Consider the following 58,850-nt stretch of genomic DNA (forward strand, 5'->3'; position numbering starts at 1 on the left):
GAACAAAGATGACTTTAAGTCGGGTTGAAAGAGGAAGGTTAGGGGCATGTAGGGCACTAGAAGGAAAGATAGAAGATAAAGACTGGGATTGTATAACTTAGTGAAACCTAGAGTGGTCAATGAGTGTGATTATATGTACAAATATGTTTTTACATGAGGGAGAACAAATGAATGTCAACTTTGTAAAGTGTTAAAAATGGGGTGATATTGGGGAAAACATACAATCAATGCAAATTAGAGTCTATAGTTAGCAGTAACATTGTAACATGCTTCATTAATTGTAACAAAGACAATATACCAAAGCTAAATGTCTATAAGAGGGGCATTTAAGGGAGATGTATGAGATTCTTGGTGTCGGTGTTGTTGTATGACTTTTTTACTGTATTTTAATTTTATTTTTTCTTTTGTTGCTCTTTAGTTGTAATTTTTTCCTTTTTCTTTTCTCTTTATACTTTTTTGCCTCTTCCTCTTTCTCTGTGGAAGAAATGGAAATGTCCTCATACCATAGTGTTGGTGAATGCATAACTATGTGATTACACAGGGAACCACTGATTGTTTACTTAGGATGGAATGTATGGTGTATGAATAATACCATCTAGAAAATAAACAGAGGGATGCAAGTGCCGGAAAAAATGTAGAGAAAGCAATGTACTTAATCACCATTGGTGGGGAAGTAGAATGGTACAGCCTACCTGTAGGGCAGTGTGGTGGTTCCACAGGAAGCTAAGCATGGGGTTGCCATATGGTCCTGCAACTTACTTATTGGGTATATACTTGGAAGAACTGAAAAGAGGGACATAAATGGACATTTGCACAGTGGGGTTTATGGTGTAAGTATTCATGTTTTGCAGTGGATGGAGGTGGCCTAAGGGTACATCGACTGATGAATGGAATGGCGAACTGTGGCATATACATACAATGGAATATTCAGTTGCTACAAGAAGGAGTGAAGTTGTGAGGTGAATGGAATTGAGGACAGTATGTTGAGTAAAATCAACCAGAAATGAAAAAAAGAAACATTATAATGCCTCACTAATATGGACTAACTATAATGTGATAGTTATAATGAGAGCATTGGTTATCAGGGGAAAGCTTATTGTAAAGTTCCTAGATTGTAAGCTCTTACAGCAGTTACATTTATTCCTGAGTTGTAATAGCTATTTCTAAATTCTGAGATGCTGAGCCCTTGTGTATAACCTGATTGGTCCCTGGAACTTTGGATATCTGGGCAACACCTGACACTCAGAGCCAGCATCCGGTGCCTGTGAATGTCAGCATTACCCCACACAGCAAATGTTAAAGAGTCTGAAAAAAGAGATCAGACTTTAATTAGAGATATGAATGAAATGGACTTGGTTAGGACTAAGGTAAATCAGACTAAAGGGTAAAGGACAATAGTGATGGTGTTTTTAAAACTTCAACTTCGGTGTAAGACCAAAGGAAGAGATGGTTATTAGGTGCAAAATCTATATATTTTTTTGTAACACACTATATAATTTAACTTGTATGGTCAATTTATTCAAACAACATAATTACATGGAACATTGACTTAGGGAGTGAAATCTGGTTGGTTTGTACAGCTTAGTGTGAAGCCCCAATACATCCCAGAATAATTTGGGCAAAGAATAAAGATGTATTTGCAAAGCCCCCTTTAGGGACTCGGGAAAATGTGGAAATATTAAACTTCCCCACCTGAGGAATTAATGATATTTACACAAGCATTGGGGACTACCAATTTAGAAGACCAAGACCTCAATCTTGGGGCTTGCTTTTATGAAATTTGTTACTGCAAAGGAGAGACTAAACCTACTTAAAATTATGCCTAAGAGTCATCCCCAGATAACCCTTTCATTTCTCAGATGTGGCCTCTCTGTCTAAGCCAACTCTGCAGGTAAACTCACTGCCCTCTTCCCTATGTGGGACATGACTCCCAGGGCTGTAAATCTGCCTGGCAATGTGGGACATGATTTGAGGGGATGAGCTTGGCCCTGGCATTGTGGGATTGAGAAAGCCTTCTTGGACCAAAAGCAGGAAGATAAAGGAAACAAAATAAAGTTTCATGGCTGAGAGATCTCAAATATAGTTGAGAGGACATTCTGAAGGTTATTCTTATGCATTATATAAATACCCCTTTTTAGTTTTTAGTGTATTGGAATAGCTAGAAGAAAATACCTGAAACTGTTGAACAGCAACCTGGCAACCTTTATTATGACTGTGTGATTGTGAAAACTTTGTGGCTTCCACTCCCTTTATACAGTGTATGGACAGATGAATAGAAAAATGAGAACAAAAATAAATGAATAACAGAGAGAGCAGGGGGGTATGGGATGTTTTGAGTGTTCTTGTTTACTTTAACTTTTATTCTCATTCTTTTGTTTGTGTGGTAATGAAAATGTTCAAAAAATTGATTGTGGTGATGAATGCACAACTATATAATGGTACTGTGAACAATTGTACACTGTGGATGATTGTATTGTATGTGAATATATCTCAATAAAATTAAGTTTTAAAAAAATAACACATCTTAAATGATCAGTGAGTCTAAGAAGAAATTGCATCAGAATTCAATAAATATCTTGAGATGAATGAAAGCAAAACCACAGCATATCAAAACTTATAGGTTGAAGCCTTTGTTTCCCAGACAGGGAAATTTATAAACCTAAATGCCTACCTTAAAAAAGGAATAGGGGGTTGCTCTAACATGGTGGCATAGAGAGGAGTGCAAGCTAGTTAGTCCCCTGGAACAACTAATAAACAAACAGGGACAACTAGTAAATAATCTGGAATAACTGGGTGGGTGGGGGGGACAAATGTGAACATCCACTCATCATACACCAACCTGAATTGGGAGGAATGCCTGAGATCACAGCATAAAATCTGTAAGTAAAATCTGTGGATCCAAGCCAGGAGTTCCCTCCCCCATGGCCCAAGCTGCAATGCCTCATGGTGCTAGAGAGCTGCTCTCTCCTAGCAAGTGAATACAGCCCAGCTGAGCTCCCACTGGGGTTTTAATTAACAAATCTGGGCTGCTCGATATAAGCTATGAATCCCCAACAAGCAGAAAGACTGACCTTGGAGAGCCTGAGGGTGGCTATGGACTGGCCCTGAAAAGGGTTGTCTCTCCCTGTTTCAGCTCTGTGGAGAAAGCCTCAGCCATTTTCAGTTCCTAGCATTCTGACCCAGACAAGCACGGAGATAGCACAGGCGGAGAGACCATGCAAATGTAAATGACTTCTCCCTAGAAGGTGTAGCTTCCCTAAGAGCAAGAAGGTGCTGCCAAGCTCTACTACCCACCTTCCATTCAGAACCAGACCCCAGAGCCTGGGGGGAAACAGCCATGGGCCACAACTCTTTACAACAGTCTGGAGTTACAGGCTGACAGGTGACACCTGATGAGCAGAAAAGTACAGTGACTTGAGGCCTCACAGGGTGAACCAATTTTCTAAGACACACCCTCAGGGAAACTGGACACTGAATATTTCTTCCTTCTGGGACTTAAGCCCATTTTGGTCTGGGAAAACCTGAATGGGGTAACCAAGGAAACCATGCCTAGACAACAGAAAACTACAACCTACACTAAGAAAAATGAAGTAATGGCCAAGTCAAAGGAACAAACTTACACTTCAACTGAGATACAGGAATTTAAACAACTAATACTAAATCAATTAAAAAGTTTAGGAAAGATATGGAAAGAAATGAACTGTATAATGAAAACACTGGGTGTGCTTAAGGTAGAAATTGAAAGTTCAAAAAACCAACTGGCAGAATCTATGGAAATGAAAAGCACAATATGAAATGAAATACACAATGGAAACATGCAACAGCAGATCTCAAGAGGCAGAAGAAAACACTCAGGAAATGTAGAGCAATGCACGTGAAAGCCTACACATAAAAGAACAGATAGGAAAAGAATGTGAAAATATGAGCAACATCTCTGGGAACTTAAGAACAAAATGAAAAGCAGGAATATGCATGTCATTGGTGTCCCAGAAGGAGAAGAGAAGGGAAAAGGGGCAGAAACAATAATAGAGTAAATAATCAATGAAAATTTCCCATGTCTTTGAAAGACATAAAATTATGGATCCAAGAAGTGCAGCTGTGCCAGTTTGAATGTACTATGTCCCCCAAAACACCATTATCTTTGATGTAATCTTGTGTGGGCAGACGTATGAGTGTTGATTAGATTGTAATTCTTTGAGTGTTTCCGCGGAGATGTGCCCCACCCAACTGTGGGTGATGACTCTGATTGGATAATTTCCATGGAGATGTGGCCCCGCCCATTCAGGGTGGGTCTAAATTAAATCACTGGAGCTATATAAATGAGCTGACTAACAGAAGGAACTCAGTGCAGCTGTGAGTGACATTTTGAAGAGCAACTAAGAGTGACATTTTTCAGGAACTGCAGCCTAGGAGGAATGTCCTGAGAGAAAGCCATTTTGGAACCAGAACTTTGGAGCAGATGCCAGCCATGTGCCTTCCCAGCTAACAGAGGTTTTCTGGACACAATTGGCCATCCTCCAGTGAAGGTACCAGATTTTTGATGACTCACCTTGGACACCTTATGGCCTTAAGACTGTAACTTTGTAACCAAATAAACCCCTTTTATAAAAGCCGATCCATCTTTGATGTTTTGCATTCTGGCAGCATTAGCAAACTAGAATAGCAGCCTACCCCAAACAGAATAGATCTGAATAGGTCCATGCCAAGACACTTAATAATCAGATTATCAAACTTCAAAGATAAAGAGAGAATCCTGAAAGCTGCAAGAGAAAAGCGATCCATGATGTACAAAGGAAACTTGATAAGACTTTGTGTGGAATTATCAATAGAAAACATGGAGGCAAGATGGAAGTGGGGTGATATATTTAAGATACTGAAAGAGAAAACCACCAACCAAGAATCCTGTATCTGGTAAAACTGTCCTTCAAATATGAGGGAGAGCTTAAAATATTCTCTGACAAACAGACAATGACAGAGTTTGTGAACAAGATACCTGCTCTACAGGAAACACTAAAGAAAGCACTGCAGACAGAAAGGAAGAGACAGGAGTGAAAGGTTTGGAAAACAATTTTGGGAGATAGTAGCACAGCAATGTAAGTACACTGAATGAAGATGACTGTGAGCATGGTTGAAAGAGGAAGGTTAGGGCAATGTGTGACACCAGAACAAAAGACAAAAGATAAAGACTGGGAATGTATAACTCAGGGAAACCTAGGGTGCTCAATGATTGCAATAAAAGGTACAATTATGTTTTTACCTGAGGTAGAACAAATGAATGTCAACACTGCAAGGTGTTAAAAACAGGGTATGATTGGGGGAAAATATAATCAATGCAAACTAGAGACTATAATTAACAGAAACATAGTATTATGCTTCCTTTAATATAACAAAGGCAATAGACCAAAGCTAAATACATATGGGGGTGGGAGGGGGAATAGGCGAAGGGTATGGGACTCCTGGCATTGGTGATTGTCCTAGTTTGCTAATGCTGGAGAATGCAAAACACCAGAGATGGATAGGCTTTTATAAAACAGGGGTTTATTTCACTACACAGTTACAGTCTTAAGGCCACAAAGCGTACAAGGTTAACACCTCAGCAATCGGGTACCTTCACCGAGGATGGCCAATGGCGTCTGGAAAACCTCTGCTAGCTAGGAAGGCAGCTGGCGTCTGCTCCAAAGCTCCGGCCTCAAAATGGCTTTCTCCCAGGACGTTCCTCTCCAGCAAGCTTGCTCCTCTTCAAAACATCACTCACAGCTGCATTCCGTTCCCTCTCTTTGAGTCAGCTCATTTATATAGCTCCACCGATCAAGGCCCACCCCAAATGGGTGGGGCCACGCCTCCATGGGAACATCTCATCAAAATTATCTCCCACAGCTGGGTGGGGCACACTCCAAGCAAATCCAACCAGCACCAAAACTTCTGCCCCACACAAGACCACAAAGATAATGGCATTTGGGGGACACAATACACTCAAACTGACACAGTGATGTTGTCTGACTTTTTATTCTACTTTAGGTTAATACTGTCTTTCCTTTTGTTGTTTTTAGCTGTCATGTTTTCTTATTCTTTTTCTTTTTCTTTTTCTTCTTCTTTTGTCTCTACCTTTTTTGACTCTTCCTCCTTCTTTGTGGAAGAAATGGAGATGTCCTTATATAAACAGTTGTGATGGTAGTGAATACATAAATATGTGACTATACAGGGAACCATTGATTGTTTACTTAAGATGGAAAGTATGGTGTGTGAACAAAACCATCTTAAAAAAAGGGTTGATGAAGAAAGCTTAAGGACACTATATTGAGGGAAATAAGATGGACACAAAGACAAATATTGCAGGGTCTCACTGATATGAACTAATTATAATATGTAAACTCATAAACATGAAATATAAGTTACCAGGATATAGAACAAGGCTAAAGAATGGGGAGTGGTTGCTTATTATGAGCACTAGGGTGAACTTAAATGTTTGGAAATGGATAGGGGTGATGGTAGCATGCTGCGAGAATAACTAACAGTGCTGAAAGGTGTGGGAAGGTGGTGGAAAGGGTAAGCTCAGAGTCACATATGTCACCAGAGGAAAGTTGGAGGTTAAAAGATGGGAATGTATAAAACAGTGAATCTTGTGGTGGACAATGTCCATGATTAACTGTCCAAATATTGGAAATCTCTCTCACAAACTAGAACAAATGTATGACACTGGAACTAGAAGTTAATAATAGATAGGCATATAGGAAAAAATATATATACCTATTGCCAACTATATACTACACATCCAAACAGTGAGCCTTGAGTTGGAGAACAATGTTTACCATTAGGGTGGCTGGTTTTGTGAGTGAAGCTATGGCTACAGATTCCCCTAGAAGACCCAGTCATTGTACTGGGGGAGTGGTGGTTCATCCTCAGGCTGTTACAGAGCAGTCCTACATGGAAAGTGTTGTGACTTTTCTGCAAGATGTTGTGCCCCAGGCTTACAGTGGAACACCTCTCACAGAAGAAAAGGAGAAAATAGCTGGGGTCAGATTTGAAAATGCTGATTTAAATGATACATCAAGAAATCTGGAATTTCATGAAGCACATAAGATCTCATGACATACTGGGAATGAGCCACTTTTGCTGGTTATGATTAGCTACAGTGATGGAATGCAGATTTGGAGCATCCCTGTTCATCCATTTTGTTGCTTGCTTCAGGTCTTCATTCCTTCTTACTGATAAATAGTGTTCCATTGTGTGTACATACCACATTTTGTTTGTCCATTCCTCTGTTGATGGAGATTTGGGTTGTGTGTCAGTTTGTATATTTATGTCTCTCAGAAAAAGCCATATTCTTTAATACATTCTTGTGGGGGTAGACATATTAGTGTGGACTGGTTTGGAACCTATTGGTTCAGTGTTCATGGGGATGTGACCCAACCAGCTGTAGGTGATAACTCTGATTGGATAATTTCCATGGAGGCATGGCCCTGCACATTCAGTGTGGGCCTTGTTTAGTTTACTGGAGCACTGTATAAGCTCAGGCAGAGGGAGCTCACAGCTAGCTGGAGCTGAGACAGACATTTTGAAGATGGCTGTTGGAAGCTGATGCAGACATTTTGGAGAATGCCATTTTGAAACACAACCTGGGAGCAAGCAGACACCAGCCACATCCCTTCCCAGCTAACAGAGGTTTTCCGGATGCCAATGGCCTTTCTCCAGTGAAGGTATCCTTTGTTGATGGACATTTATGGCCTTAAGACTGTAACTGTGTAACCAAATAAACCCCCTTTATAAAAGCAAAAAAAAAACAAGAAACAAACAAACAAACAAAAATATATATATATACTACACTTAGTAGTATTCTGACATTCTTTCATCAACAGTAACAAATGTACTAAACCAAAACTAGGAATCAATAATGGAGGGGGGTGGTTAGGGGTATGGGATGGTTTGAGTTTCCTTTTTTGGTCTTTATTTCTTTTCTGGGGTAATGAAAATGTTCTAAAAATTGAAAAAAAATTAATTGTGGTGATGGATACCCAGCTGTATGATGGTACCATGGGCAATTGATTGTACACTTTGGATCTTTGAATAGTTGTACAAGTATGTGAAAAATCTCAATGAAAAAATAAAAAAATTAAAAAAAGGAATAAAGAGCTAGAATTAAAGACCTAACTATACACATGTAGGTTGTTCTAGTTTGCTAATGGTGCAGAATGCAAAACACCAGAGATGGATAGGCTTTTATAAAATGGGGGTTTATTTCGCTACACAGTTACAGTCTTAAGGCCACAAAGCATCCAAAGTAACACACCAGCAATCGGGTACCTTCACCAGAGGATGGCCAATGGCGTCCGGAAAACCTCTGCTAGCTAGGAAGGCACGTGGCTGGCATCTGCTCCAAAGTTCAGGTTTCAAAATGGCTTTCTCCCAGGACGTTTCTCTCTAGCAAGCTTGCTCCTCTCCAAAACATCACTCAGTGCAGCTAAATCTGTTCTAGTTTGCTAATGCTGCGGAATGCAAAACACCAGAGATGGATTGGCTTTTATAAAAAGGGGGTTTATTTGGCTATACAGTTACAGTCTTAAGGCCATAAAGTGTCCAAGGTAACACATCAATAATCGGGTACCTTCACTGGAGGATGGCAAATAGCATCCGGAAAACCTCTGTTAGCTGGGAAGGCACATGGCTGGCGTCTGCTCCAAAGTTCTGGTTTCAAAATGGCTTCTCCCAGGACGTTCCTCTCTAGCAAGCTTGCTCCTCTTCAAATAACATCACTCACAGCTGCACTCCGTTCAGTCTCTTTGAGTCAGCATGTTTTATATGGCTCCACTGATCAAGGCCCACCCTGAATGGGTGGGGTCACACCTCCATGGGAGTATCCCACCAAAGTCACCACCCACAGCTGGGTGGGGCACATTCCAAGCAAATCTAACCAGCACCAAAACGTCTGTCCCACAAGACCACAAAGATAATGGCATTTGGGGTACACAATACATTCAAACCGGCACATTGGTAATAGAGAAAGAATAGCAAACTAGTTCCAAAGTAAGGAGAAAGAAAGAAACAACCAAGAATTAGAGTAGAAATAAATGAAATTGAGAACAAAAAAACAATAGAGAGAATCAACAAAACTAAGAGTTGGTTCTTTGAGAGGCTCAACAAATTTGACAAGCCCTTAGCTAGATTGACAGAAAAAGAGAAAAGCAAATAATTAAAATCAGAAATGAGAGAGGGGGCATTACTACTGGCCCCACAGATACAAAGAAGTTCATAGGAGGATACTGTGAATAACTGTATGCCAGCAAACTAGATGACATAGATGGAATGGACAATTTTCTAGAAACACACAAACAACCTAGACTGACTCTAGAACAAATAGAAAATTCAACAAATCCATCACAAGTGAAGTGATTGAAACAGTAATCAAAAATCTTCCAACAAAGAAAAGCTCAGGAGCAGATAGCTTCACAGGTGAATTCTACCAATCTTTCCAAAAAGAATTGACACCAAACCTTATCGAACTTTTCCAAAAAATTGAAGAGATGGAATGCTACCTAATTCATCCTATGAAGCCATAAAGATACTACAAGAAAAAAAAATTACAGACCAATCTCTCTGATGAATATAGATGCAAAAATCCTCAACAAAATACTTGCAAATCAAATCCAACTGCACGTTAAATGTATTATACACCAAGATTATGTGGGTTTCATTCCAGGTATGCAAGAGTGGTTCAATATGAGAAAATCAATTAATTGAAAACACTACACTAACATACTGGAGGAAAACAAACACATGATCATCTCTATTGATGCAGAAAAGGTATTTGACATCATTTCTTGATAAAAATATTTAGGAAGTTGGGAATTGAAGGAAACGTCAACATGATAAAGGCTATATATGAAAAACCCACAGCTAACATTGCACTCAGTGGTGAGAGATTGAAAGCTTTCCCTCTAAGATTGGGAACAAGATGAAGATGCCCACTATCATCACAGTAGTTTGACATTGTGCTAGAATTTCTAGCTAGTGCAATTAGGAAGAAAAAGAAATAAAAGGCATCCAAATCAGAAAGGATGAAATAAAACTTTCACTTATTTGCAGATGATATGATGCTATACCTAGAATCTCCTGAAAAATCCACAACACTGCTATCAGAGCTAATAAACATGTTTAACAAAGTGGTAGGATACAAGATCACCATGCAAAGATCAATAATGTTTCAATACACTAGGAATGAGCAGTCTAAGGAGAAAATCATGAAAAAACAATTTCCTTTAGTATAGCAACTAAAAGAATCAAATATCTAGGAATAAATTTGACAAAGGATGTAAAGGACCTGTATTCAGAGAGCTATAAGGCATTGCTAAAAGAAATCAAAGGAGACCTAAATAAATGGAAAGACATTCCATGTTCATGCGTTAGGAGACTAAATACTGTTACGATGTCAATTCTGTCCAAACTGATTTACATATTCAATATAATCCCAATTAAACTTCCAACAGCCTAATGTGCAGAAATGGAAAAGCCAATTATCAAATTTATTTGGGAGAGTAAAGGGCCCCAGATAGCCAAAAACAACTTGAAAAAGAAAAATGAAGTTGGAGGACTCTCACTTCCTGACTTTAAAGCATATTACAAAGCTACAGTGGTAAAAACAGCATGGCACTGGCATAAAGATTGACATATTGATCAATGGAACTGAATTGAGAGTTCAGAAATAGACTCTTACATATATGGTTAATTAACTTTTGACAAGGCAGCCATGTCCACACAACTGGGACAAAGCAGTCTCTTCAACAAATGTTGCTGAAATAACTGGAATCCATATGCAAAAGAATGAAAGAGGACCCCATCACACACCTTATACAAAAATTAATGCAAAAGGGATCAAAGAACTGAATATAAAAGCCAGAACCATAGAACTCCTAGAAGAAAATATAAGGAAGCATCTTCAAGATCTTGTTTTAGAAGATGGTTTCTTAGACATTACACCCAATGGAGGAACAATGGCAGAAAAATGGGAACTCTTCAAAATTGAATACTTTTGTGCTTCAGAGGACTTTGTCAAGAGGGTGGAAAAGCACTCAATGAAAGAAAATATTTGGAAACCACATACTTCATAAGGGTTTGTTAACCAGAATACATAAATTCTACAACTCAATAATAAGAAGACAACCCAATTTGAAAGTGGGCAAAAGACTTGAATAGGCATTTTTCCAAAGAGGATATACAGATGACTAAAAAGCACATGAAAAGATGTTCAACATAACTAGCTATCGGAGAAAAGCTAATCAAAACTATAGTGAGATGTCTTCTCACACCTAGTACAATGTCTGGTATTTAAAAAACAGAAAACTACAAGCACTAGCGAGGATGTAGAGAAATAGGAAAACATTCACTGTTGGTAGGAATGTAAAATGGTACAGCCACTGTGGAATACTGTTTGATGGTTCCTTAGGATTCTAAATATACAACTGTTAAATATAGAATGTCAAATGATCCAGAAATTCTGCTACTAGGTATATACTCAGAAGAACTGAAAGCAGGGATGAGAACAGATATTTGCAAGCCACTATTCATTGTGGCATTATTCACAGTTGCCAAAAGATGGAAACAACCCAGGTGTCCATCAACTGATGAGTGGATAAAAAAAATGTATATACACACAACGGAATACTATAGAGCTGTAAGAAAGAATGAAATCCTGATGCATGTGACAACATGGATGAACCTTGGGAACATTATGTTGAGTGAAATAAGTCACACACAAATGGACAAATACTGTATAACTTCACTATATGAACTAAATATAACTAGCAAACTCAAGAAGTTAATATCTACAACATAGGTCAACAGAAGATAGAATGAGCATAAAGAGTGGGGAGCTGATGCTTAATTTGTGCAGAATTTCTAATAAGGTTGATTATAAATGTTTGAGCATGGACATAAGTGATGGTAGCACATTACAGTGAGTGTAATTAACAGCAATAATATGTGGTTGCGATTGTGGGTAAAAGGGAACATTTAGGGTTGTTTACATCACTAGGAGGAAAGCGAGAGATTGAAACATGGGACTGTATAACATAGTGAACCCTCTCGTGGATGATAGTGTTCTAGAATTGACTGTGGTGATGAAAGTACAATGCTCTAATGTACTAGATGACACTGATTGTACACTTTAGATGGATTGTATGGTATGTGAGTTTATCTAATATAACTGCTTTAAAAATATAACAAAAGAAGCTACCATGAGGCTCAGATGGTGTTTACAGATTAAAAAAAATCCTTCATGATGAAGAAAGTTCTTAGGCAACATGATGGATTCAGAAGCCCATGAAAAGAGGCCTCTGATCATAATATCCTCAAAACAAGATATATATAGACCTACCTCATATTACAAATGTTTGTGAAATGAAGCATTACTTTTGTGATTGCTGTGCAACTCTCAACTATTTAACAATCACTTTTCCTATTCAGAAGATCCTCTTTTGGCAACGGCTAGGCGGAATCAAACCCTGGGATGCCATACTTCCGTTGAGGATGGATGGATTCTGAAACTTGTGTCAAGGAATCCTCCCCCCATTAATGCAGAAGACAGCTACACTGGTACTTAACGTTTGGTCTGTATGAGGATTTTACTTGCCAGCTCCTTAAACACATCAGCACCCCAGAGTTTGTACCTCATAGAGTGGTGACAGTACTTGCAGGGACAACAGAAGCAATTTTCACTCTGTTTGGAAGAGTTCAAACATCGCTTCAAGACCACAAGCTTCATGACAAATTTACAAGTACTTATCAGACTTTCAGGACACTGAAATCCCATGGAATTGGAGAGTATTTTTGAGGCTACATGCCCATTCTTTTCTGTAATATATTCAGCAATGTCCTTTCTTTTTTGGCCTTTGTGTTCCCATTAAGGAATATTTGCTTTTGGCAATGACTCACAGTGCTCATTCGGTGTATGATTTTTATCTGTGGCGTGCTATTGGGTGGTATGCTGGGATTCTTGTTTTTTTCAACTTAATGTAAAAATGCACATACAGTCTCAGATTTGTGGGAAGTTCCAATCTTTCCCCAAGTTTTTCCAAAATATTGGGCTACAACAGGACAGGAAACTAATAAATATTTTCAGATGTGCCCATGTGAATTACCATTAGTCCATCATATAACTTGGGGCATAATGAATATGACTTATGAGTTCATGTTTAAGATTATATGTAAGAAATCATTAGTTAAGTGCTATTTATTAACCAAAGAGACCTAAGAAGAATGAGGTTTGGCCTGGTTCCTGATTGGCCACACAGAAATTAGTATCCAGATACAGTGAACTATTGGCAAAGCTGTTTTCTTTAAGTACCATCAACAACAGAATAAAAGGTTTCATTTGGAAAATTAAAGTTTTTTTTTTCTTTTTCTTTTTTTAAAATCATTATGCAAGAGCTTTAGGCTAATGGTCTAATCAATAGCTGTCTATCTGATGGCCTTTGAGAAAAAACATAATAGTCAAGATGATGCTTTTTCTCAAAACACCATGACTTTTGGTATTGAAAGCCAGGGAAGTCTTTAAGAGCCCCATGCCTTGTTAGGCTTACTTTTGTTACTCCATTTCTTGCTTCTTTGCTTGTCAGGGGAGTTACAAAGCATAGACTTCACTAAACTTGAGCATATACATGTTAAAACATAGCAAAATAGAGAAGAAAGATGGCTTATTAGGTTTAGGCTTTTCATGATAAATAGCTTATCTCAGTTTTGAAAATAAGCATCCATTATCCAGAATGTTTCTATTTAGACATGATAGAATCAAGCAGCTAATGAAATATCCCATTTTGTTTTCTAAGTTTCGAAGTGTTTCATTCATTCTGAATGTGACCTTAACCCTCTCCAAAATATTAAAAAACAAAGCAAAACAAAAAACCCACAAAAACTAATGATTAGTTTAAAACATATGATAAGTCAAGATTAAGGTTTGTCCAATGTCAATTGGAATGTGTTACTGAAAAATAATCACTCTCAAACATTTGTTAGGTGCTGTAGTCAAATTTTCCTTTAATCTTTTGCACAATGCATCTGCATTAGTCTACTAGGGCAGAAGTGAAATATGAGGTAGACTCCATAGAATTTTGCTAGGAAGGGAAAGAAACGGATAGGCATGAGGTATCCTAATTTTAAGTCCTTAAGGAGACTTTCCATTCTTACCAACAGAGTGTACATTTAATCCATCAAATCATGAACAAGTAAACAAGTCACTATTAATAAATTGGAAATGGGTGGTTAGGAATGTATGTTCTAAAAAACATATTTTGAAGTTGGTAAAATTACCTTTGAGGGAGAAAATAATGAATACAAATGTGATAAAATCTTTCTTCTAGAGCATCAGGGTGAATATGGATGGACCATGAACTGAACTCTTCTGTTCAGAGGACCTGATTGCTTTCATTCTTAATTCCAGAAAAGGAACACAACAACTAAAAAGGTCTTATTAAGAATGAAATAATTGAAAATTGGCAACAAAATTATTTTTCTCAGATTCAAGATACATCCCCATTTTCCAAGCTTCTACATTTATAATCTTATTACTAAAGGAGGGTTGCTGTTCAGAGGATAAATCACGATGGTTAATGAATTATTCTATCGAATCTTTTCTACTGTATCTAAGGTTAGACAAGCATCCTGATAATCTTATGTGTTTTAAGGGTTTTCAACACTAGGAATTGGCTCATCCAATAGTAATTTCTTATGATGCATTCCTTGACCCAAGCAAGTTGAGTTGACTGGTCCTCCTTTTACAAGCCTGCTGCATCTTTCTCTCTGGTCTGTAACATCTCTCTTCCTGAGTGGCATGTGTTCATCTACTGACTCTATTATTCTTACTGCTAGTGTCTGAGTCGTTTAAAAAAGGGACCATGTCTTCTTCTTTTCTCTACCTTCACTGACTTGCATATCTGTGTGTGTGTGTGTGTGTGTGCGCGCTATCAATAGGTTGTTCCTTTTTATAATCAAGTAGTATTCCATGGCATGGATGTACCACAATTTGTATAACCATGTGCCTGTTAAAGGAAATATGTGTTGTGACAGTTTGGGGCTACTACCAATAAAGCATTCATGTACAGTTTTCTTGAGTGAATAAAAGTTTCATTTCTCTGCCATACATGTCCAGGAACGCAATTTCTGGGTTGAGTGTCTTGCAAGTACAGTTTTTTTAAAAGCTGCCAGAGTGACTGTATAGCATAGTATCTGCACCTGCCATAAAAATTATGTGGGTTTTTTTCCCGTCAGTGTTTTCTGATGTAAAAATATTTATAGAAACTGTTAGAAATATTTCTACTTAAATTTTTCTATTTTAGATCTATATCACACTGGCATTGCATTAAAACATTTGTGGTCATAATCAGAAGTGTCATTTGCTTCTCCCATGACCCCTGAGAACTGTTGTGGATGTCATTCCGCAGACAAACAGGAGTTTCTGGAACTATACCTGAGGGAGAATTTTCAACAACAAAGCTCAACAGACCATAAAATGAAAAAAAAAAAAAAAACCACGAAAATTTTAAGGATGATATTATCAAATAATAGCTCGTGCATAATGCTTTATTGTTGGGGTTGAAGACAAAGCCTGAGAAATGGGACCAAACCTTGTAATTCTATCAAGAGAATTGTAAGTTATAAAGAAATACACTTAATGGAAGACAGAGGATGGTAGTTCATATGTCCAAAAAATTTCCTATGTATTCCTAGCTTGGGTGAGATCAATCCAAACCCAGCAACAGGGCAATCCAGCTAGTATTTTTGCTCATAAACAGGGAACACCGACTTCAGGATGGTTGACGTTTTCACATGGTTTGTTTCCACACCTCTTGCATGTCCCTGCCTGAGATCAAAACAGAATTTTTTGGTCACTGCTGTCCACTGGGGTCCCCAACTTGATGAGCCCTGTCAACTGCATCCAGATCACTGGGCACACATCTGGTCTAAAGCTGAGGTTTGCTGTGGTTTTGAAAAGATCCATTGGAATCCAGACATGGAAAGTGTGTGAATTTATGACAAAACACATCATGTTGTCCACCCCACACTCTTGTGTTTTCATTCAGTGCCCTTGGGAACCACAGCATCTGCACTCAGGGTTGCCTGGGACCCGCCTAGAGCCTGGTTGAGATGCTCACATCCTTGTTCCTCTGGGTGTGGCTCCACTGGATTCTGACTCAGAGCAGAGCTCCTTAGACACTTGGCTGAGGAGATGATGCTTATGCTTCGCATCAGGAAAATTCCAGCAATGACTGCAAAATAGCTCCCGTAAATTAAAAACTGGAGAGAAACAAACCAGATTAATTAGCCACATACAAAAACTGATCAGGTACATCACTGATCACACACAATGCTCTTGGTTTCCTTGGATTTTAGGGAAATTGAGACCCAGGATCCAAAGATGGGCCATTTGAATTTACACAAAATATTCTTTTCCCAACTTAGAAAAAATAGGTGTAAAACTTGTATCAGTGCAGTAATTAAGAGTGTGCACTTTGGAGGCAGAGTGCTTGGACTCAAATCCTAGCTATTTTCATCAACAATGAAAAACATAAATCCCACCGATCTATGTCTCCATATTTGAAGAAAAGTGCAAAGCTACATACCACAGTTCCAAGAATGAATTTCATACACTGATATTACTTCTTAGCTGCCTCACCCCCTTTTTTCAATCCACAAAAGGTGAAATTGGGCTAATTTTAGTCACTTGGTGAAGCAGGGAAGAGGGTACTGGGTTCTGAGGCAGACACCCTTTCCTAGTGGAAATCTCAGTAAACCTCAGAACTGGGATGGTGAGAGGACAGAAACATAGGCAGGTACAATCATGAAAATGTGACCTCATGAGGCTTTAGGGAGCAAAGATAAATCTTGGCCTGGCTGTGATTACTGCCTGAGGCCTACCTGGTGAGTTAACATGCTAAGTAAGGAATTGCTGACTCTCAAATTTGCCTAGCCAAGAAACTCTTCAAGAAATGTAAATGCTGGCAGTTGTGAAGTTAAAAAATCTTGGAGAAGTTACCCAATATTCTAGACTCCCACCCACTCCATCAGTAGGAAGAGAGAACTAGGGGAACTCACCTGAATGCTGATTGGCAGGTTGAGCCCTCTCTGGTCCACCACAATCACAGTTAGGATGGTCTGGATCACCAGGGCCAAGAAGGTGTTGATTCCAAACACCAGGGCGTAGCGTTCCACACTCAGGTTAACTGCGATCTGAAACCTACCATTAAGCATCCCGTCAGTAATTTAACAAGAAGGTATATGGGTTTTGTTTTTCTTAAAGACAGAAATTGAAAACAGTGTTCTTTCCAGAACACTTCTCATCTAAATCTCCTCCAGTATATAGGGAAAGAGAAAAGGAATTTGAAAGTACAGTTAAGGATTGAATCTTTAAATGTATTGCATGGAAAAATCTTTGAACTAACCTATAATGCTTCCAGAAATTAAACCTAGATGTTTAAATCCTTATAACTTGAGACTGTTGGATGCTATCTGCTTTATATACTGCTTGGCAGTGAGTTTTTATGAAAATGCAAACATTACCCAATCCCAAAGGAAGTTTTGAAGTTATTAATTTTCCTGTAAGTTGCCTGAATTATACTTTGGAAGATGCAGACCATTTGTTGTATGATTGAGTGAATTTGTAATTAATTTAGAGTTCTTTCTTGGAATGCAGGTAAAGGGTTTGGGATCTGAATATATTTAAAATGATGCAAGAATAAAAAAAATGTAATCCCACTTAACAAAATCCTCATATAAGAAAAATTCAGGACACATTAGTTTGATTCATCAGACAGACATTTCAGTGCAAAAATAAACTTACAAAAGAACATCCTCAAGTTTCATTTCCTTTCTTTGTCTCATGATCTCTTCCCTGAGATCTTAAATTTCTACTTATATATCAATTACTTATAAAGATCTAACATTTTCCACAAATTAAAAACAAAAAGTTGATAAAATTTTTGTGTCTTCTTCTTTCCTGTGACTTGAAATTCAAATGTCTCTTATTTCTTTGGTTAGTACTAAAGCTCATTTCCTGTAGTTAGCTTTGCCTGCACTTATATGGAGCCAAGTGTTTTCATCATCATTAAAAAAAAAAAAATCTCTGAATCTTAGGGTTTTTATAATCTTTGCAGTTACTTTTTTTTCAGTATCCAACTTTTTATGACTTTTCAGGCAATATTTTGTTTCACATAAAAGTATGTGCCCAGGCTTACTCAACCACCAAATGAAATTAGGGATGAAATCTAAACCTAATCATTCAAAACTGGATTGTGGCACATCATGTAATGGAAAATCGCTTAAAATAACCAAAACCTAACAATGTATCACTTCTTTCAGTTTATTAACCTACAGGTTTTTTTTTTTCCTCAATAACCAATCTTAGCAATATTCAGAGCAAATTAGCTAAAAAAAAGAGAGACTAAGTTGTACCTAATTTAATATGAAGTGGTCAGCATTTAAAATTGCAAGTGACTAAACTAAAATCCTTCTCAGAGGAACCACAGCAGAGGAACGCTGGGCTGGTTTTGGAGGTGGAAGGAGTGGATGGGGACACTCACACTGCGATGGTGATGAGGAGCATGTAGCCTGACTTGAAGACCAAGTAGCCGGCATAGCAGGCCCAGATGCTGTCCGTGTAATGCATGAGCAGTAAGGCTCCCGCATTGACCACAGAGAAGATGGCCAGAACCAACTCTCCCAGGAGATCCCAGTTGACTTTCACATAACCCACTGCAAAGGCTGCCACGGCCCCTGGAAAAAACATCAATGAAGATCCAACATATTGACTAAGCACACGGGAAATATCAACGTACTTTCTTCAAAACCCAGTGGTCTCAGTTAATTCTAAAAGATAAATATTACTTTCACAGAAAGCTTCTTCTACGTAAATGTGGATTTATCCTTTTCTCTACCCTGTTTTCTTTTGTCTTCTATCTTTACCTTCTATTCTTTCGGTCATTTGTTTCATTGTGACACTACGGGCCAGACACTGCAGAGGGGACCAAAAGGCTCCCAACCACTACTGGGATAGACAAGGACAAAATCATTGCTGGGAGAATACACCTGGCCCCTCTCTACTTGCTTCTTCATCAGGAAAAGTTCTCAATGATGGACATCAGATGCATGCACTGGATCATTACTTTTATTAATCATAATCTTATTTCTAGTCTCCATCTTAATGTTGTAAGGCCTGCTCTAACTTACTGGAAGGTTTGTGTGAGAAACAACATATACTAATTTTAAGAGGTTGTGTAATTGACAGTGACTAGGGTTGGTAATTATGTTTCAAATTTTTGACACTGATTAATTACCTTTTAAAAATATGACCTAGGAAAGAACATATTTAACCTTTTAAATTTTCCTACCATAAATTGGAATGTAGGAAGAATATCTCTGTGAAACAATTCCAGCCACTCTTGGTTTTCAGGAGTTAAAGTGAGGGTTCCCAGAAAGGAGACAATCGGAAAGCAGATGCCACAACGGGCTTTCAGGAAGTTTTTGTAAATAAATCTGTGGAAAACTAGAATTTAATCATTTGGTGCTTAATCCTGAATTCTTTTGAGTTGCACATTGTAACTACATATAAAACATTAAATAGAAGTCCCCTCTATTCCCAAGAAACAATTAAAATGGCATCTGAACAGAACAAATAGATCACCCTGGAGAGGTTTAGCACTTGAAGAAATTAACTTAATGGGCATAGCCTACAATCTACACACTGATAAAGGGAAGATAAATCAACAGTTATTTACCTCCAAATGTTGCAATGGCTTCCACTGCTCCATTGTAGACAGAAGAATTCTGGGATGGTGCCTTGTATTCCCACAGGACTTGAACATAGTTCAAAACCTGGTTAAAACCGGCTGTGGAAAAAGCCCACCACAGGGACCAGTAAAAAAGGCGCTTTGAGGAGTAGCACTCCCTCAGGTCTTGGAACCACTGCACAAACACTCTCACAATCACATTGCTTGGATGAGGGCTGCTCAACTGTCCAGCATCCAGACTCCCTGAAACGGTGAGTATTTCCGACGTGGGTTTCTTCTCTGTGCAGCCTGGTGCACCAGCCTCCTGAGATCCACCGACCACTGCCTCTGTGCTTGGGGAGGTCTGCGCTTCTTTGCTGGGTTTTGCATGAAAGAACATGCTTTTTTTAGGCATGGGTATAAAAAGTGAGCAAAGGAAGGCCACGGTGACAGAGGCCAAGGATATGATGTTGAGGTTAAAGTACGACATGTCGGCCAGGGATACCAGGAGCTGAGCCAGCACGGAGGCAGCCGTGAAGGCCACCAGTGTCACACTCCGACAGTAGCTGCTCACTCTCTGGTAGTGTTCCGGGCTGACCACGCTGTATATGTAGGCATAGTAGGCCACCTCGGTGGCAGTGACCAGCCCATAGAAGAACTCGACAGCCTGCATGGCCTTCACGCCTTGGCCAAACAAGAGCAGCAGCCAGGTCACGATGTAACTGATGCCCTGTAAGATGATAACTGGCTTGTAGCGGATGTAGTCAGTGAGGATAAAAACAGGGAAGAGCAGCACCAGGTAAGAGTACGTCCAAACAGGGAAGATCTCGTTTGTGATCTGCAATGGCAAAGCACGAGTCATGGGACCACAAAGTACCCGAAGTGAGAAGGGTTTCCTGTCTCAGAATGGGCTATGACTAGAAAACACATGGCTTACCCAATATCAAATTCTGTGTCCATTTGATGGAAAAACGCAATAGAAAAACCTGAGATTCAAAGAAACCAGTAAGAAAAGAAGATCTCTCCTCATTCCCCAAGAAAGCATATAGTTTACATATATAGGTGTATCCCCAGTAGAATAGTATATTGTGTAAATACGCAATCCAAGCTTGTAAGGTTAAATAGTATTTATATTTGATCATATTAGTAAAAAATTGTTGAACAGGCAGTTTGAGCCCTTACATAGTCAGTCTGGATGAATATGCCTGTGAAGGTAAGAGTAAACGACCATGCAGGTTTGGGGAGTGGGAATAAAAGTTAGTGATGCATTACATCTCTTTCCTGGCCAACTTTGCTGGGCTCCCAACTCCTTTTCCCCCAGTTGTACTGACTGACTCTGCCTACTCAATTCTGGTCACAATTTAATATAGGGGTCATCTCATGGATTACTCAGAAATGTAGGGGACCTCAATTTTCTTAGATGGAAAGGACTAAAGAAGTTGCTGATCTTTGGGCTATGATGGCTGAGAGCAGCGACTGTTCAAATCATGGAACCTTCTTGCATCGTTGGCATCTGGACCGAAGAGTTTGATGTAGAAAGCATGAGGGCACAGAACAAAGGCTTGCGGTACTGAGCTGCACCTTTGAGGATGGGGGCATTAGCAAGTCCTCAGCAAGAGCAGGACACAGTTCAGGCCCCACTGAGGTCAATGTGTTCATCCTGTTTCAAGTTGAATGAAGCTGTGTCTATCTTCATCTCAGGCCACATGAGAGCAAGTATGTATATTAACTTACCTCTGCACTCGTCAGGTTTTTATCTGGTCCAGATAAATATGGGATTAGGAATGGTTCTGAGGGTCTCATCAGGGAGAAAAATCCATATAGACAGAGGATCACAGTGGGATAAATCCAGGAATGGCTCTGTAAATTCCGGATGCAATCCATGGCTGCTTGAATAGAAACAATACAAACATTAAGTGATATTTATTCTTTTGGCATCTTGGATGTAATGAAAAATGGATTATTTCTGAATATTTTATGCAAAGACAGAGTTTGGTCCCTTTGTAGCTGGAATGAAAAGGTTAGTGATGAACAAATGTTCCCCAAGATGTCTGAGGTGAGCCAGCCAACTCCTTCGTGGTCAATGAACTTTTTATGCGTGATTGTGGGGTTAGAGACACACTTCAGTATTCTCCATCACAGCATATAATGAGTAGCTAGTAATAAGCAGTAAACCATGGGTCAAAGAAAAATGTTCCCATTAATGCATTTCAAAATAAAACAGTTACTAGTGAATTACTGGTGTACATGTCACAGAAAAACTACTTTGTCTAGCACATAAATCCCAAAGCGAACATATTAGAGACGTTCTAGGTTTACAGAAAAATCATGTAGAAAATACAGCATTTCCATATATGACCAGTCTAATACTTTACACCCATGAGCCCACTTCATTTTGACACACTGAACAGCAGGAGTTTATAACACATTTATCTCTCCATTAGACTCTCCTTTGCTTAGCACTGTGCATGGCACACATTGGGCATCCACAATATGTACTAATTTGTTTAAATTATTTAGACGAAAGAAAGCTCCTTGGATTTCTAATTAATTTAGTTAAATTAGTAGCAGTTCAACCATCCAAACACCCCATTTCCCAGGCGTTCTAATCAAGTGAACTTTGGCTAATTAGTAGGAACAAAAGATCACTTGACTTGTACAAATGCAATATTTCTCACCACACAGTATGGAGTAATGGAAACAGTACTTGCAATGAAAAGAATCTGGAATTCTGTCTTGGGCATGCTCAAGTTTAAATCCTTCAATGGCGTTTGTTAGTTGGCTGACCTGGGGTTAATTTTTCTAAAGCTTCGGTTTCCTCATCTATAAAATGGTATTAATAATACCTAAACTCACATGGACTGTTTGTGTGTTTGACATCTCTTGCTTCAGAAATGATCACCTAGTTAGGTCACCTGTGGAAACGGGGAATTTCATCTTTAGAATGTATTTAAGTAAAAACTTCAGATCAGCAGTATTAATTGCCAGAACACTGATATTTAAATACAAAATGGCTCAGCTGCAAGCAAGGCAGCTGGACTGTACAGTTTTATAGCCACTAGCCTCATGAGCTATTGAGCACTAGAAACAGGGCTAGTGTAAAGTAAATTGTATGTGAGGATGCACTTACATAGAAAAAAGGACACAGAACAAATTCTTTAATAATTTACACCAACCTCTGTCCACAGTGAGGATAGAAAGTGATTTTATAAACACATTCATACTAAAAGATTCTGACTTAATACACAGAACCATCTAGGGGCAGCTATGGCTTGCAAGTGGGTCAGAGAGGGGACAGATGATGCTCACCCCAGAAGACCTGGGTGGAATTCCAAAGACCCCAGGGGAGGGGCTCTGTGAAGGGCTGGGGAGGTAGGGAGGGCCTGCTGGATCACGCCATGCCTGCCACCAGCCCTACCGTTAAGTAAAGTAAACACTGTTTACCTTTATATCAAGAGGGCAGGATGAAGCTGAGCTGAGACAATGGCAATCAGGATTTGGAAACTGGATGACAGCAATAGTGAGCAATGTGGGCAATGAGAACAGTTTGCCAAGAGCAAGTTGGGGCTGACTGTCCTCCACCCACTCACTCAATGAGGAGGTAGGGGATTTATCTTTTTCCTGAGAGGCTGCTGGGGTTTGCTGGACTTTCTTTCTTTATCATTAATGTTCTTGCAGAAAAGGCTGTCCTGGAGGGGCCACTTCCAAGGGCTGTCATCTTTCGGAGGGTGGTCTTGATGATCTCTGGGTTGATTACAGCCCCTGGATTATCTATCCCTCATATCTTTACTGCTCTAAAACAGCTGCCCAATTGGATTTAGCTGGGGAGATCAAGAGGAAAAAGACAATATAGAGCTCACTGGGATTGTAGAAACTGTCACACAAAACAAACACTGTGTCTCCACCAGTGGGTTTCTGGTTCCTTGAGGGTTGGGTAGTAGGAGATGGGGGAGGGATCGACTGCAGAGGCACACAAGGGAACTTTCTGGGGTTGATGAAACTGCTCCATTGTCTTGGTTGTGGTGTTTACAACTGTAAAACACTCAAACCATTCACTTGAGATTTATACTTTATATTGTATGTAAATTATACTTCAATTTAAAGAAAGTAAATCCTAACCTCTGTCCCAGAAACCATTTTACTGGGTACATCGCCCCACAGCCCTGGACTTTTCCTATTGGTGCCATGATGACAGTTTTTCCAAATTCCACTCCAAGGCAAGCCCTCTCATTTAACCTGGAAACAGCACAGGATCTTTGAAACTGGGTCTGTCACTTAAAATCTAGAATGTTACTAGTGCCCATAAATCAAAACTAGGATATGCCAGCAAAATTTGTCAGTTGGTCCCAAATTGTATTCTTCTACATAATAGACTCTTCGTGCCCACTTTGGGGAGAACAGATGCCAACTTGGCCCCACTGCCTCCATCTCCCTCCCTCCCCCAGGGAGTCAGGGAGTTGAACATTTGGCTTCCCTTTTCCAGCCATACCTTTCCAGGACCAGGCCTGGTCCTGTCTTCAGATCCACGTTCTGCTCCTCCTGTGTGCAGTCACAGGGAAGCTCAGCTGGTGTCCTCCTTCTTCTGCTCCAGGACCTTCTCCTTCAGGATGGAGCTGGCAAGAGTGATGGCTTTATATACAGAAGCCCACTTCCTTCCAGTCACCCTCTTTTGTAATCTCATCATAAAAAAAAAAAGATACCTCAGTTCAGAACTTTCTGCAATGACTAGGAAGTTAACCAAATCAAAACCACTTTCTCTTGAAAGCATTAAAGAAATAATTTTTTCCTCTGGAATTAAATTACTGGAGCACTATATAAGATCAGACAGAAGGAGCAAGCTGCTACAGCCAAGACGGACACTTTGAAGAAAGCACAGGAGCTGCAGATGAGAGGGAGTTTGAAGATGGCCGTTGAAAGCAGACCCTTAGTCCAGAGAAGCTAAGAGAGGACAAACGCCCCAAAAGCAACTAAGAGTGATATTTTTGAGGAACTGCAGCCTAGAGAGGAACGTCCTGGGAGAAATCCATTTTGAAACCAGAACTTTGGAGCAGACGCCAGCCACAGGCCTTCCCAGCTAACAGAGGTTTTCCGGACACCACTGGTGAAGGTACCCGATTGCTGATGTGTTACCTTGGTCACTTTATGGTCTTAAGACTGTAATTGTGTAACCAAATAAACCCCTTTTATAAAAGCCAGTCCGTCTCTGGTATTTTGCATTCTGGTGGCATTAGCAAACCAGAACAGATTTTGGATCTCAGAAACCACAGAGGTAGAAATAAGCCAATAACCCACTCATAATTTTTTACCTCAACCTGTTACCGACCCTCTACAGGTCAGACCCTCTATAATGGGTCTCCTGTTTTGGTGTCACTCACACCAGTAGAACCAAACCAGATTCAATAAAGCAAAGCAGCACTTTATTCTTTGGCCAAAGAATGGAGAAGGTTGGACTTGTATCCAAAAGACGCCTTCTCCCCGAAGGGAGGAGGGTGAGATTCTTTTTTGGGGGGGATGACGGGGTATGGCTTGAATTTGTGCAATTGGCCTCACTCAGCACTTTTGCACTTTCCGTCTGCAGTCAGCATTCCTGCACTTTCCATCTGAACGTGATGTTCAGCTGTCAACATCTGGGCTGTTCTTGCGGTTACTGGCTTCCTGCACTTAGTTCCTGAAAGCAGTTTCTGAAAATAATAGCTTGGACATAGATTAGGTAGAATGGCTTCCTGCGCTTAGTTTCTGAGAGCAAGCACAGGTCAGACAAAAGCTGGATAGAAATTTTTACAAGTGCTAATCCAAGGGTGACACTTCTCCCTGGTAACAATCCCTCCTCTGTCTATATGCTGCTCCTCATTCTTGAGGGTTGCTGAGAGCAGGTTGAGAGCAGGAGGTCTGGCTTCTGCAGCTGCTTCCTGTTGAACATGGACATCATCACAGGGCCCAGAAGAGGTGCAGAACCTTTCCCTGGTTACCTTAAGGTACATTTGATTGTCACCAGGCTGAAGGCTGTGTTGTTCATAGTCCTGGGTCATGATCATTTGCAGCTTAATAGCTTCTAGCCTTCTACTCATGAAGGACACCAACAGTTAGGAAGGTTGAGACTGAATATTAAGAGTATGATAATAATTATTAGGGGGCTTCATATTGGGAGTATTAATTACATATATAGGATATGATTTGGTAACTTGGTCTATTAGGCTTTTCAACCCTGGAGTAACCGTAACATCCTGTACCCAGCTACATAAGGCCTCCTTTTCATGTTCTTCTCTGATTGCATGAAAGGCAATTGTTTGGGGGAAGAAAAACTGTCCATGCCTTTGGTGAACCATCCCCTGTTCTCATTGAGCCCCTTTTTAATGCTTTTTCCTTTTCTTCCTCTTTGTATGTGGGGGTGTATTTCTCTGGATTAGGCTTTTCAGGAAGACTGATGCCTTGCTATGTTCTTGGGCTGCCTGTTTCACGACAGAATCTGCCTTGTTATTCCCTTTCATTTTTTCAGCCTCTCCTTTTTGTTGTTCCCTGCAATGAACTTCGTTTAGGAGTTGCAGTACAGTGGGACTAGGTTTTACCTGTTGCTTCTCTGAGGTGAGCATTCCCCTCTCCTTCCAGATACCTCCATGTGCATGGAGATGGTATAAACATACTTGGAATCTGTGAAAATAACACAGTTTGGTCTTTTCCTAATTCCAAAGCTCAGGTCAGGACTATGAACTCCACTTTCTGGGCAGAGGTTCCCAGGGACAACGCCCTTGCTTCTATAGTTTGCTCTAAAGATACCACTGTGTGTCTTGTTAGCCTCTTGCCTTTGGCCTTAACTGGGGCCTGCTCTTGGTGTGGTGTGTCTAGCCGAAAGGTAGTTTCTCTGCTTCCTTTAAAAGGGAAATGGTAGCTTCTACCTCTCTTAGGCAGAGTGGCCAGTCCTTTTCTGCCTAGTCCAACTGTTTTGAGAAGATGCTACTACTTTAGTTAGATGCCCTCGCTTGTGAGTTAATACCCCAAGGGCTACTCTTGTTTTCTCATGGATGAAGAGATGAAAGGGCTTAGTTAAGCCTGGAAGACTTAAAGCCAGATCCTCTTGAAATAAGGTTTTTAGCTTTCTAAAAGCTTTTTCACATTATGGTTGCTACAATATAGGGGCTTCTTCTTTGCCCTTGAGGGTTTGGCTATTAGGTCAAAGTTGGGTATCCATATCTGACAGAACCCTGCCATCCCAAAGATGCCCCTGAGTTGTTTCTTTGTTTGGAGTGGGGCTAGACTACAAATAGTTTCCTTTCTTTCTTGAGAACGAGTCTGGTGTAATTTCCCTAAGGATAATTGGGGAGTTTTTAAATTCTTGGGGCAGGACTGTCCAAGAGAAATTACTCTTTTGCTGGGTGTCTAGGTTTTGCCATTCAAAGGTAAATATCTCTTGGGACTCCTGGGCTAGAGGAATGCAGAAAAAGGCATCCTCGAGATCTAGTACTGAGTACCAAGTGTTCTCAGAAGGTAGAGAAGCTAGCAAGTGTAGGGATTTGGGACTCCAGGGTGGATGTCTTATGCAGCCTCACTGACTGCTCTTATATCTTGCAGTATTCAATATTCCCCGTTGGGTTTCTTAACTGGAAGGATCGGGGTGTTGCAGGCTGGAATGCAGGGCCAAAAGAGTCCTTGTCTCAGCAGGTTTCTAGGGGGGCTATGCCTTTCAAGTTTCCTTGCATTAGGGGTGTTTGCCCTAATTATCTAGATAGTCCCACCCAGGATCATTGTCAGGAAAGGCTGAGATGGGACAGGTGTGCCCTGGTTTTAGCTCTACTACTACTGTTTGGGCGTCCTTGGCCTGTCTCACTAGCCCTTGTGCCCAGACTCTCAGGTCTGGGCCTTTTTCCTCTTCCCTCTTGGCCAGTAACATGATGTGAGTTTGTCTCCCTGTGAGAGGGGAAGATTTATTTCTAACTTATTTCTTTGTATTGCTCCTAACCTGTACAAGAGATCTCTTCTTGATAGAGGGATGGGGCACTCCGGGACATATAAGAAGGAATGCAAGAGAGTTTCTCCACTTATTTTGTACTCTAGGGGCTCTATAAATGATTTACTGTTGGCCTGTCCCAGTATCCCCTTTATATTACATTTTTGTTGGGTAAGTTTGCCAGGTTTGGTATTCAACACTGAGTATGTGGCTCCAGTGTCTATTAAAAATTCGACAGGCTTGTCCTCTATGTCCAGTGTTGGCCAGGGCTCCTTGGTGATTATGCTGATATGGCCCGGAGTCCGGTGAGCAGCCCCTTAGCCCGGTCATTCCTCGTCTATCTGGACCATCTGGAAGTCTCTTCAGGGTTCCTGTTCAGGGCACTCCCTCACTCCCCTTGCTGAGGTTGACTGGGACAGTCCCCTTTCCATTGCCCCTCCTGCTTCCAATAGGCACACCAGCTTGGCCCTAAATTCCATGGTTTGTCGTTCTCCCCGGGCATTGGAGCATTGCTCACCTGGGTTGGCCATCTCCATTGGGCGAACTCCTTTCCCGATTTAGCCGCCTGACACTGGAGGGCAAAAAGGCATCAAGGTGGCATTCTACTGGGCTTTCCTGTCCCCTTTCTTTTCCCACCATGTATCTCCATTGTTGAACCTGGTTGGCAACATCTATCAGCCTAGACACGGGGGAGTCAGTTCTAACTCTGACTTCTGTAGCTTGCAGCAGGTGCCTGGGCACTTGGTGAAATCAAGCGTGCTCTCAGGACTGCGCTGCCTTCAACGTTCTGGGGAGCCTGGGTTTAGGGTAGTATGGAGCCTTAGACACTCCCTCAGACTGGAGGCTCTTCTTGGGGTGTCTGGTCTATGGTTTTGATCTTGTTCCAATTTATGAGCTTTTTCCCAGTGGCTTTCATCCCCCCGCCCCAAGGAACATATCCTTTTTCCAGTAGGGTACTAGCTTCTGTTTGTCCTAATTATCTAGACGGTCCCACCCTGGCTCATTGTCAGGAAAGGCTGAGTTATGTGGTCTCTTTATCAGGTGACCCACCCCCATCCTGATGCTTCCTCGCTTGCTTTTGTTAAGACAAATGCTTTTTCCTCTCCCATCAGTAAAATGTTTAGGAGGGATTGTATGTCAGCTCAGGTTGGATTGCGAGTGAGGAAAATATTTCTCATTAGGTTTTATGTTAAATAAAACTGAGTTAGGTCATATAAAGAAACTGACCAGACAGGTTAAATCAAATAGTATGCCACAGAAAATTTAGATTTTGTATAAAGTAAGTCTTTCCTCCTTGGTCCCACATAGAAATTAAAGTTCCAAAATATAGATATCACTTTGTACCTTTATTCTGATCCTTAGTTCCAATCAAATCAGTCTCATTCATTTTTCTCAATTGAAGTTTGATCCTTTCTTCAGCTTTTTCAATAGTGACTATATGGTGTCATTTTCTAGAATTAATATAGTTCCTTTAGTATTGGTAGAGCTAGAGAACTTCAATTCTGAGTCTTGGGTGTTACACAGATACTCAAAGTTCCAGGGAGCAATCAGATTTCACATGAAGAGCACAGCATTTTAAAATTTAGAATTAGCAACTAAAGCCTAAGAACAAACGTGATTGTTGTAATAGCTTACAGCCTAGGTTTTAATTCGTTTATGAACGTCTTTCAAATAAAGCTATTTCCAGAAACAAAACATTTGTCAGTGACTTATCTTTAGGTTATTAACTACAGACTATAGCAAAAGTTTTTCTTGTTTTTCTTTCATATTTTTACTAGGGTTATGTTAATTACAGGTGGAACATAATTTATAGATTTCCCTTGCTTCTTGCTTGAGGTTCCTTTTTTTTTTTTTTTTTTTTTTTTTTGCAGAAGAGGAAGCTTTGACTGGAATTTGACAGTAAGCACTTTCAGAGACGCCTTAGAATAAAATAATGATGTAACTGATCAGGAAGGTTGGTTGTTTTTGTGACATGTAAGATTTCAAAATAATTGAAACTATGACTAGCAACATTATACTGTTGTCTAACATTATGCATGTCATATAATGTTGCATATATAACATGGACAATGAGAACATTGTTAAGTCTAGAAATTTCTTATAGTCTTCAAATATTTATATGAAAATATTTTATTTATATAAGTTTGACCAACAGAATGTTAGAAAATCCCTTGTAATTTTCATAATTTCAACACTTCTCATGCAACTCATAACATATTAAATGAACTTAATTTTTAGCACTTCAATTTTATAAGGCAAAAGAACAAAGTCTTAGCTTGAAATAAAAATACGTCTTTTAGGATTTGCCTTGAGAAAGTAAAATATCAGAAGTTATCAGGTTTGAACATTAAGTTAAGCAGGAAAATGGGTTACTGTGATGCCAGTTTTGTAACTCTGAGCATATGGGATCTTGTCCCAATTTTTGGTTCTTTGCCAGAACAAGTCCAATTAAAGGATGGTATTCAAAAGATTTCCAGTGTTTCAGGATGCATCTTGTTCTAGTTTGCTAATGCTGCCATTATGCAAAACACCAGAAATGGATTGGCTTTTATAAAGTGAGTTACAAATTTAGAGTTCTAAGGTCTTAAAAGTGTCCAAACTAAGGCATCAGAAAGAGGATACCCTTACTGAAGAACGGCCGATAGTGTCTGGAACAGCTCTGTCAGCTGTGAAGGCACGTGGCTGGTGTCTGCTGGTCCTTTGTTCCCAGGTGTTGTTTCAAAATGACATTTTCCACAGGGGTGTTGGGCTTCCCCACCTCGATGGTTGCTGATGTGCTCACAGACATAGGGGACTGGTGGTTGGATGGGCTGAGCCCTCTACCATGGGACTCACCCTTGGGAAGACTGTTGCTGCAAAGGAGAGGCTCGGCCTCCCTATAATTGTGCCTAAGAGCCTCCTCCCGAATGCCTCTTTGTTGTTCAGATGTGGCCCTCTCTCTCTAGCTAAGCCAACTTGAAAGGTGAAATCACTGCCCTCCCCGCTACGTGGGATCTGACACCCAGGAGTGTAAATCTCCCTGACAACGTGGAATATGACTCCCAGGGAGGAATCTAGACCCAGCATCGTGGGATGGAGAACATCTTCTTGACCAAAAGGGGGATGTGAAAGGAAATGAAATAAGCTTCAGTGGCAGAGAGATTCCAAAAGGAGCCGAGAGGTCACTCTGGTGGGCACTCTTATGCACAATATAAACAACCTTCTTTAGGTTCTAATGAATTGGAATAGCTAGCAGTAAATACCTGAAACTACCAAACTACAATCCAGAACCCATGAATCTGGAAGACGATTGTATAAAAATGTAGCTTATGAGGGGTGACAATGTGATTGGGAAAGCCATATGGACCACACTCCCATTTGTCCAGTTGATGGATGGATGAGTAGAAAAATGAGGGAAGGAAAAAAAAAGCACCCAGTGTTCTTTTTTTACTTTAATTGTTCTTTTTCACCTTAATTTTTATTCTCATTATTTTTATGTGTGTGGTAATGAAGATGTTCAAAAATTAATTTTGGTGATGAATGCACAGCTATATAATGGTACTGTGAACAATTGAATGTATGCTTTGTATGACTGTGGTATGTGAGTATAGCTCAATAAAAATGAATTTTAAAAAAAAAGAGGGAGAAATTTAAACATATCCAAACCAAAAAAAAAAAAAAAAAAGGCATTCTCCAAAATGTCTCAGGTCTCTCTTGGCTTTTCTGGGGTAAACTCTGGGCTTCATCTCTTAGCTTAACATTTCCAAACGTCCTTCTGTCTGCATCTCCAACCATCTCTAAGCATCAGGAAGCATCTTGGTCTGTGTCAGCTCTTAGCTTCTCTCTTAAATACTCCAGTGAACTAATCAAGACCAACCCTGAATGAGTAGGGCCATACCTCCATGGAAATAATCTAATCAAAAGTATCATCTACAGTTGAGCAAGTCACATGGAAAGGTTCTACCCTAATCAAAAGACTAATAAATCTGCTCCCACAAGATTGCGTTAAAGAACATGGCTTTTTTGGGGGACATAATATATTCAAACTGGCACATCCACCCCCTGGAGCCCAAAAAGACATGTTCTTTCCAAGTGCAAAATTATATTCATTCCATCACAATATAGGTAAGTACAAAGTCCTAACATTCTCTTCTGGCCGTGGACCTGTGAGACTCAGAACAAGTTATCTGCTGCCAATACACAAAGGAGAGAGGTAATCATAGGATAAACATTCCCTTGCCAAAGGGAGAAACTGAAAGGAAAACTGGGGTCACAGGACCGCAACAGTTCCAAAAACCTTCAGGGCAAACACCATTAGATTTCAAAATCTGAGAGTCATTCATAGAATGACGTTTTTCCCTTGGGGCTTGAGAGAGCAGGAGTCAAACCCTCTCCAAGGGCCTTCACAGAAGCCGTCTTCTCTCAACAAACACTGGAGTGAGTGCTTCTACATATCCACTCATTGGGGAGACCATCTTCTTCTTGGTTCCACCCTCCGCAAATATCGGGGTGACACCCAGACTCTCTTCCATCTCTGGGGCACATGCTCAACCCCTTCAGAACTGTAGAGTGGTGGCCAAGCTCTCCCCAATCCCCAGGGAATGTGCTCCACCCCCTCTGAGGCCTTAAGCTCTGCTGGTCTACAAGCCTTAGTTCCAAAATGAGGCATGCTGCCACCAGGGGAGCAACAATAATTCCATTGAACTGAAAGTTAAGGCTGCCACCTGGCCACTTTGGGCTTCTCATGCCTCTTAATCAACAGGCAAGGAAGGGGATTACTGTACTGGCTGGGGTGACTGATCCTGACTATCAAGGGGAAATAGGACTGCAACTACACAATAGAGGTAAAGATGAGTTTTCCTGGAATACAGGGGATCCCCTAGGGCATCTCTTAGTACTACCATGTCCTGTAGTCAATATAAAACTGCAACAGGCCAATCCAGGCAGGAGTACCAATGGCCCAGAAACTTTAGGAATGAAGGTTTGGGTCACCGCACCAAGCAAAGAACCATGGCCAGCTGAAGTCCTTGCTGAGGGTAAAGGGAACATGGAACGGGTAGTGGAGGAAGGTAGTGATAAATATGAACTACGGCCACGTGACCGGTTACAGAAACGAGGACTGTGATGGCGTGAATATTTCCTCCCTGTTTTGTTGAGTATGGTTTATTTGTACACAAAGCAAATATCTTTGTTTTCTTCTCTATCTTATCCCCTTATCATATGACATAAGTTGTATTGTTCATTTCATAGTATTTTAGTTAGAGGATATCAAGTTTAAGAGTGAATGTTACCCAAGGACATGCAACATATTCTGGAGAGATTTAGTGTTTCTGGTTGTACACAGGACAGCTGATTATAGTTAGCAAAACATATGTCTGTTATTGTATTCTACTTAGAGATTAAGTATGGTTTAAGGTGATGTGTACAGTGGCCAAGTTGACAAGGGTTGGACTGTGATGGGTTCATGTGTCAACTTGGCCAGGTGATGGTGCCCAGGTGTCTGGCCAAACAAGCACTGGCCTGGTACTGCAAGGACATTTGTGGCTGTTTAATAAACCAGAAGACTGGATTATTAAATCATCAGTCAATTGATTGCATATTGGCTGGTTACATCAAGAAGGGTGTGTCTTCTGCAATTAGATAATTCAATCAGCTGGATTTAACCCAATCAGTTGAAGATTTTTAAGGGAGAAGAGAGAGAACTTTCATTTCTCCTTCAGCCAGCCAGCCTCTACTGGAGAGTTCATCAAAGACCTCCATTGGAGTTGCCAGCTCACTGCCTGCCCTATGGAATTTGGACTTGTGCGTCCCTGCAGTTGTGTGAAACACTTTCATAAAATCTCACATTTACAGATATCCCCCATTGGTTCTGTTTTCCTAGAGAACCCTAATTTATACACACCTTAATGGGCTCTCCTCTGGCATCAAAGTTGACATCTGATTTCCCATGCTGGAGTGGTGGGGTACTTTATCTGAGACCAACTGCCCAACAACAGTTCCCGATGGTTAGTGGGGGCACAAATTCTGCAGACATGACCCAGATAAGGTTTCTTAATTTTCTTATTTGTTCCGATGTCCAGGCTGCTATGGGATGGATTAGACAACCAGCTCCTAGTGGGTCCTGAGGCACCAGGTTTTGGGGGCTCAAGGCTTTGAATGCCTCTATCTTAATTCCCAGGATTGTTAATCTCGCCTTTCCCAGGAAATCCTCCAACACTAAAGGAGGGACAAGGCCTGGATTATTTTAGCCACAGGAGCTCTTGCATGATAAGGCTGGACAACCCTCTAAGAAGCTGGAGAAGTGAGGGGATGGGCCGGCTTTCTCTGTGAGGTTCTCTGGGATATAGGGGAGTCTGGGCCAACCCTGGGGGTATAGAACATATGTAAATAATAAGGGACTCCCAGGGGCTACCCACTATTTCCTCTGGCACTTGGATAGTTTCTGCTGGCACTGGCCAGATAGCTTCCAGAGCATCAGGGAGGGCCACAGTGGCTCCCAGAGCTCTCTGGGTCAAATGAACAATACAGGGATGAGCTGTGGTTCAGCATTTGTGAGAAGATTAGAAGGGCAGAATGGCAAAACATCAGAAGGAAAGAAGAGATTAAGAGAAGGTACAGGAGAAAGGAGCAGGAGCACGGCCCTTTAAGCAAACAAATAAGTCACCCAAACAAGTAGGAGAGGAAAGTCCAGACTTACCCACATCCTTTCCAAGGGCCCCCACTCTGGGAGTTGTGTGTCTTGTGGTCAGGATCCCTGGCCGACTTGCCCACACCCTAGCATCCTTGGCTGTCCTTACCTTAGAGCTCTCCAAGTCCAACTTTGCTAATTGAAATTAATCAAATGCCCCGTCTTGTCTGCCTATGTCTACAAAGTGGATAAAACTCAGAAAAGACTGCATAAGGTCACCACCCGTATGTGGTTGCAGAGGTCAGGGAGGGCCACTCTGACGGCTGGAGAGCAAACAGGGATGCCTCAGCCCTCTGTCTTTTGGGGACAGAGAGACTGAAATGGTCCTGATGGAGTAACCAAATTTAAATGGTCTAGACCCTCTAAAACACATTCCCTGTTGCTTGCACCAATAGCATGAAACCAGGTTCAGTAAAGCAAGCAGCACTCCCCAAAGGGAGGTGATTGAGAAATTCTTTTATGGGGGATGAAGGGGCATGGCTTGGGTATGTGCAAGTGGTCCCATTCAGCACCTTTGAAATTTCCATCTGCAGTCAGCCTTCTTGCGCTTTTCCTGTGCACCTGCAGTTTAGCCATGAATCTCGGGGCTGTTCTTGTGGTTAACGGCTTCCTGCGCTTACTTCCTACAAGCAAGCATAGCTTGGACAAAGATTAGGTGGAATGGCTTCCTGTGCTTAGTTTCTGAGAGCAAGCACAGTTCAGACAAAGGCTGGATGGAAATTTTTGTAAGTGGTAATCCAAGGATGACACTTCATCTTGTTAACACACCCTCACACAGGGAATCTTCTTTGCAATGAAGCACTCCACACAACTGAATGTGTCTGCTAAATCCAGGTATTAAATACACCCAGAATAGTTCAGCTTTTGGTAAAAAGCTTTTCAAGGGTAGATACATGCTTCAGATTCCATTTTATCATTCCTCTTTAATTGCCTATGAGGCATTTGCTGGTCCCCTCCCAGACTACATGGAATCTGAGTGTCTCTGATTAGACCTGCCTATTCTGAGGTGCAGCAGGAGGGATATGTCCACCACAAAAGGAAAACCAGTGTGGAAGCTGAGAAGGAAAGTCAAACACCCAGGACCACAGCCAGCCAGGAAAATGCATTGTGGGCAACTGGTAAAATGCACTGGGGCAGAGAAAATTTATACTTCAAGAAAAAACTGTACATTGTTTCAGCTATTTGACAACTCTTTAAGCTGTAGGTAAGATAGCAATGGGAAAGAATTCTTGTCCATCTAGTGAAGGGACAATTTTTTTCCTTACTGAAAAAACCAGTTTTGCCTCCTGATGTGATCAATTTCAATATTCCTGATCTAGAAATGTGCCCATTCTTTGGATTCTGGATTCTTCTTTAATCCAGGTGTTAAAACTTAACAGTTTTCTCATCAGTGAGTTCAATAAAATCTTTAAGGGTGTTCATTTTCTATCTGTATGAGAACCATGACATGCTCTTTTTCCAAAAATTACCTTGTAACACTGGTTGCCATTCATCCTTCATCTAGCCTGTCTAAATAGCTTCCAATTTGTTCCTCTGAATCTAAAGGATTTGCCAATAGTTGTTAAATTACCAAATCAGCTTTACTATTTTGATATCTTGTTGTCAACCCTCCCAGCCTTAGACTTGCTGTTTTCTTTCTCTCCAGGTTTGCGTTTGCAGTGGCCAGTGTGGTCCAGTGGAAAGAGCAGGACTTTGGAGTCTGAAGCCCCCTGCCCCCCTCCTGACTCCATGCCTGCTTGGGGACCTGGGACATGTACTTATTTTCTCCAAGTCTCCTCTTAAAACATGGATAATCATACCCACCTCACAAGGTTGTCTTAGGAGGGGCCCAATTAAGAGGTACTCAGTGCAGCTCCCTTCCCATCCTTCTCATTGTCATCATACATTGCAAATTCAACCAGAATTCACAGCTGGAGACTAAGAGCCCAGAGACAGAAAATTCAGAAAGGTACACCGCAGATAATGCCACCTAAACAGCTAAGAGCAACAGACTAAAGAAATTCATCTTTGAATAGTTACGCTTGGATAGCTTTTACAATTACCCAGCCTTGAGAAGCCACTGCTGGTCTGCAGCCAACAATGACTGAACAAAATTAGTACTTTTGTCAATTGCAGCTAAGATGAAAATAGTTTAAAGAAAAACAGGTAAAGTCTTGGTTTATTGAAAATATGTGTCTTCATGAAAAACACCTTCTGTTTAGGAGACAACATTGTGTTCCAGTTTTGGTAGGAGCAAAATACTTTCGTGAGAATATTTTCAGAAAACATTATTTCTCCTTCATCCTCTTCAAACTTCAACATTACAGAAGTTTAAACCTACTGCACGCTTAGAGCAGCAGCGCTGATTTCCTGTCTACATGTTATCTGGTGAATTAGTAGTGGACAAAGTCCCTTTCCTTTCTTCACGAGGACTTTATGGCCATCCTTGGATCTGGAGTTGGCGTTTTGGTGATAAAGCTTCTTTTCAGTGCACATCTGTGGACATGGGTTCTGTGGGTGCTAACACTTTTCCAGGTCTTATTTATCTGCTTTTCCATATGGCTGGAAACGAGAATCATAGCCAGTCCTACTTGCGAATCTCACACCGTGGCTGGCAGGGGCATTATTATTTTGCCCCAAATGCATACATGAGAGATCTTTTCTCCTTGAAAGGAAGACCCCAAGGCCTCCAATGAACTTTCATTTGGATGTAATATTTGGGATAATTTTCCAAAAGGCCAATATTTCTCAGTTTAATCTGAGAGCATAATAGAACATCAACAAAACTGTATTTGGTAGTTCAGTATCTCAACCTTTTCATTAAGACTCATTGCCTCCCATCATCAGTATTTATTGAGCACTTACAGTATACAGGCACAATAGAACAAAAATATTAAGCAACTGCCATCCATTCTCTAGCCTCTTTCTATTCCCCAAGCCCATTCTTTTTCATCCTGTTTTTGGCCATTCCTTCCAAAGAAATTTGATAATTAGCTTTCCATTTCTGCAAAGAAGGCTGTTGGAATTATTATTATTATTACTGCATTGAATTTGTAGATCAATTTGGGCAGAATTGAAATCTTAACATTTAGCCTTCCAATCCATGACAATGGGATGTCTTTCCATTTGTTTAGATCTTTTTTGATTTCTTTTAGCAATGTTTTGTACAGGCCCTTTACATCCTTGGTGAAGTTTATTCCTAGATATTTGATTCTTTTAGTTGCTATTGTGAATAGAATTTTTTCTTGATTACCTACTCTGATAGCTTGATGTTAGTGTATAGAAACACTACTGGCTTTTCTGTGTTGATCATTTATCCTGCTACTTTGCTGAACTTTGCTCGTGTAGCTTTGTAGTAGTTTCTTCGGGGTCTTCTAAATAAGGGATCATGTCCTCTACAAATAATGAAAGTTTTACTTCTTCCTTTCTGACTTGCATGCCTTTTATTTCTTTTTCTTGCCTAATTACTACAGCTAGAACTGCTAGCATGATGTTACATAACAGTGACGACAGTGAACATCCTTGTTTTGTTCCCAATCTTAGAGGGAAAGCTTTCAGTCTCTCACTGTTGAATATGATGTTAGCTGGGGGAGGTGATATATGTCCTTTATCATGTTGAGGAAGTTTCCCTTGATTCCTGTCTAAATGTTTTTATCAAGAAAGGATGCTGGATTTTGTGAAATGCCTTTTCTGCATCAATTGAGATGATCGTGTAGTTTTCCCTTTCAATTCATTACTGTGGTATATCACATTAATTTTCTTACTTTGAACCACCCCTTGCATACTGGAATAAAGTCTACTTGGTCATGGTGTATAATTTTTTTAATGTGCAGTTAGATTCGATTTGCAAGTATTTTCTTAAGGATTTTTTTTGCATCTATATGCTTTAGAGAGATTGGTTTGTAATTTTGTTGTAGTATCGTTATCAGGCTTTGGTATTAGGATGATGTTGACTTCATAGAAAGAGTTAGGTATGTTCCCTCCTCTTCAATTTTTTGGAAGAATTTGAGCAGAATTGTTATTAATTCTTCTTGGGACACTTGGTAAAATTCACCAGTGAAGCTATCTGGCCCTGGGCTTTTCTTTTTTTGGAGGTTTTTGGTGACTGATTCATTCTCTTTACTTGTGATTTTTTTCTTGCAGTCTTCTATTTCTTTTTGAGTCAGTGTAGTTTGTTTGTGTGTTTCTCAGAAATTGTCCATTTCATCTAAGTTGTCTAGTTTGTTGGCATCCAGTTGTTCATAGTATCTTCTTATGTACATTTTTATTTCTGTGGGGTCAGTGGTAATGACCCCCCTCTTATTTTTGATTTATTTCCATCTTCTCTCTTTTTGTCTTTGTCTTCTAGGAAAGGGTTTCTCAATTTTATTGATCTTCTCAAAGAATCAACTTTTGGTTTCATTGATTCTCTCTATTGTTCTTTTGTTCTCCATTTCATTTATTTCCACTGTAATCTTTGCTATTTCTTTCCTTCTTGCTTTGGATTGGTTTGCTGTTCTTTCTCTACTTTCTCCAGGTATTCAGTTAGGTCTTTTATTTTGGCTCCTTTTTCCTTTTAAATGTCAGCATTTAGGGCTATAAATTTCCCTGTCAGCACTGCCTTCACTGCATCCCATAAGTTTTGATATGTTGTGTTCTCAGTTTCTGATTTCTCTAGCAATGTTTTCTTTGACACACTGATTGTTTAAGACTGTGTTGTTTAACCTCCATATATTTGTGAATTTTCCAGTTCTCCGATTGTTATTGATTTACAGTCTCATTGTATTATGATCAGAGAAAGTGCTGTGTATAATTTCAATGTTTTTAAATTTATTAAGAAGTGTTTTGTGTCCCAGCATGTGGTCTCTCCCGGAGGATGTTCCATGAGCACTGAGGAAGAATGTATATCTTGCTGTTTTGGGTGCAGTATTCTATATCTATCTTTTAGGTCTAGTTCATTTCTCATATTATTTACTTTCTCTGTTTCCTTATTGATCCTATGTTTAGATATTCTATCTATTGAAGAGAGTAGTGTTTTGATATCTCCCACTATTATCATAGAGATGTCTATTACTCCCTTAAGTTTTGCCAGTGTTTGCCTCATGTATTTCGAGGCACCTTGATTAGGTACTTAATATTTATGATTGTTATTTCCTCTTGGTGAATTTCCCCTTTTATTAATATATAGTGTCCTTCTTTGTCTCTTAAAACTTTTTTTTTTTTTTGCATCTAAAGTCTATTTTGTTTGATACTATTATAGCTATCCCAGCTTCTTTGTGGTTACTGCTTGCACAGAATATCTTGTTTTAATCCTTTCACTTACAACCTATTTGTATCTTTGGGTCTAAAATGAGTCTCTTTTAAACAGCAAATAGATGAGAAATATTTTTTTAGTCATTTGTCAATCTGTGTCTTTAGATTGGGGAATTCAATCCGTTAACATTCAATGTTATTACTGTAAAAGTGACCCTTACTTTAACCAGTTTATCTTTTGGGTTTATTTGCTAGATCTATTTTTTTTTCTTTTTCATTCTAATGATAATCTTCATTTTCATACTATCCTCCAAGTCTCTCTTTTCCTGTCTTTATTTTTCAGCCAGCAGACTACCTTTAGTATTTCTTATAAGGTATGTCCCTTGTTAATGAACTCTCTGTATCTGTTTATCTGTGAATATTTTAAATTCTTCCTCATTTTTAAAGGACAGCTTTGCTGGATGAAGAATTGTTGGTTGGCAATTTTTCTCTCTGAGTTTCTTAAATATATCATACCACTGCCTTTTTGCCTCCATGGTATATGATGAGAAATCAGCAATTAACCTTATTTGGCTTCCCTTGTATGTAGTGAATCACTTTTTTCTTGCTGCTTTCAGAATTCTCTCCTTCTATTTGGCATTTGACAGTCCAATTGGCATGTGTCTTGGAGTGGGTAGATTCAGATTTATTCTGTTTGGAGAATGTTGTGCTTCTTGGATATGCATATTTATGTATTTTGTAACAGTTGGGAAATCTTTGGTCATTGTTTCCTCAAATAGTCATCCTGGCCCGTTTCCCTTCTCTTCGGCTTCTGGGACACTTATGATGTGCATGTTTGTGTGCTTTGTTTTCTCAATCATTTCCCTGAGACACTGCTCAAATGTTTCCATTTTTTTTCTCCATTTTTTCCTTTGTCTGTTCAAATTTGGTTGATCTGCTTTCTAGCTCACTGATCCTTTCTTCTGCCTCTTCAAATCTGCTCTTGTGTGTCTCCAGTATATTTTTAATTTCATCTACAGTGTCTTTCATTTCCATAAGATCTGCTATTTTTCTATGTATTCTTTCAAGTTCTTCTTTATGCTCATTCTCTTTATGTATTTTATATTCTTTATCTCTTTACGCATCTCATTGAATTTGCTTAGGAGATTTGTTTGAACATCTTTGATTAGTTGTTCCAAATTCTGCATCTTCTGACTTACTAATTTGTTCCTTTGGGCCATATCTTCCTGCATTTTAGTATGCCTTCTGATCTTTTGCTGATATCTGGTGTGACGGTTTGAAGCTATTATGTTCCCCAGAAAATCATGTTCTTAATGCTCAGCCTTTCCTGTGGGCCCACTGGAAGTAGGAGCTTAACTTAACTTAACTTAAGAGATGACCCACCTCACTCATAGTGTGTCTTAATCCTCTTGCTAGAATCCTTTATAATAGAAGCCGAGAGAGTAAAGTCTGAGAAATTGAGAGAGAAAAACCAGAGAAGGTGAGAAAGAAGGACAAAGAAAACAGAGAAAAACCACAGAAACAGAGAGGAAGACTGAATCCAGAAACTGAAAGTAATAAAACCCAGGAGAAAAAAGAGAAACCAGCCGATGGGCCATGCGCCTTGTGGCTCACTGGTAGCTGGTCTTTGGGGAGAAAACATTGCCTGTTGATGCCTTGATTCGGACATCTTCATGGCCTCAGAACTTTAAATTTGTAAGTTAATAAATCCCCATTGTAAAAGCCAACCCATTTCTGGTATATTGCATTTCATCAGCTATTGCAAACTAGTACATCTGGTCATCTGATTATTTTGAGGGGTTTATTCTGAATATCAGTTTATCTCCCTTGTCTAGGATTTTGTTGTTGCTTCTTTTTGTATTTATGCACTTCTTTGACAGATTTTCAGTATTGCAGAGCCCAAACAGGGCTGGGTACCCATGCATGCAAATCGATAGGTAGGATTAATTGCCCTGAGATAGGATCTGGAAAGACTCCAAAAAGCCCTTCTTTTTTCTTGTATTTTCTGGTCTGCCCAGAACATGGTGCTCTTCAGCTACCTATTTCACCACTGGAGCCATTGAAATAGTGGTACCCAGTGATATCTAACTGGGAGGGGCTGAAATTATGGGATCCCATGCTCTCACTTTGCTGGCCAATATCTGTCTCAGTGTTGAGCTGTGCCTCCCTCTGTACTTGGGGCAGAGAACTCCCACAGCTATCTCAGTCTGCAGACACCCACCAGGAGAGGATAGGGCTTCCTGCTTCTGCTTCTCTCAAGGGTGGGGCATGGGGACCAGGAGTCACAGAAGGAAATACAGCCCAGGCCCATGGTTTCTCAGTCTCTTTATCCCACAGTTTCCTGGGCATTACACTGTTCTCTCTTGTTCCCCAGATCCCCAAAAAGTTGATTCAGACAGTTTCTCCTTGGCTGCTCGCTGCTTTTGGGAAAGAAGTAGGTTCTGCCATTCCCTCTCTAATCCTATATTTTAGAAGCTCCTCCTTTGGTGTCTTTTGTATTCAGCACTTCTCAGCTGCTTTTGTTTTGCCATGGGTTTCTGTGGACTTGGGCCCCTGTGTCTGGATCTGTGTGGGGATCTAACTCACTGCTGTGTGTTTTTTTGTTTTTGTTTTTGTTTTTGTTTTTTTAGTGTGCCCCCCGTGGCAGGTGGGAGATATCCTGGCCTGCTTCTGGGTGCTTTCCAAACTGCATGGGACCAAGTGAAAGGTGGGGAGGGAAGGTGACTGGCCAGTCTGAGACAGAAGTTCCTACCTTATATTTTTCTCTTTCTTTGATTCAGCATATCTGGAATCCTTCTCCAGTCTCTGCCTTCTTCCCGAGTTCTAAGAAAGGGAGATTCATCCTCTTTTTTGCTGAATCTCTGGGGAGGGTTTTCCAGAGGATGTTGATGATGTTGATGATGTCACACCCAAAAATGGCTTTTGTGGTCATATATGCTTGAATTCAAATTGCACCTTCAGTATTTCCTACATGCTTGATTTTGGACTAATTTTGTCATGCCTATGAGCTTCTCTCCTGACTGAGGAATTACAGTTCTGCTGGGTAATCAACTGATGGACTAAAGTGTCTGGCACTAAAGTGATGGCTTAATAATAATAATAATAATAATAATAATAATAATAATAATAAACTTTTTTCTTTAATGAGATAATTTTTTTTTAATTCAGAATTTTCCAGTGCCATGTCTATTCAGATTTTCCCCCTGTTGTTTGTTCCTTTTAATCATAAGTGGACTTTGAAAAAAATGTAAATTCATCAGAATGGTTCCATATCCAAAGAATTCTAGCTTCTCATTCTTCACTGCTAATTTTCTTTCCCAGAGGTAAACACTGTTTTAAGTTAGTATTTTAATTCTGGGTTGGGTAATTCATGGGCTGCAAAGATCAAAAGTAATGAAAAGATGAAGTCTCCCTCCCTTTTCCCATCACTTCACAGAAGGTAATCATTGTTATTAGTTTTATTTGTCCTTCCAGGAAAACTGCATGCATATATGTCATAACACATATTTATTTTCTCCTTACATTTACGCAAGTGATAAGCTACTATATTCATTACTCCTGGCTCTTGACATTTTTCCACTTAATAAAATATTTTATAACTCTTTCTGTATCACTATGTAAAGAGCTTCATTTTTCTTATTGGTGAATATTATTGCAGATGGATATATGGATGCACCATAATACATTTTCCCTGTCCCCTTTTAATGGAATTTAAATTGTTTCTGATCCTTTGTTCTTGGAAACAATACTGTAATGAAAACTTTTTATATATGTCAGTTCCCATGTATGCAAGTATATCCATAATATATATTTCTACCAGAGAAATTGATAGGTAGAAGGTGTATACATTTGTAATTTAGATAGTGCCAAATTTACCTTCAATAACACTAATTTGCACCTTTAGTTATAATCTAAAATCCCATATGAATTAGGGACTAATTCAGAACTTTTTAGTCTTTTCCATTGAACTATCTTTCTTGCTTCTGGCTATGTTCCTGTAATGAACTATGAATTTAAAGTAGGATTTTACTTTCTACAAACAATTGAATCTCACCTGACAAAGTTAAAAAGCACATTCTTCATTCTCTTAAAAATTTTCCTAATAAAATTTAGAACTATCTTTACTAGTTCTGAAAATGACTAATATGGTGGTATTTTTTCCTGTGATTGGACTTAACTTATATAAATTTATTTAGGGTGCCTTGACACCTTTGTATGTCATGTCTCCCTACCAAGAACAAGGTAAGCATTTCCATAGATTTAGATGTCTTCTCATCTTATAAAGTGTGCCAGTTTTGATGTATTATGTCCCCCCAAACGCCATTATCTTTGATGCAGTCTTGTGGGGGCAGATGTATTAGTGTTGATTAGATTGGAATCCTTTGAGTGTTTCCATGGAGATGTGACTCAATCAACTGTGCATGAAATGTTTGATTGGATGGTTTCTGTGGAGGTGTTGCCCTGCCCATTCAGGGTGGGTGTTGATTGGATCACTGGAGTTGTATAAAGGAATTCTCAGACAGAAGGACCAGAGAGCGACTGAGAGTGACATTTTGAAGAGCATCTACAGCTAAAAGAGGACAAAATGCCCCTAGAGCAACATTTTGAAGAACGCCATTTTGAAATGTAACTGAGAGCAAGCAGACGCCAGCCATGAGCCTTGCGAGGTAACAGAGGTATTGTGGACACCAATAGCCACCCTTCAGTGAAGGTACGCCCTTACCTTGGATACTTTATGGCCTTAAGAATGTAACTTTGTAACCAAATAAACCCCCTTTATAATAGACAATCTTTTTCTGGTGTGTTGCAAAATGGCAGCATTAGCAAATCAAACTGGATTCGGAGACAGCCCTAATCCTACTCCTACTCATCGCAATTAATTCCACTCACTAATGATCTTATTTCCAAATAAGATCACATACAGAGGTATTGGAAGTTAGCACTTCAAACATACCTAGCTTTTGGGAGTACAAAAGTCTACCTACAACATATGTTTGGTGAAATGGCTTTAATTGTAGGCAAAGAACTTCCCTCACTTAGAACAATCAATTTCCAGATTTATTTATTGAATAATTATGTATTTTGACATTTGGTTATGGCAAATATCTCCATAATTTTTCTGTTTTCATGTTTTTAAAAACCTTTTTATTCTACTAAATATACTTTAGAATCATTTTGCCAAGTTAAAAATTAGTGAAATTTTTGTAGGGATGCAGAGAGCTGATCATCTAATTTGTGAAGATTTGATCCTCCATACACCTCAGTTTTCATTTCCAGGACAAGGGATGTGTTTAGAATTTTCATTAGATATGTCACACCTTATAAATACTGTGAATGAAATCTTTCCTCTATCGTCCCTATCTAGATATTGCTTGGTTAATCATATCTACCATTCATTAACCATTTTTATGTTCTAGTCCTAAATTAGATAAATGTTATGTTGTTTAATCTTCCAAACAACCTTATTAAGTAGAGGCCTTGTGGTTTCCACTTCATAGATAGAGTGCTAAGGGTGTGGTAACTTGCCAGGATTTGAAACTACTCAGGCAGGATTTGAGCCTAGGTCTCTCTGACCTGCATCTCTTTACCCCTCCACTGTGCAATGGAAAAGGTTGAGAACTTTGAAAATTTATTTTCAACCTAGTGACGGAATTTTAGCCTCAAGGGTGAAGTATGTTTGAATTATAAGTCAGCATTCTTTATCCCCAGTAGCAGACTGGGACAGGCATTTCAAAAGACAGACAAATCAGCAGAATTCATTAAAAAATTAGAAATGATATTTAATATTTTTCACAATATTTTATTAAATATAGCATAATATGTGCCATAAAAATTATGAATAATGCTGTGTTGTTGGTGTGGAAGAGAAGCCCTTAGAAATGGGACCAAACCTTGTAATTCTCTCAGAGAACTATAAGTTATACAGAAATACACTTAATGGAAGATGAAGGACAGTAGTTCATATGACCAAAAATATCCTATACATTGCCAGCTTGGGTGAGATCAATCTGAATCCAGCAAAGGGGCAATCAAGCTAGTATTTCTGCTCACAAATGAGGAGCACTGACTCCAGGATGGCTGCTGTTTTCTCATGGTGTTTCCTCACCATTTGCACATCACTCTCTACCTGAGATCAAAACAGAATTTTTCGGTCACTGCTGCGCACTGGGGTCCCCAGTGTGATGAGCTCTGTCAACTGCATCCAGATCAGCTGGACACACATCCGGTCTAAAGCTGAGGTTTGTTGTGGTTTTGAAAACTTTCATTGGAATATTTGGAATCTAGACATGGAAAGCGTGTGAGTTCATGACAAAGCACCTCTTGTTGTCCACACTTGCATTTTCATTCAGTGCCTTTGGGAACCGCAGCATCCGTGCTCAGGGCTGAGGGGCTGACTGGGACATGCCTAGAGCCTGGTCTCCAGGTCACGTCTCCTGGCTCTGCTGGGTGTGGCCCGGCTGGATCTGACTCGGAGCAGAGGTCCTTAGACACTTGGCTGAGGAGATGGTGCTTTTGCTTCTCATCGGGAAAATTCCAGCAATGACTGCAAAATTGCTCCCATAAACTAAAAACTGGAGAAAAACAAATCAAGTTAATTAGCTACATATAAAACTGATCCTCTATGTCACTGATGATAAACGATACTCTTGGTTTCCTTGGATTATGAGGAAATTGAAACCCAGGATCCAAACATGGGTCATTTGGATTTGCACAAAATATTCTTTTCCCATCTTAGAAAAAGCAGCTGTAAAACTATATCAATGCAGTGGTTATGCATGTGCCCTTTGGGGGCAGGGTGCTTGGGTTCAAGTCCTAGCTAATAACACCAACGATGAAAAACATAAACCCCACTGATCTGGGTCCATATTTGAACAGTACAAAACTGTATATCACACCTTTAAAAATGAATTTCAGACACTGAGATTATTTCTTCTTTTTTTAAATCCACATACAAAATGTGAAATTGGTTTAATTTTACTCCCTTGATGGAGCAGGAAAGAGACTACTGGGTTCTGTAGACATGCACCCTTTCCTAGTGGAAATCTCAGTAACCTCAGAACTGGATGGTGAGAGGAAAGGAGACATGCAGGTACAAAGGTGAGAATGTGACCTAATTAATGAGGCTTTAGGAGCAAAAGATAAATCTTGGCCTAGTTGTGATGACTGCCAGGAACCTACCTGGTGAGTTAGCATGCTAAGTAAGGATTTGCTGATTCTCGAATTTGCCTAGCCAAGGAAATCATCAAGAAATTTAACTGCTGGCAGTTGTGAGGTTGAAAAGTCTTGGAGAAGTTACTTAATTATTCTAGACTCCCACTCACTCCATCAGTAGGAAGAGAGAACCAGGGGAACTCACCTGAATGCTGATTGTCAGGTGGAGCCCTCTCTGATCCACCACAATCACAGGATGGTCTGGATCACCAGGGCCAAGAAGGTGTTGATTCCAAACATGAGGGCACAGTGATCCATGCTCAGGTTAACTGCGATCTGAAACCTACCATTAAACATCTCATCAGCAATTTAACAAGAAGGTATATGGTGTTTTGTTTTTCCTTTAAAGATAGAAACTGTAGAGAAAGCAGTATTTTCTTAACAGCACTTCTCTAAATCTCCTCCAGTATATAGGAAGATAAAGAAAGGGAATTTAAAAGCACAAAGGTTGAATCTTTACATGTGTTACATGGAAAAATCCTTGAACTAACCTATAATGCTTCCAGAAATTAAACCTAAATGTCCTAAATTCTTCTAACTTAAAACTATTGGATGCTATCTGATTTTAGAAACTTTTTAGTTTAGAAATGTAAGCATTACCCAATCCCAAAGGAATTTATGAGCATTTTCATGTCCCTGATAATGGTCTGAATTATTATTTGAAAGATCCAGACCATGATTTCTTGTATGATTGAGTGAGTTTGTAATTAATTTAGAGTTCTTTCTTTGAATGTGGGTAAAGGGTTTGGAATCCGAATGTATTTAAAATGATGCAAGAAAAAATGAAATCCTACTTAACAAAATCCTCACATTAAAAAAAGGAAGTTAGGACACATGAATTTGATTTTTCAGACTAAGACATTTCAGGGCAAAATGAAACTTACCGAAAAAACACCCTCAAGTTTTCTTTGCCTCATAATCACTTCCCTGAGTTCTTATATTTCTGCGATTTTTCAGTTGCTTATCAGGATCAAAATGTTTTACCAATTACAAAGAAGCAAAACTTGATAAGTTTTGCCTCTACTTCTTTCCTGCCGTTTGAAATTCAAATTCTTATTTCTTTGGTTAGTACCAAAGTTCACTTCCTGTTTTCTTAATCATTAAAAAATATACATATGGAGTTTAGGATTTTTGTAATTTTTGCAGCTCATTTTTTCAGTATTGAACTTTTATGACTTTTCAGGAAATAGTTTGCTTCACACAAAGATATGTGCCTAGGATTAATGAAACAAGCAAATAAAATCAGGGATGAAAATCTAAACCTAATCATCCAGAATTGGATTGTGGCTCATCTTATTATGGAAAACTGCTTAAAATAAAACCTGACAATGTATCATTACTTTCCGTTTAGAAACCTATTTTTCTTGATAACTAATCTTAATGAAATTTGGAGAGCAAATTAGCTAAATGAAAAGTCTAAGTTATGTCTAACTTAATATGAAGTGGTCAACTTTTAATACTGCATTAGACTAAAATCCTTCTCAGAGGAACCCTAGCAGAGGCATGCTGGGCTGGTTTTGGAGGTGGCAGGAGTGGATGGGGACACTCACACTGCGATGGTGATGAGGAGCATGTAGCCTGACTTGAAGACCAAGCAGCCAGCATAGCAGGTCCAGATGCTGTCCGTGTAATGCATGAGCAGTAAGGCTCCCGCGCTGACCACAGAGAAGACGGCCAAAGCCAACTCTCCCAGGAGATCCCAGTTGACTTTCACATAACCCACTGCAAAGGCCACCACGGCCCCTGGAAAAAACATCAATGAAGATCTAACATATTGACTTTGCACATGGGAAACACCAACATGCTTTCTTAAAAACCCAGTGGTCTCAGTTAATTCTAAGAGATGAATATTAATTTCACAGAAATAGTTTGTTCCATCTAAATGTGGATTTATCCCCTTTTCTACCCTGTTTTCTTTTGACTTCCATCTTTACTTTCTATTCTTTCGGTCATTCATTTCACTGTCACACTATGGGCAGGCACTGTACTATATGCAGAGGGGACCAAAAGGCTCCCAACCACTGCTGGGAAAGAAAAGACAAAATAATTGCAGGGAGAATATACCTGGCCCCTCTCCACTTGCTTCTTCATCAGGAAAATTTTCAGTGATGGGTATCACGTGTGATGCACTGGATTGTTACTTTTATTGATTTTAATCTTACTTGTAGTCTCCATTTTAATTTACTTGAAGCTTTGAGTGAAGGGACTTACACTGATTTTAAGAGGTTTCTAACTGGCAGTGACTAAGGTTGGTAATTATGTTTCAATTATTGACATTTGATTAATTACCTTTTTGAAATTATGACCAAGGAAAGAACTGTGAATACCAAGGATATTAAACTTTTAAATTTCCCCCCAGAAATTGGGATGTAGGAAGAATATATCAGTGAGCCACTTCCAGCTGAGTCTTGGTTTTCAGGAGTTATACTAAAATCTAAATTGGGAGACAATCAGAAAGCAGAAGCCACAATGGGCTTTCTGAAACTTTTGTTAATGAAGGCATAGAAAACTCTCACTTCCTAGAAAAGATCTTCAAAGTCTCATTTAAGTTGCCAATTATGAGGATATAAGTATTTATTGTAGAGTAGGTAAAAGGAAGATTTCCCTCATTAACAGTCATGGAGAATATTAGTAATTCAGTTCATTTCTAAAATAATCAGGAATAAAAACTTCATGCTATTCTATAGGACACACTTTGTTCTTTTTACATTAAAAACAACACTTTTCTGGATGGTAGAGTGAAATCTTAAATTTGGTGCTTAATCCTGAACTATTGATGTGTTCATTGTGATTATTTAAAACACATTAATTAGAAATGACTTCCATTCCTGAAAAAATATTAAAGTGCCAATTAAACAGAACAAATTGATCACCATGGAGAAGTTGAGCACCTCTAGATATTAACTAAATGGGCATAGTTAACAATCTACATTTTAAGATAAATCAACAGTTATTTACCTCCAAATGTTTCAATGGCTTCTACTGCTCCATTGTAGACGGAAGAATTCTGGGACGGTGCCTTGTAATCCCACAGGACTGAACATAGTTCAAAACCTGGTTAAAAGCAGCTGTGGAAAAAGCCCACCACAGGGACCAGTAAAAAAGGCGCTCTGAGGAGCAGCACTCCCTCAGGTCTTGGAACCACTGCACAAACACTCTCACAATCACATTGCTTGGACGAGGGCTGCTCAACTGTCCAGCATCCAGACTCCCTGAAACGGTGAGTATTTCCGACGTGGGTTTCTTCTCTGTGCAGCCTGGTGCACCAGCCTCCTGAGATCCACCGACCACTGCCTCTGTGCTTGGGGAGGTCTGCGCTTCTTTGCTGGGTTTTGCATGAAAGAACATGCTCTTCTTGGGCATGGGTAGGAAAAGTGAGCAAAGGAAGGCCATCGTGACAGAGGCCAAGGATATGACATTGAGGTAGAAGTATGACATGTCAGCCAGGGAAACTAGCACCTGGGCCAGCACGGAGGCCGCCATGTAGGCCACCAGCGTCACGCTCCGACAGTAGCTGCTCACTCTCTGGTAGTGTTCCGGGCTGACCACGCTGTATATGTAGGCATAGTAGGCCACCTCGGTGGCAGTGACCAGCCCATAGAAGAACTCGACAGCCTGCATGGCCTTCACGCCTTGGCCAAACAAGAGCAGCAGCCAGGTCACGATGTAACTGATGCCCTGTAAGATGATAACTGGCTTGTAGCGGATGTAGTCAGTGAGGATAAAAACAGGGAAGAGCAGCACCAGGTAAGAGTACGTCCAAACAGGGAAGATCTCGTTTGTGATCTGCAATGGCAAAGCACGAGTCATGGGACCACAAAGTACCCGAAGTGAGAAGGGTTTCCTGTCTGAGAATGGGGCATGACTAGAGGGCACATGGCTTACAGAATATCAATTTCTGTACCCATGTGATGGAAAAGCGGAATACAAAACTGAGTGTCAAGAAAAACACTAAGAAAAGAAAGCAGTTTACATACATAGGTGCATCCCAGTATAAGACTGTATTGGGTTAAAATACTACCTGAACTATTAAGTCTAAATAGTATTTATGTTTTAGCATGTTCATAAAACATGGTTCAACAGACACTTCTGGAGATGATAAAAAATTTGAGCCCTTAAAAAGGGATCTTGCATTTGAAGATAAGAGTAAACAACCTTGCTGTTTGGGGAGTAAGAATAAAGAGTGAAACATTTCATCTCCCTCCTGGACAATTTGCTGGGCTCCCAACCCCTTATTTCTCAGTTCTACTGATTGTATCTGCTTACTCAATTCTGGCCTTAATTTAAAAGGGGACATCTCATGGATTAGTCAGAAAGGAAGGAGACCAAAATTTTCCTAGACAGAAAGGACAGAAGAAGTTGTTGATCTTTGGTTTATGATGGGTGATAGCAGCAGCCTTTCAAATCACAGAACTTTCCCAAATGGTTGACATCTGGTCCCATGAGATCACTGTAGAAGGCATGAGGGCACAGACAAATGCTCGCAGGACAGAGCTGCTCCTTAGAGGATGGCTGTATTCAGTGGTCTACAGCAGGTACTGGAGCACACCCCAGGCACCAGGGCATTGATGGGGCTTGATGAGCATTGTGGAGATTTTCCCCTTCTGGGGAAAGAGGGAAAGTCTGGGAGATAAAGCTTTTAATATCTTACCTGGGGGTAAATAGTTATCAAAATGGAGTAGGTAAAATTGTCCTAAAGAAATGCTACAAATCATGCTCAGATCCTGTTTATACTTCATCGACTTAAAAATCTGTTATAAAGTACTTGATTATGTGCTTGACAGTGATTTGATTTCAGGATTTAGTATAATAGAATCAATGGAGACCTGAGGTGTCCCCATGCACTAAGACTAATGTTAGGACTCTATACAAACAGCTGTGAGTGCTTTAGCTGCCCATTTTTGTGAGTGTGAGGAGGGCAAAGTACAGCAGTTCTCATTCATGAGAAAACCATGACAATGAGGGCCACTGAGGTCAATGTGTTCATCCAATTTCCAGTTGAGTGAAGCGATGCCTATCTTCATTTCAGGCCACTTTAAATATGTACATTAACTTACCTCTGTGCTCATCAGGTTTTTATTTGGTCCAGATAAATATGAGATTAGGAACAGTTCTGAGGGTCTCCTCATGGAGAAAAATCCAAACAAGCAGAGGACCACAGTGGGATAAATCCAGGAATGGCTTGGTGAATGAACTCTGGAAACAGTCCATGGCTGCTTGAATGGAAATAAAGAAAAAATTAACTGATATTTATTCCTTTTTGGCATCTTGGATTTAATGAAAAATGGATTATTTCTGAATGTTTTATGAAAGATAGAGTTTGGTCCCTCTGTTACCAGACCAAGACAGTGGATTCTTTTGCCCAATGCGCTCAACGACCAATTCCTGAGACATCGGGGGTTTCAAAGAGAGAAAGAGTTTATTGCTAGGCATGAAGCAGAAGATCAGATGGCCTATCGGTCCAAAATCTGCCTCCCTGAACTGCAATAATTCTGATAGTTTTAATAGTATCAAAAGATGGGCAGGTTTTAGGATGATGTAATTGAAAGTGATTTAATTATTGAGCATGCGCAGATTGATTACATGCTTAGAGAATATATATAAGAAAATGGTGGCCTTAATGATGAGCATGATTTTTATTATTATGAGGTATAGGTGACTTGTAGGTTAAAGTCTAAGTTACTGCGCATGTCAGGTAAGCCCATTTTGGTTAGATTCCACTTCAGTTATCAAGATAACTTTGGACTTTAGGTGGGTTAGTACTGGGCTGACCCAAGACCCTTCATTAAAAACATTAGGGGCTGTCTTTAGTGATCATAAGACTTTGAAGTAGAAAAACTGGATAAATGGATACAAATGAAGTTCAGTCACAAGGTTTTTATAATCACAAGGGCACAAGATAAAGGCTATACAATCAGTATCAGAGATCAAGGCAGCTGGATTACAATTCAGATTTCAGCTATTTCCCTCTGTCTACTCTAATATACCAGAAAATAAAAAGGAATATCTATATAATGATTCAGTAATCATAATCAGTCCTTTAATCCTAACTTCTCGGTTACACCTCCATAGCTGGAATGAAAAGGTGAGTGATGAATGAATGCTCCCCGAGATGCCTGAGGTGAGCCAGCCAACTCCTTAGTCAATGAACTTTTTATCCATGATTGTGGGGTTAGAGGCACACTTTGGTACTCTCCTTCACTAACATGTAACAAGTAGCTAAATAAGCAGGAAGTGAAGGGCCACATATTCGTAAATGTGTTTCAAAATTCCATACTGACTAATGAATCATTGGTGTACACATGGCAAGAAAATGTTCATCTAGGGGGTCACACCCAAGTCAACATATACCAAACACAGCATGAGTTAATAAATCTTGTTCTAGGTTTACTGAAAAATCCTGTAGAAAATACAGCATTCCCATTTACTCCCCATTCTGCTTTGCATTCACGAACCCATTTCATTTTAATACACCAGTTAGAAGGAGTTTATTACACATTTATCTCTCCTTTAGGCTCTTACTTGCCTAGCACTGTGCTTGGCACAAGATTGGCATCCAAGATATGTGCTGGTTTGTGAAACTTATTTAGACCAAAGAAAGTTCCTGGATTTCTAATTAATGTTGTTAAATCAGTACCAGTTCAAGAGGCCAAACACTCCATTTTCCAGGCATTCTACTCAAGCAAGCTTTGGCTATTTAGCAGGCGTGAAAGATCACTCAACATGCACAAATGCATTATTTCTCACCATATAGTATAGAGCAATGGAAACAGGACTTGCAATAAAAAGAATCTGGAGTTTCAACTTGGGCATGCACAAGTTAAATCCTTCAAAAGTATTTGCTAGTCTTCTGACCTGGGGTTAATTCTTAATTTTTCTAAAGCTTGCGTTTCATCATCTATAAAAAGGATATAATAATACCTAAACTCACATGGACTGTTTGGGAGTTTGACTTCCCATATTCAGAAATAATCACCTATCCAGGTAACTTATGGCAACAGGGGAATTTCATCTTTAGAATGCATTTAAGAAAAAAAAAATTAGTTCAGCACTGATATTGAGTACAAAATGATTCAGCTACAATCATATAGCTGGACTGTAGAGATTGGTAGTCACTAGCCCATTGAGGCTATTGAGCACTAGAAATGTGGCTAGTGTTAATAAAACTGTATGTAGTGTGAGTATGCACTTACTTAGAAAAAAGGACATAGAGCAGCTCATCAATAATTTATACCAACCTCTGTCCATATTGAGGACAGAATTTTTATAAACACATTCATACTAAAGATTCAGGCTTAATATATAGAGACTTCCAGGGGCAACTATAGTTTGCAAGTGGGTCAGAGAGAGGACAGATGATGCTCACCCCAGAAGACCTGGGTGGAATTCCAAGGACCCCAGGGGAGGGGCTTTGTGAGGGGCTAGGGAGGTAGGGAGGGCCTGCTGGATCACACCATGCCTGCCACCAGCCCCATACTTAAGTAAATACTATTTACCTTTATATCAAGAGCCCTGGATGAAGCTGAGCTAAGACAATGGCAATCAGGATTTGGAAACTGGATGACAGCAATAGTGAGCAATGCAGACAATGTGAACAGTTTGCCAAGAGGAAATTGGGGTTGACTGTCCCCACCTACTCACTCAATTAGGAAGTAGGGATTTGTCTTCTTGAGAGGCTGCTGGGGTTTGCTGGGCCTTCTTTCTTTGTTATTAATGTTCTTGCAGAAAAGGCTGTCCTGGCGGGGCCACTACCAAGGGTTGGTCAACTTATAGAGAGTGGTCTTGATGGTCCCTGGGCTGATTACAGCCCCCGGATTATCTATCCCTCATATCTTTACTGTTCTCAAACTGCTGCCCAACTGGACTTAGCTGGGGGAGATCAAGAGGAAAAAAGACAATATAAAGCCCACTAGGATTGTAGAAACTGTCACACAAAACAAACACTGTCTCCACAGGTGGGCCCCTGGCTCCTTGAGGGCTGCGTGAACTTCCTATTAAAGGAGGGCCTTTAGTGGATCAGATTCCTCCCCCATCCTATCCACCTACCCACCCACCCAGTTAACAGAGGATGGAATTTAGGAGAATATCTGGAATCCCCAGTCTAAACCCAGTTTCTGCCCAGTCCTCCTCCCTAGTAATCAGATTGGTTACTCTCCTGTCAGAGAGGATGCCTGGCAAGTCCACTCTGATGCCAGTGTCTGAGGAGTATGACCTGATTAGGAGATGTGACCTAATCTTCACATTATTCCCCCAGAGCCTATATTGCAGTTAAAACACCTATCTCAAAATAAAGAGCAATATACTGATAAGTTCATCACAGAGCTTACAGCCTCTAAATTACAAAAAGGACAGCAGGGCAAGAGAAGACATTTGCAAATGATTTCACACCCAAACCCAATGCCATTTAGAAAAGTAAAGTTTGGGCTCCCATCTGTTATATTTTCTGTAAAGCCCACCTTTCAAGTCTTCTACACTGCCAGAGTCAACCTCCTACTACAGATACAAGCAAAGTAAAAGTTAGCTGAAAAGTGGAATATTTTCTTACAGCTGATGCCAGAATAAAGCATCCTCTTTAAGCCTTTTAATCCACTACTTAGTACTAAAATGGGAGAGAATATAACCTTGGGTAAAACACTCAAATAAAGCAAAAGACTGTAGCTAACTTAAGGCAAAGCAAGCAAGTGCTGGAGGAAGGAACGGGTGCAGGATTCCAGGGTATTGCTTATGAGAGGTGGTTTCAATTAATTTCTAGGGTGTTATTTTATTTTAGCTATGACCTCCTCTTATTAAATTAATATGATATAGCATTAACTCTAGTATCATGGGCTCTTAGAAACATCAGAGATCTCTGTGACATAGGGATTGGCAAATATTTCACTGAAATGACAACAAGGACAAATCTCCAAAGGAAAAAAAGAAGAGAATTGAACTTCTTCAAAAGGCCTATCCATACATCAAAAGACACGGTGAAGAAATTAGAGAGGAAAGAGAGTGACTTAAGAGAAAACAGTTACAGTATCTATTTCTTACAAAGAAATGGTGTCCCAAATATATAAAGAAGTCCTACAACACAGTAAAAAGAAATGGGCAAAAGATTTAAGCCAACACCTCACAAAAAGCATAAGCAAAGACACTCCACAACAAAAGTCATTGGAAAGTACAAATTAAAACTATGAGCTAGCTTTCACAAATGCCTAAGAGCAAAAAGACTGCTATACCAACTGTTGGTAAGGATGAAGAGCAATTTCTACATTGCTCTGGGAATGTAAAATAGCACAAACCCTTTGGAAAACCACTTGGCACACTGTACAAGAAAGTTCATGGCAGCTGTGTTCATATAGTGAGCAAATGTGATGCGATGGAAATGTCCATTAAATGGCAAATGAATAAACCATATGTAAATTGAAGCAATGGAATATTAAACAACAAAAAGGAATGAATTACTGACATATTAACAACTCAGATGAATTTCACAACCATTACATTGTGCCAAAGACTCCAGACACAAAAACGTAGAATTCCCTTTACAAGTGAAATCCTAATACAAGCCAAACTAATCTACCAAGATAGAAACTGTATCTCACCTGGGGGAGGGATCGACTGCAAAGGTACACGAGGGAACTTTCTGGGAGTGATGAAACTGCTCCATTGTCCTGATTGTGGCATTTACAATTATAAAACACTCAAACTGTTCACTTAAGATTTATACTTTATATTGTATATAAATTATACTTCAATTTAAAGACAGCAATTCCTACCCTCCCTTCCTACAACCCTGGGCTTTTCCTATAGGTGTCATGACTGCAGATTCTCCAAATTCCACATCAGGACAAGCCCTCTTATTTAATCTGAAAACAGGACAGGATCTTTGAACCAGGGTCTGTCACATAAAATCTAGAATGTTACTAGTGCCCATAAATCAAAACTAGGATATGCCAGCAAAACTTCAAGTCGGCCCCAAATTACATCTTCTACATAACAGAATCTTCGTGCCCACTTTGGGGAGGACAGATGCCAACTCGGCCCCACTGCCTCCATCTCCCTCCCTCCTCCAGGGAGTCAGGGAGTTGAACAGACAGCTTGGCTTCCCTCTTCCACCCATACCTTTCCAGGGGCTGGGGCCGTTCCTGCCTTCCTGCATGCAGCCACGGGGAAGCTCAGCCACAAAGCCCTCTCCTCTCAGCTGGCGTCCTCCTTCTTCTGCTCCAGGACCTTCTCTTTCAGGATGGAGCTGGCAAGAGTGATGGCTTTATATACAGAAGCCCACAGACTTCCCACCCTTCCTCATTGTAATCCCATTAAAAAAAAAAAAAAAAAATAGACACCTAGATTCACACCTCTCTGAAATGACTGTGGAGATAATCAAATCAAAACCACTTTGTTTTGAGGACTGTAAAGATACCTAATTTTGTTTCTCTGGAATTTTGTACCACCTGGTTTAGAATCTCAGAAACCACAGAGCCAGAGATAAGCCAATCACCCACCCATGATTTTTTACTTCCACACCCACACAGGAAATCTCTGCATGAAGCACTCCAGGCAACTTCCAAAGGTGTGAATGAAACTGAATATTAAATACACAGACCTGAGTAGTTCAGCTTTTGGTCAAGACCTTTTCAAAGGTAGATACATACATTCCTTTTATGAGGCATTTGCTGGTGAACTAATTATCTCCTCCCAGACTACATGGACTCTGGGTGTCTCTGATCAGATCTGCCTAGTCTTAGGTGAAGCAAGAGGGATATGCCCACCAAAAGCGGAAAACCACCATGGAGAGCTGAGACAGGCAGTCAGACACACAGCCAAGGTACGTTCAGTGGATAACTGGTCAAATGCACTGGGGTAGGGAAAATTTGTACTTAAAGAAAAGAGTGCATTCCTTCAGCTATTTGACAACTCTAAATTGTAGGTAAGATAGCAATGGAAACAATTCTTGTCTATATACATGCAAATGAATTCCATGTAGTGAAGGGACAGCCCTTTTCTCCCCTCCTCACTGGAAAAACCAGTTTTGCCTCCATTTACAATCAGTTTCAATATTCCTGATCTAGAAATGTGTCCATTCTTTGGATTCTTCTTTAATTTGGATGTAACAGCATTAACAGTTTGCTCCTCAATGAGTTCAATAAAATCTCTGAGAGGTGTTCATTTTTATGTCTGTTTGACAGCTATGACATTATACTTTTCCAAAAATTATCTTGTAACACTGGTTGCCATTCATCCTGCACCTCACCTACTAAATAGCCTCCAAGATGGTTCTCTGAAATAGAAACAATTTGCCAAATAGTTAAACTACTGAATTAGCTTTATTATTTTGACATCTTGTTGTGGACCCTCATATCCTTAGGCTTGCTTTTTTTCTCTCCAGGTTTGGGTTTGCAGCGGTTTGTGTGGTCCAGTGGAAAGAGCAGGACTTTGGAGTCTGAAGCCCCCTGCTCACCTCCCGGCTCCATGCCTGCCTGTGGACCTGGGGCATGTACTTATCTTCTCCAAGGCTCCTCTTAAATGTGGATAATCATAATCACACACACCTCATATGGTTGTCTTAGGAAGTGCCCTATCTAGCCCTGGCACATAAGAGGTGCTCAATGCAACTTCTTTCCCATCTTTTTTATTGCCATCACACATTGCAAATTCACCCAAAAGTCACAGCTGGGGACTAACAGCCCAGTGACAGTAATTTCAGCAAGGTGCACAGTACATAATTTCACCTAAAACACTAAGAGAAGCAGACCAAAGGAATTCATCTTTGAATATTTATGCTTGAATAGCATTGAATATTATGAATAGCATAATTACAATTACCCAGTCTTGAGAAGCTACTGTTGGTCTGCAACCAACAATGACTGAACAGAATTAGTACTTTTGTTAATTGCAGCTAAGATGAAGACAGTTTAAAGAAAAACATATTTGGAAAGGAAGTTAAGGCTTGATTTACTGAAAGTATATGCCTTCATGAAAAACACCTTCTGTTTAGGAGACACCAATGTGTTCTAGTATTGGTAGTAGCAAAATACTTTTGTGAGAATATTTTCAGAAAACATTATTTCTTCTTCATCCTGTTCAAACT

At 39.9% G+C, this 58,850-nt stretch overlaps 1 protein-coding gene and 2 pseudogenes across 5 annotated transcripts; 1 reads left to right on the plus strand and 2 right to left on the minus strand.

Annotated features, from left to right (window-relative positions):
* Positions 1-12,293: 12,293 nt before the first annotated feature.
* Positions 12,294-13,243, plus strand: LOC119543848 (annotated as a pseudogene).
* Positions 13,244-15,538: 2,295 nt separating this feature from the next.
* LOC119544222 (thiamine transporter 2-like) lies at positions 15,539-25,125 on the minus strand. 5 transcript variants are annotated; one of them, XM_037849502.1, is made up of 8 exons: positions 25,055-25,125; positions 24,238-24,424; positions 21,483-21,634; positions 19,758-20,586; positions 18,564-18,756; positions 17,080-17,221; positions 16,140-16,281; positions 15,539-15,847 (listed from the first exon to the last, which is right to left on the minus strand). In XM_037849502.1, the coding sequence occupies exons 3-8, from the start codon at positions 21,630-21,632 to the stop codon at positions 15,810-15,812; spliced, it is 1,494 nt and encodes a 497-aa protein (XP_037705430.1). In that variant the 5' UTR covers positions 21,633-21,634; positions 24,238-24,424; positions 25,055-25,125; the 3' UTR covers positions 15,539-15,809. The 5 variants fall into 5 exon arrangements, with proteins under 5 accessions (XP_037705430.1, XP_037705426.1, XP_037705428.1 ...); XM_037849498.1 differs by having other exon boundaries at positions 15,539-16,281; positions 25,055-25,117; XM_037849500.1 differs by having other exon boundaries at positions 15,539-16,281; positions 21,483-21,637; positions 25,055-25,117.
* Positions 25,126-45,993: 20,868 nt separating this feature from the next.
* LOC119543849 lies at positions 45,994-51,991 on the minus strand (annotated as a pseudogene).
* Between the last annotated feature and the right edge of the window lie 6,859 nt (positions 51,992-58,850).

The sequence above is a fragment of the Choloepus didactylus genome, chromosome 9 (genome assembly GCF_015220235.1).
Source record: "Choloepus didactylus isolate mChoDid1 chromosome 9, mChoDid1.pri, whole genome shotgun sequence".
Taxonomy (NCBI): Eukaryota; Metazoa; Chordata; class Mammalia; order Pilosa; family Megalonychidae; genus Choloepus; species Choloepus didactylus.

Excerpts from the sequence above, each read along its gene's own strand:
- LOC119544222 (XM_037849498.1), bottom strand. The coding sequence starts at position 21,632 with ATGGATTGCATCCGGAATTTACAGAGCCATTCCTGGATTTATCCCACT. Across the intron at positions 20,587-21,482 it reads AAAACCTGACGAGTGCAGAG|ATCACAAACGAGATCTTCCC; the intron begins GTAAGTTAATAT and ends TTGCCATTGCAG. Across the intron at positions 16,282-17,079 it reads ACCTGCCAATCAGCATTCAG|TTTTTAATTTACGGGAGCTA; the intron begins GTGAGTTCCCCT and ends GTTTCTCTCCAG.